The sequence below is a fragment of the Elaeis guineensis genome, chromosome 3 (assembly GCF_000442705.2).
Source record: "Elaeis guineensis isolate ETL-2024a chromosome 3, EG11, whole genome shotgun sequence".
Lineage (NCBI taxonomy): Eukaryota > Viridiplantae > Streptophyta > Magnoliopsida > Arecales > Arecaceae > Elaeis > Elaeis guineensis.
In genome coordinates, this window is record NC_025995.2 from 23,216,061 (window position 1) to 23,288,149 (window position 72,089).

At 39.8% G+C, this 72,089-nt stretch overlaps 1 pseudogene; it reads right to left on the minus strand.

The window, feature by feature from the left end:
- Positions 1-22,463: 22,463 nt before the first annotated feature.
- Positions 22,464-32,146, minus strand: LOC105042261 (disease resistance protein RGA2-like; annotated as a pseudogene).
- Between the last annotated feature and the right edge of the window lie 39,943 nt (positions 32,147-72,089).

The following is a 72,089-nucleotide window of genomic DNA, read 5'->3' on the forward strand; positions in this document are numbered from 1 at the left end:
AGCTATCGAAATTAGGTCCCATGAGCTTGTCATTATCTAATAATGACCGGAGCGACAGGGTAGTGGCCATAGCTGCATAAAGAAAAACGAGACCTCTATTAGTACATAAATTAATACTAAAGACTTGGACTTTAGTCTAAAGTTTTTCCTAATATTTTTACGAACTGGTAGCCTCATCCTCCAATTCGAGGAATTACTTTAATTCCTTAATGGGTACTAGAATCCACACAGACTACACACGAGCCCAACTTTGGTTGGTCAACCCATGTGCATCTATGGGTAGGTTCTTAACCAGTTGTTTCTCTAAACAACTTCTAGTAATTGATTTTGCCCCAGAACCTAATCAGTAGGCTTTGGACTCCACTGAAAAGATCTGGTTAGGTCCAACCATTAACATGACTTAATTTAGTGAATCGGACCAATAAATGATCAGGCCGACTTTGGCCGGCCAACCTAACCACCATCAGAAAGACTCAATCAAATTATCATATTATGAATAATAATTCCATTAGCCAATGAGCACCAGGCCTTTGGGCCTCCAATGATCATTGAACTAATGGACCCATTATCACTCACTTAATGGGAGGCTATGACTTAGTTATCATTATAACTTAATCATTTTAGGGACCTAATAATTTTGAGGATTTTATTAAAGAATAGTAGAGAAGAAATCATCCAGCCAATTTCAATCCTCCCACTGACTTCACCAAGTCAGATTAAAAAAGATTTAATTAAAGCTGGCATTAGGAGCACCTAAATCAGTCACACTGATTTACCTAATGACATGGGTGAGCTCTAATCACCAAGTGATCTAATCAAAATCTAACTTACCAGATTGGCCAGGTAAGTGAGATCAGTGGTGGGATTTGCCATTAACTCGTCAATGATCGAATCAATGCGAGTAGCTCCCGCTTAAGAACCACTGGTCAAAACTGCCGAACTTACCTTAGACACCAACCGGTTCATTAGTTTTAATTTTGATCAACTTAGTAAATAGGGCTCCACCGCGTAGCCATGAATTAAGTCCATCTTGGTCTAGTTAAAGACATGGACCCATTCAACTACAACTATTGAAGTTGAGTCTAGAGTATCCTTGACCTAATCTAATTCAACTTTTGATTAGATTTGACCAATTACTCCATTTAGTCCATTTTTTAAGCTAACCTTAGGTCTAACCCAATTATGGACCTAATTCATCTAACCCATTGACCCACGAGTTTATGCAATTGTCTTAGGTCTTAATTCACAATTCTAGACCTACTAGACAATACTTAATTCTTTTAATTAAGTACTTGGGCTGATGGGTCAGGGTTTGGCATTTCGAAAATAATTTTTAAATTTTGAAAGATTTTATTTTTTGTTCACCAAATGTGTTGACTCATTTCACAAACGGGTCAGCACAATTCATAAACAGCAATCCTATTGCTCATTTCATAACAGAAAATAACTCAAAATAAATCATAAATTTTTTTTAGATCTAATCTAACACATTCATGATAAATTTTATAATTAAGTTCTTTCGCTGCTTCATCGGCATGGGATATAATTGCATCGGCACCCCTACCGCCATAGGAGACCCCATCGAATGGGAAGAGAGGGCCTTTAAACCCTACTTTTCTCCTATGACCGACGGCCATGGCAACCAACCCAATTAGATTACTTGCTACTTGGATCAAGTATATCTAAATATACCAATTTCAAAATTTAAATTTTGAATTTCAAATTTCAAATTTCAAATTTTAAATTTTAAATTTCAAATTTGAGATTTCAACCAAATTTCAAATTTTGAATTTCCAATCTTTAAATTTTAAATTTTGAATTTTGAATTTAAATTTTAAATTTGAATTTCAAATTTCAAATTTCAAATTTGAGATTTCAACCAAATTTCAAATTTTAAATTTTGAATTTCAAATTTGAAACTTCTAACAAATTTAAATTTCAAATTTCAAATTTCAATTTTTTTGAATTTCAATTTTGAATTTTGAATTTTAAATTTAAACTTATAGATTACACCTTAATCTATGCATGCATATGTATATCATATTCTAGAACCATGCTCTGATACCATTTGTAGCGAAAATTTAGTGCAGGGGCAAAATGGTAATTTTAAAATTTTTTCAAAATTACTATTTTACAGTAGAATTATTAATTAATCTCATTAATTAATACTAATTAACCCTACACTAGGATCTAAATATGATACAACAGCATGCATTTAATTTGAAATTCAAATTTGAATCAGTAAACCTTTTACAGTACTGTGTTCAGAACACATCACCTTTTGCGGGTAGTTGATCATCGCAATCTGATCACCGTCGAGGATTCTGATCATCACGTCATAGCCATACAAATATCTGCCTCTCGGATCATCCACACGAAGCTCCCGTCTGATCAGCTCCTCACGAATGCTAGTTCGTGATTTCACCCTTTTGATGGCAGATGTTGATCGAACTCCTTCGATCAATATGTGCTGACTCTTCGGATGCTCTGGATCATTTGCACGATTGCTTGAGAGGCTGATGGATCTCTCCCTGAAATTTGGTGGACTCACGACACTCGTGGCACACCAATCTCACTTCCCAAACCCTAGGTAGAAACCCTAGGGTACACACTAGAAACCCTGCGCTCAATTTTCTTTCTTTTTTTCTTTTTCTCTCGAAGGTTTTGGACCTTCACCTTATGCACAAACTTTCCTCACACCCCAAAGTTTCTCTCCTAAAATTTCTACGCACGTCCCACCTTTCTCCTCTTTTTAAAACAACGTCGAACGTGTCTTATCTGCGTGAGAGGATAAAGATAAGTGGTTGCACATTTGAATTCAAATCAAATTTGAATTCAAATGCAAAACAACTCATCCCTATCCACTTGTGCATGAGAAGAGAAGGGGCATGAGTTGATTTGTGCATGGAGAGTTTACACGAGAAACATTTTCTCATGTAAAATATGGGGCGCACAAGATAAGACCATGGCGCATGGATTAGTTGGTTGCTCATTCAAATTCAAACTTTCTTTTGAATTTGAATGGCCAACCAACTTATTTTTATCCAGATATTTGGCGCACAAGGGTGGGCATGGGATGGCTTCTGCTGGAGAAAATTCACGAGAAGTTGCTTCTCGTGAATTTAAATATGCACAGAAGAAGTGAGGTGGCGCAGGGAGAAAAGTCAAGGTGGTTTGAACCTAATTGAGCCAACCTAATCTAAATAGGTTAAGCACAATTAGAATAAATTAAATCTAACTTAATTAGGCTTAATTAGACTCAATAAAATTCTAATCAAATCAAGAATTAACTAAACCTAACCCCTGATCAAATCAGGGACTAAACCACCTTAGCGATTAGGTCAACATTTAACCTAATCGGGTCAATCCAAACTGAATCCAATTCAATTGGACTTGATCCAAAAATAATTACTCAATCAAATTGAGTTAATTAGTGATCAAATCACTAATTAAACCTCTCATAATATTGATTCCAAATCGATGGGCAATCAGGCATCAGAGACCATCGATATGAAACCCTGATCAAAGAGTTCAAATTTTAAATTCAAAATTTAAAATTCAAAATTTTGACCCTGGTACCCAAAATGTGTGGAACTCATGATCAGAGAATCCTAATTCTCAATCATAGAGTCCCAGACACATAAGACTCATAATCAGCCATCTGATCAGAAAGGAACCACTAATGTGTGTGACCCCGCAGGTTCGAACCTAAGCCGGTAGCACAGGAACCAATTCCTGTACTAATCGAAGTGACCATCTAGCAATGGTATCCGATGACCGGATAGGTCGAATAATCACAATCGCAATATTCAGAACCTACGTGAATATGGTTACTGTATAATTCATCCCTTTTGACCCCTGTGTTTAGGACGACTCAGGGTTAAACTGTCAACCTGATGATATCATCCGAATCGTGCTCAACTCAATTAGTCCTGTGACTCCTCACTAGGACTACCCTGGCCAAAGTTTTGCTAAATTGAAATACGACTGTATACAGCTCCTAAACTGGAGTGGTCAATCCATCTTGACACACGCACCGACAAGTCAAGTACTTGACTACACCCAGCAGCCTTCCGTCATTGAATTAGAAATTCAGGTAGTCCAGTGCCTAAGTGCAGTAAGTTGCTTGCAAGTCACCGTGGCGGTCTCAGGTCGGAGGGACATTTATACCCATATCCCATCGGAGCAAATCTTGACAGCAGAAATAGCTCCGGAGTTGGTCACGTTCAGTGCAGATGTACCATTACATCTCACCTGTATGCCATACCAGTGTCTCCACACTCTTTGGTTATGAGGACAACCAACCCATATGGCACACAACGACCTATGCTCGATAAACGTTGTCGTCTTGGTAACAACGTATCATTTGGTCGCGAACATGTTTAAGGACTAAGCGACAAATCCTCCTTTGTCGAGTCTAAATAGTCCTAAGGACTTCACCACAACATAGGAGTTCATTAGAAGATGAAACATTTGTGATAAAAAAATACCAAAATAACTTTTATTTATTTATAATTCATGTACTAATACAAAAGGAGCACAACCGTCAACAGGCTGACGATTGGCTTTGGGACACTATTCCCAACATCTCTAATGGTGGTTAGGTGAGCCAACCAAAGTTGGACTTAATCATTCGTTGATTAGATACACCAAGTATGATCATGTTAATGGTTGGACCTAATCGGATCCTTACAGTGGAGGCCAAACCTACTGATTAGGTTTCTGGGGTAAAATTAAAATGACTAAAATTGTTTAGAGAAAAATTGGTTATGAACCTACCCTTAGATGTACATGGGTTGGCCAACCAAAGTTGGGCTTGTGTGCAGTCTAAGTGGATTCTAGTACCCACTAAGGAATTAGGATAATTCTTCGAATTGAAGGTAGAGGCTACCAATTCGAATAAAATAGTGGGAGAAACCTTTTGATTAAAGTCCAAATCTTTAGGTTTAATGAATCAATTACTAATTAGGTTATGGTTCTCCTTTGTGCAAATATAGCCACTTCCCTATCACTCCAATCATTAAGTTGGTGGGACCCAACTTCAGTAGCTGGTACCGAAAGTTGAAGATAGTCCTGGAGCATGAACGATCCTATATGTGATAATAGATCCTGCACCTGAGGAGCCAGCTGTCAATGCACGTGGAACAGTCAAAGACACTTACCAGAAGTGGCTCAGTGACCGAACCACGGTGCGCTGTATCATGCTGGCTGCCATGAGCGACGATGCAGTGAGTTTGATCTCTAAATCTTGTGACCTCACCTAACAGTTATTGGCATATTTCTTAGTTAAGTCAGATCCATCATTCACCAATGGATGCAGACCTTTCATTGGGACTCTTACCTAATAGTTATTGAGCCCAACCCCATCTCCATCCTGAGGCATCAGATCTAATATAGTGGTTATATCTTCCTGATGCAACCAAACCACTGTGACCAGTCGAGAACGATCAATGCCAGAAAAGGCACCTGCATCTCTGTAATGATGGAAGACCGCTAGACTTAATATTTAATTGAGGAGATTTAATTTAGGTCTCTTCTACTTAGTCACATATATCAAATATAATGACTAAACTGGTTCAGATCAGTCCATCTTATGTCTGACCTACCTAGTCGATATGGGTGAATACGAATTATTAATCAACCAAACTCAATCCATAATCTACCACATGGCCAGGTAAGTGAGATTGATGGGAGGATTTCCAACACTTGCCTTAGACACCCTTTCAGGCCAGGCAAGCATTATCTAATTAAAAACCACCAGTCAGTCGGTCGGCCTGCCAACTTACCTTAGACACCATTTAGTTTATTAGAATCGAATAGATTGATCTAGTTATTCGAGCTCGAATCATGAAGCCAAATTCGATCTTGAGATAACCAACTCACATCAAATGTGAATCGATTGATCAACTATAACTAATCTCAATTTTGAACCCCTATTGACCTAATCCCATTAATATTTGATTGGCTTTGATCAACTACTCAAAATTGAAAAAGAATTCTAGCCTGATCTAATCATGGATCCTATTGTAGTTTAGTCTCTAGACCTAATTGCTTCAACCCATACCCAAATCCATATTTTATGCAATTGAAATTTAGATCTTCAATTCATAATTTTAGATCTTTAATTTCAGATCTTAATTCATAATTAAGTGCATTATGAACATGGCTTTTAGTTTAGATTAGTTTAGATGTTAAAACACTTTTTAAATCTAAGCCAATTTTAATTATGTCTTACATAATTTTTCTATCTTCAAATTTGGATCTTTTGAATTTTGCATACAACAAACCAAGGGTTTCAAATCTAGGATTTTGCACAAAATTAAATTTTAGATCGAGGGTACAAAACTATATATCCTATATATCTTTTTCTTGATCTAAAATGAAGCATAACATATATCAAATATATGCATAGAAGATCAAGCCCTAAAACATGCATCATATGCAAAACATAATCCATCTAAAACAATGATTAAAATCTTTAAAAATTATTTTCAAAAACTTCATTCGCATCGTACTAGGATAATTTTTTCAATATAAGGGATAAATCTTATATCAGCACAAGCTTGTACCAATCCAATGCAAACTTTTAATAATTCTAATTTCAAATCTCATCATAAAATTAACATCTGATTTCATTTTAAGTTTTGAAAATACTATTCAAGAATAATCAATCTTGTGCTAGGATAATCTTCATAATATAGGGTGCAACACTCTATACTAGGACGACCTTATTTCAGTATAAGATCAATTAAAATCATCTACTTTTCAGATCTAAATCAGAAAAATCTATTTTGTGCATATCAAAAGAATCAGTGGCTCTGATACCATTATTAGAAATCTAGGTAGAAAGTATGCATAGATTTTAAAATTTTTTGAAATAGCAGAGGAAGCGATATTAGGTTAAAACCCTTTTAACCCACATGCATTTGATCATATCTAAAGACTACCCGAAGCTCTAGATCTATGACATACATAAAATATATTTAAAAATATGTAGATCACATCCATATGTACAATGAGATCAGATCTTATCACCTTTGTGCGGGTCGTAATTCACCGCAGCTGATGATCCGTTGAGTTGAAACTGGTTCCTTTAGCCGTGCACGTGCTCGGCCTCCACAGATATCCATACGAGGATTTTTTGAATTAGAGGTCGGTGATCTCCTCAGGGTGCTAGCTCCCTTGCAAGGATCCCTCTTGATGTTGATCTGAGCTTCTTCTCTTAGACAATCTAAGAGACAAAAATAGTGGAAATGGAGGAAGATGAAGCAAGAACTTTTCTCACGACCCACAAAACCCTAAACTTTCTAGGTTCCCATGCTAATAGGCTACAAGTTGCTCATGCCCAGATTTCTTCTCTCCTCTTTTTAGTCAGCCAAAATCAGATGAAAACCATCATTATTCACAGCCAAGAGAAGATGTTTTTTAATGATAGACGATACGGTTTAGATGAGAATAAGAACCAACTCGATAACAACCCTGTTTGAACTTTAATTCAAATTCAAACAAGTTTTATCCTCATCCAAAAAGAAGTTAGGCCTGGTCGACCAAGCTCTTTTGACATTCAAAAATTCATACCAAAATCAGATTGGCATGGGCATGGGGCGAGTGGGTTTGGGTCTAGGCGCTAGGTTCTAGGTTCAACCAAATTTGCTTCAACTTGGTCCAAACCGAATTAGATTTGGTGAGAGCTAAATTGATATATGAAACCTAATCTAATTAGATCACAAATTAGATGAATCAAATCCTAATCAAATCAGATTTGATTAAACCCAAGTTTCGATCAAATTAGAAACCTAATTGAGTCATCTCATAACTCAATAAGACCTAATCCAATTCAAGTCTAACTGAATCTAATTTAATTAGACTTAATCTAGTTCTCGATGCTCAATCAAATTGAGCTAATTAGTAATTAAATTACTAATTAATTTTCTACAATATTTGTATAAATTTAATCATCAATCGAATTGATGATTAAGCCCTTCAATGATTCACAATCATTGATCAATCATCTGATCCAATCAGAACCTCTATTGTGTGTAACCTTATAGGCTCTATTCTATCTGATAGTGAGATATACTATGATCTCTATTACAATATCATCAAAACTATTTTCGATGGATTGAAACAATTTTAACTCTGCCCTTTGAGGTCATCATCATCAAGATAGCTCCCGACGAGTCCCATAATCTACCAGTGACACCTAGCAGTATATAGTGACAATCTAGCAGAATAAAGGTGCAAACCTCTTGGTGTAGTTAATCTATGATTTAGTCCTTCTATCAAAAGTTCTGATTTGATGGAGGTCATGAAGAACTCATCAAACCCCATCATGAGTCATATACTAGATTGGCTTGACTTAAGTTCTCTATGAATCATTTGAAAACTCTTTTCCAATACTCACACATGCTCTGGCCAAAGACTTTTAAACTCAATCTTGCGAATTGCATAAGGCTACTCCTTATTAATCAAGGTCGATAGATCCCATCTAAAACTATCCTACTTAAACAATGAATCTGATCCTACTATAGCCAACATATACAGCAAGAATCCGAATAGTTAGAGACTAAGAGAACATACAGTCAAACTACAATAGCCTCACTGTGAATAGTTGATGTATCACAGGTCAAAGGATCACTCACACCATTGCAGTATCGAGACAATCACTAACGAGTGAGTAGACATCCAAGTAGTTTCTTGTGATGGTCATGCTCAATGTAAGTTATTCTCTAACAACCACCTGTACTCTCACCCTAGTGTCTCTACACCACAGACTCAAGACTCATCTGTCTGGAAGGGAGGTGATCTATACACCGATCTCGACAAGATCAATCACTATCCTCCATGATGATTGAAAGTATTTAAAAGTTAACCACTAATTATATGTCTCAAATTCTTAACATCTTGAGAATATACAAAATCATCTTTGTTAATTTCAAAGATAAATCATAGACATAAAAATATGATTAAAAATAAGAAATTTTTTTATTAATAATAAAATTTTACAAGTATAAATACAAGCCTGAAATTATAATGTGTCAGCCTACAATTGACTTCCTAGGGCACATATCTAACATACTAAATATTATAGCCTTACTATAAATAGTTGATGCATCGCAGGTCAAAAGATCACTCACTCCACTACAGTATCGAGACAATCACTAACGAGTGAGTAGACATTCAAGTAGTTTCTCGTGATAGTCATGCTCAATGTAAGTTATTCTCTAACAACTATCTGTACTCTCACCCTAGTATCTTTACACCACAGACTCAAGACTCATCTGTCTGGAAGAAAAATGATCCATATACCAATCTTGACAAGATCAATCACTATCCTCCATGATGATTTCATGATCGAAAGCATTTAAAAGTTAACCACTAATTATATATGTCTCAAATTCTCAACATCTTAAGAATATACAAAATCATTTTTGTTAATTTCAAAGATAAATCATAGACACAAAAATATGATTGAAAATAAGAAGTCCTTTTATTAATAATAAAATTTTACAGTATAAATACAAGCCCGAAATTACAATGTGTCAGCCTATAATTGGCTTCCTAGGGCACATATCTAACATACTAAATATTATATCTGATCTATAACAATAAATAGAGTAAAGATCTAATGATACATTTATAGAGTTTGTGATTGATACTCTTACCATTTTCTTCTTTGTTAAGCTTGCATAAAGGGCTCATAGGTATACCATGACATCTAGTAGTCTTCATCCTATATATTTTTTGATTATTTCTTTGATGTCTTACTTTGGCTGATAATGATTTTTTTCTTAGTTTGCTTAATTTGAAGTCTGAGAAAGAAGTTTAGCTTTTCATCATGCTCATCTCCAACTTTTGCTGCATCAACTTAAAAAATTCTTGATAAAGAGATTCAATAGTAGCCTCAAATATAATATTATCTATATATATTTGTACAACTAGCAAATCATCATTTTTTTAAAAAAATAATATGGTATCTACACTACCTTTAGTAAAATTATTTTTAAATAAAAATTTATTCAATCTCTCATACCATACTTGGGGTGCTTGTTTAAAGCCATACAAATATTTATACAATTTGAAAATATGATTTCATAAAGCATGATTTTCAAAATTAGGAGGCTGTTCAACATAAACTTTCATTGATATGAATCCATTCAAAAATATACTTTTAATATAATTTAAAATCTATAAAGCATGTAAATATAAATAGTAGATTAATTATTTCAAATCTAGTAATAGAAATATAAATTTCATCAAAATCAATACCTTATTTCTGATTATATCCTTTAGTTACTATTCTAGTTTTGTTTCTTACAACTACACTATTTTCATCTAATTTATTTCTAAATATCTATTTAATTTAAATTATTGGATGGTTAATAGGTCTATCAACTAAGGTTCAAATTTTATTTTTTTTAAATTGATTTAATTCATCTTGTATGGCAATCATCTAATTTGAATTATTTTCAGCCTCTTCAATAGTTTTAGATTCAATTTGAGATATAAAAGCTAAATAATTATTAACATATCTTAAGGATCATTCATTTCTTATCATTTGTATTGGATCACTAATTATTAGGTCTTTTCGATGATCATATACATACCTCCACTCCTTGGGTAGGCTCTCATCTTGAGCATTTTTATGATTTTCCTCTTCTCCTTGAGCTTCCTTATTTTCTTCTTTATCAACTTGAGCTGAGGATTCTTTAAGGGTAAGCTTTTTTATTCTTTTGTCAATAATACCTGCATCATCATCAATAATATCTTCTTTTATAAAATATAAACCATTAGTTTTATTAAATACTATATGTATAGACTCTTCAATAATAAGTATCCTCTTGTTGAAGACTCTATAAGTCTTGCTAGATGATATCTTATAAAGATACTTTCATCTAATTTGATATTAAATTTTTCTAATTTATCTTTATCATTATTTAGAATAAATTACTTACAACCAAAAATATAAAAGTAACTAATATTGAATTTTTTATCTTTCTAAAATTTATGTGGGGTTTTCTTCAAAATTAGTTAGATTAAAGTTTTATTTAAAATATAATATGCTGCATTGATAACTTCAGCCCAAAAATATTTTGAGAGATTGATTTCACATAGTATGGTTCAGACCATTTCTTCTAAAGTTCTGTTCTTCTTTTCAATAACTCCATTTGTTGAGATATTCTAGGAGTAGAAAAATTATACTCAATATCCTTTTCAATATAAAAGTTTTTAAACTACTGAATTTTAAATTTAGTTTTATTATTGCTTCTAATAGATATAATTGTTAGATTCTTTTTATTTAAAATTTTTCGATAAAACTTAGTAAATACTGAAAATACTACATCTTTTTAAGCTAAAAATAAAATCTAAATAAATCTTAAAAAATCATCTATGATATTAGACCATATCTTTTACCTCCCGGGCTTGTAGTCCTAATTGATCCAAGTAGATCTATGTAAAGCAGTTCAAGAGGTCTAGAGATTGAAACAAGATTTTTAGATTTAAAGAAACTCCTAGTTTATTTTTTAAATTAGCATACATCATAAATTTGGTTCTTTTCAAAATTAAGCTTTGGTAATCTTTTCACAAGATCTCTTTTAACTAATTTAAAAATCAAATCCATACTAATATACCCTAATATACGATGCCATAGCCAACTAGTCTTTTGATTTTGGTATTCATTGCAACTAGACATTGACTATTCTTTATAAAATGATCATCTAGATCAATCATGTGGCATTTCTATATTTATATCCAATGAGAATGATGCCATTATCATTGGGCTAGACACAATGCCTATTAAAGATTCAAAAACTATTTTAAATCTTTTATCACAAAATTGGATTATACTCAACAAATTATGCTTTAAATCATCTAGTAAAGTATATTTTCTATGTAAATGGTAGGTGTGATATAAATATTACCAATTTCTATGATGTGCCTTTATCGTTATGGTCAAAGGTTACCACCCCTTCCTTCTTAGCCTCAAGGGTGACAAATTACTTTCTATCGTTCATCATGTACCTTGAGCAGCCACTATTAAGGTACTACTTTTCTTTTTTTCTTTTGACTGTAAGACATATCTATAAGCAGAAATCAAGCAGAAGCTTTAGGTACCTAAGTCATCTTAGATCCTTTAGGATTAGTTGCAATATTTTCTTTAGGAACCCAAACCTTTTTATCTTTCAAGTGTACTAATATATCCTTCGACAGTAAGGAATCAAATGCCAGAGAATTCATTTTTAGTAGATACTATTATTAAAAAATTTGATACCAGAGTCCCAATTATTCTTCTTATTAGATTATTGTCTAAACCTAAATTTTGTACTATATCTGATTGATGTTATAAAAAGTCTTTGAAAATCTAATTCACCTCCCCTTGGGTTGTCTATCAAGACAACACAATCCAAAAGAAGCTCACTAGATTTTCCAATCTGTCCATTGGAGCCTGGAGCTAGCTTCCCTTCATTGTTGCCCTCAACCATCCGATTCAAGAAGGGTGACCCGTGGCCCTCGATCTCACTCAAGGAGAAATGAATGAGGTAATGAGTGCGAACCTGCTCCTCCTTCTCTTTCACCTTCTTCTTCTTCTCAAAACTCCTCTGCAAGCGTATTTGCTATCGCCAACCTAGAAAGGGAACTAGGTAGTGAAATGTGCTAGACCAGAAGCTCCAAGAGATGGACCACTACCTTGAAGCCCTCCACCAGTACCAGTTGGCTCCGAGAGGAGAGCCCTTGTTCGCCACTTGCCCTCCCTTCATAGAGTAGATCATGAGAGAACTGATCCTTCACCACTTCAAAGCACCATCAATGGGGGACTATGATAGCACCACTGACCCTTGCGACCACTTAGGGAGCTTCAAGACCCTCACGATACTGCAAGGAGCCATGGATGCCTTGCTATGCAAGTTCTTTCCTGTCACTCTTTAGGATGCTACTCAAATCTGGTACACTAGGCTCTAGCTGAACTTCATCCATTCCTTTGAGGAGTTCGGTCATCCATTTGCTATATAGTTCTAGAGTAATAGAAAGCCAAGAAATGGTACTACTGCCCTCTTCTCCATCTAGTAGGAGGATGGAGAGTCTCTCTGAAGCTATATGAGTTACTTCAAGGCAGCCATATTTGAAGTTCATAATCTAGACCACTCGGTCACAATGTCAACCCTTAAGAAGGGGCTGAAGATGAGTAGCTTCTACTTCTTCTCGTTGAAGAAGTTTCTCTACAACTTCGCTAACTCCTCACTTATGCCGATAAGTATATCGATGCCAAGGAAGGGATGGTGGAGAAGGAGAAGAAGAAGGTGGAGTGAAAAGGGGCTAGGGAGGATAACCTTGCTCCCTAGTCGAAGAAGCAAAAGGGCGATGGGAAGCCTCTGCATCGATTTCAAAGCCCTCGATACTTCAAGAACTTTAGGCCTTTGAACAATTCTTAGAGACAAGTCCTGTTGGAAATAGAGAATCGAGATATATTCTATTGGCCTAGGAAGACAAGCCAACGATCTTGGTATGACTCAAAGAAGTACTACCACTTCCATCGAGACTATAGGCATGATACCAGGATTATTTTCTCCTAAAAAAGGAAATCAAAGCCCTTATCTAGCAAGGTTATCTGTGGACCTATGTCGACTGCCCAAAGGATGCCAAAGCTTCAGGCCTTGAGCTCTAGCCTATGCCCAAGCCTCTGGTCTACAATAGGCCCACCATTGGAGTCATTCACACCATCATGGGAGGATCTATAGTTGGAGGCATAAGCTCATCCTTGAGGAAGGCCTATGCCCATGTGGCCCAGGTGGGGGCCCCTACACCAAAAAGACAGAGGTCAGAGGAGGTCATCTCTTCCTTCGACGCCAATGCTAAAAATGTCTAGACCCCCCCAACGATGCTGTAGCTAGTTTTATGACCATTGCAAGTTATGTTATAAAAAAAAATTTGTTGGATAATGAAAGCTCTGTAGATATCTTATTTTATGATGCTTTTATAAGATGAATATGCTCATGAATGGACTCTAAAAGACCAATCCTCCTTAGTTGGTTTCTTAGGAGATGCTGTCTCCATCAAAGGCATCATAACCCTATTTGTGACTGCAGACAACCCTCGAGGCAATCCACGCTTATACTTGACTTCCTAGTGGTGAAGATAGCCTCAGCCTACAATGCGATACTAGGGAGACCTAGCTTGAATGCTTTCCAAGCAATCATCTCCACTTACCACCTATTGGTAAGGTTCTCTACTGCCCAAGGAGTGTGTTATTTTGAGGCGATCAAGCTCTGGTTGGCACTGCTACATTGTAAGTCTCAGGGCAAGAAGCTGAAGGAGATACTGCCTATTGAAGGTTTCGATGCCCATGATAAGTGAAAGCAGCAGTGTGGGAGCTGGTTGAGTAGCTTATCTCGATCCCCCTGCATGAATCTGATCTAAGCAGAATGGTCCAGATTGGAGCATAGCAGGACGAAGCCTCCTGAACCAGGCTCCTGGACTTCTTGTGAGCTAATGCTGATGTCTTTGCATGGTCAGCCACAAAGATGCCCTGCATCAACCTGGAGCTTTTAGTGCACCATTTGTATATTGATTTGTTACATCAACCAATGTGGTAGAAGAAGTGGAGCTTTACCTTTGAGCTCCAACAATCCATCAAATAGGAGGTGGATAAGCTCCTAGTGGCAGAATTCATTTATGAGGTGGACTATCTCAAGTAGCTGGTGCATGTCATTCTTGTCTAGAAGGCAAACGACAAATGATAGATATGTATAGACTTTACTGATTTAAATAAAGCTCGCCTGAAAGATAGCTTTTTTTTTTTTGTCCAGGATAGATCAGCTCACCAATGATACCAAATGCTCAGCTTCATAGATGCCTTCTTTGGATATAATCAAATCTAGATAGCGCTTGAAGATGAGGAGAAGACCTCCTTTATCATTGATCAAGGGCTATACTATTACAAGGTTATGTCCTTTGATTTGAAGAATGCAACAGCCATCTACCAGCACCTTGTTAGCAAGATCTTCATGGATCAGTTTGGTTGCAATATGGAGGTCTATGTTGACGACATGCTGGTGAAAAGTTTTTAAGTAGAGCTGCATGTGGCGAATCTCAAGAAAATCTTCAAGATCCTAAGAAAGTATCGCATGAGGCTCAATTCGAGCAAATACATCTTTGGGGTAGTCTCAAAAAAAAATCCCTCGATTTCATAGATACCCACTATGGGATTGAGGCAAATCTAAAGAAAATCTAAGTCATCTTGAAAATATCACTACCAAGGACTCGAAAGGAAGTGCCATGCCTCATAGGATGAGTGGCTGCACTAAATAGATTTGTGGCAAGGTTAGTGGAGAAGTGCTTGCCATTCTTCAAGGCTTAGAAATAGATTAAGACTTCTAATGGAAAGTAGAGTGCCAAGCCGCCTTTGATCAGCTTCAGAAGTACCTTATCTCAACATCACTCCTAACCATGTCATCTACCAGGGAGACATTGTACTTGTACCTTCCATCTCCCCTATAGCCATAAGCCTAGTTTTCTTTCGAGAGGAAGACGGCATGCAGAAGTCCATCTATTATGCTTGTAGGGTATTGTGGGACATAGAGACCAGATGCCCTAAGATGGAAAAGATTGCCTATGCTTTAGTGATCTCTGTGAAGGCTTTGACTCTACTTCTAGGCACACTTTATCACTATACTGATTGATCAATCCCTGAGGCAAGTCTTACACAAGCTTGACACCTCACAAAGGTTGACCAAGTGAGTTATAGATCTTGGAGAATTTGATATTCACTATCAATTCCGTGAAGGAAAAATCGCCTTTTTCCTTGTAGGATCTTTCAGATTTTATCAAATCCTGGATGAAATAATTTTAAAAAAAATTATCCTACATTTATTTCAGATCTAAATCTTTAGATTTAATTTTATTATCTGATATAATTCTAAAATAAATCTAAAAGTATGAAAAAATATGAAATACCTCAAGGATAATCTGATTACCCTGTAGATGATCGCAGCAAGCCTGAGATTCTGATTTAGCCACACAATCACCTAGTCTCTACCAGATCCACTCAGGCAGGACCTGAATCGACTTCTCCTCATGAATCTCTGCTCCAAAAATTAGAACTAAATCTGATTAGGAAGATCTTCAAAAGTCTTCTTAAAGTTGGAGCAGCAGCTTGTCGAAGAACTCCTGTAGCTTTCCTGTTCAAGGCGTCACCACAACTTGATCTTGCACCAGATGGATGCCCAACTCCTTGGGCATGAAGAGGGGAGGGAGGACTTTAGATGAGATGTAGAGAAAGGAGGGGGGGCAGTAGCTTTGATGGGTTTGGCACAATCACTAGAAACCCTAGGCGCAGACAAGGTTTATATAGACCCTGCTGCGCTGCGCAGTGCCACATTATTCGACCAATCAAAAAATTTTAATAAATCTGAAAAAATTTTGATTGATGGAGTGATATCATCTGATCACATCAGATAAGAACCCAAGCCTCTCTCTAAGAGTTGGCACCAACATTGGATAAGCACAATCATGTTGGCGCCAAAGAGTCCATGTTGATCAAATCAACTTCCATCCTTATCCACTTGGGGCCCCTCTTTATCCAATTGGGCTCACATCATAATTTGATTATGGCACTTAATTTGATCCTAAATTAGTATGTGGACACTCCATAAAAATCTTTCAATGAGTTCTTGCTAAGTGGCCTTCAATTTAAGACCCATATGTCAACTTTTGATTGATGTCCTAAAATGAAATTGGCAGGTGACAGGAATTAGCAGGTGCTTGTCTTAAATTCATCTCATGAATTAAGATAAATATTTTCTGAGCTAGACAAGCTTCATTTAGATTGAGAAAAATCTTCTCAAGATTCTCTAGGTGAGTCAAATGATATTTGGCTCAATCGAGATAGAAAAGATTACACAAAGAAAAAATTAGGCTCAATCATGTGCTAGCACGATTTTCTGAAACCTAATTGGATCTAATCCAAATCAATTGGACTAGCCCAATTGATGACATATAGATCCTAACCCTTGTTAGTATGATCTAATTAGGTTCAATTTTGTATGGTAATGAGACATGTCGTGATCTCATCATCGACATCATCGAAACTCCTTTCGATGGACTAGAACTCTTCTGATTCATACAATTAGAATGATCGATCATCAAGATCATTCTAATTGCTCTCAAAATCTATCAATGACACCTAACAGTATATGGTGGCAACCCATCAGAATTGAAGACGAACCTCTTGGTGCAGCTACCTGTGTGATTGAGTTCCTCTATCATGAGTCCTGACTGAATTAGGGTTAAGGTGAACTCGTCAAACCTAACATTAGTCATATGAATCGATCGATCGATCCGAGTCCAATGTGAAATCCTAATAAATTTTTTTTTTCATTATTTCACTCTGCCATGGCCATAGGCTTAAGGACTCGATCTTTCGATCATTATAGGATTACTCTCAATTACCGAGGTTGATAGATCTCATCTTGGTGTGATCTGATTCCTACAATGAATATGCTATAGTCAACATACACCTCAGGATTCTGAATGGTTAAGAGACCGAGTTATGGTGTAGTCAAACTATAATACACTTAAGGTGAACTATCGATGCACTTCAGGTCAAAGAACTAGACACACAGCTGTAGCATCGAGCTAGTCATTGACGAGAAGGTAGACTTTCTTATGACTGCTCGATACTCTCATTCTCAATAAATACCTGTACTCTCGCTCCGATGTCTCCACACCGTAGACTCAAGATTCATTTATCCTAAGAAAGCGATCGTACACCAACCTTCTGGATCGATCACCATCCTCGTGATGATCCTATAGTCAGGAGCTGTTTATGAGTTAGTTATGTAAATTCATGCCTTAAATTTTTAACTCTTGAAAATATGAATTGACATTCCTACTAACTCAAAGGATGTATCACAGACACAATGTACACAATGTGATAGAAGAATAATCCATTTATTGATTTATAGTCAAAATTATAAATTTATCCTTAAATTTGTACAGAAATGTGTCAGCCAATCTGGTATCTAGGGCACACATCTAACACCCCGACCATCCATTAAGGTTCAAGCATTGGTAGATTTTCTTATGGAGTGTACACTCTTGAAGGAGATCGAGGCTGCACCAGAATCTTCTGACTTTACACCAATGAGCCATTGGACACTACATGTTGATGAATTGTCTAACATTGGAGGTGCCTGAGCTAAGCTGATCCTCACCAATTTTGATGGCATTATGATAGAGCATGCCCTCTGTTTTAATTTCAAGACTTCAAATAATGAAGCAGAGTATGAAGTACTTTTGACTGGACTGAGGCTCACTTGAGATCTCAGAGCTCAACACCTACAAATCTTTAGTGACTCCTAACTGGTGGTTGGCCAAGTTCGAGGGGAATACAAGGCAAAGGCATCTTCCATATATCTATAGAAGATACAAGAAATAACCCTTTCTTTCAATAAGTTTGAGATTTTGCAGATACCTAGATCAGAGAATGTCCGAACGGATTTGTCGTCGAAGTTGGCAATCTCAGAAAATCCTAATATTCAGAGGCCAGCCTACATAGACCATGAACCAAGATGGATGGACCCACAAGCTAGGTACCTATAGGAAGGGTTGCTACTAGAGCTGTCAATGGACCGGATCTAGACCCGAGACCTATGGGTATTTACCTGATGGATCTTGGTCTGGTATTAGTATTAGACCCATTTACTCAGATCCAGATCCGAATCCGATAAACCATCATGTAAACGGATAGGGTCTGGATATTTAATACCCGATCGATAAACTCGAGATCCAAATAATATATATATATACTATAATTGTATGTTGTTATTATAATTATATATTATTATATTTTTGGATGCTTTAATTGGAGTTTTACTTGTTGAATTTGAACAATTTTTATACTTTTATTTGTATGATCATATGATTGTATAACTTTTAAGTATTTTCTTAGGTTATTGTATAATTTTTAGGTTTTTTTTTGAGACTTTAAATATGAGTTTTGGATCCTGAAATCAAGTTCGGATACCCGAGACCCATTAGGATTCAGATTTGGTACTTTAAGGCTAGACCCATTGGGTATTCGGATCCGGATCCGGTACCAATAACTAAGATCGGGTTCGGATCTGGATATCCAGGTTTCGACCCGAACCTGACCCATTGACAGATCTAGTTGCTACTGGAAGACTGGGTTGAAGCTCGAAGAGTTAAATTCTAGTCCACATGGTATGTGTGCTCGAGAGAAAGCTCTACAAACAATCCTTCTTTATGCTTCTTCTCCACTGTCTCTGACATTTCAAGGTGGAATATGCTCTATGTGAAGTCCATGAAGGGCATATGCAGCAACCACTTGTGGGCAAGGCTTTGCCATACAAAGTCGTATGGCAAGAATACTATTGGCCAAGCATTCATAAAAATACAATTGAGTTTGTGAAGTGCTGCGATCAATGCTAATGACACTCCAATATTCAGCATCTCCAGTGGCTTTGCTCACTCTGATCAGCTCTCCTTGGCCATTCACTCAGTAGGAGATGGACATCCTTGATCTTTTTTCATAGGCTGCTAGATAAAGAAAATTTCTCATTGTAGTGATCAACTACTTCATCAAGTGGGTCAGGACTAAGCCATTTGCCCAAATCGCTGAGAAGAATGCCCACAAATTTGTTTGGAGGTGCATCATTTGTCGCTTCGATTTGCCTCGGATCATCATAACCGACAATGATTAACAATTCGACAATGCCTCCTTTTAGGAATTCTATCAGGAGTTACATATTGAACACTAGTTTACCTCAGTTGGACATCTCCAGACACAGAGAGAAATTGAGGTGACCAATTAGACCATCCCTCAGAGCTTGAAGATCTGACTAGACAATCAAAAGACTTTGGGTAGATAAACTACACAGTATTCTTTGACCTACCATACAAAACACTAGCTCCCGACAGACAAGATGCTGTTCAATCTTGCCTTCAGGACCGAAGTAGTCATCTTCTTGGATATAGGCCTACCCTCACATTGGGTGGAGATCTTTGATGCACAAAGGAATTCAGAAGACCAATGGACGAGCCCAAATCTCTTGGTAGAAGTCAGGAGAAGTTGTGAGTCTGAATGATGGCATATCAATGGCATGTTGCATGCTGCTACAACTCCAGGGTGAAGGAGAAGTACTTTCAACCTAAAGATCTAGTACTTAGAAGGGCTGAAGTCAGTCAGCTAATGGAATGAAAAAAGCTTTTACTCAATTGAGAAGGACCTTACCGCATCGTCGAGGTAGTGTGCTTCGAGACCTATCATCTAGAGTGGTTAGTCGGGATGCTCTTCTCTCACACCTAGAGTTCTATCAATCTTTGACCTTACTATTGGTGAGATGTATCATGTAAAGCTGATACATTTCATATTTGGTCAATATATGTTGATATTAAAAAAAGATACATCTTATTAGCATTGTACCCTGATACATCCTAAGGTAGATTGTCATCGTGGTGCTGATAATCCAATGATAGCTCGACATGCGTCTTTGGTAGAAGATGATGGAGCAATTATCTGGCCTCTGCCACCTAGTCTTTTACAATCACATTAAGGGAGTTCTGGAGCCTTCTGCCTGCAAGATGACAAGTGGCCAGCTCCTCGCTCCTCCACTCCTCCTTTACTAAGGAAGATCTGCAATCTTAACAACCTAAGGATGTGTGTGCCATTATTCTCTAGTAGCCAAAGCACATTTCTAAAGTCGTTATTCTCTTATACGCTCTCGAAGGTGATAGGTATCCGCCTTCGTCCATAAAACTTTTTCCTCGGGACCTTGCAGGTAAGTAAAGATTTACCTTACATGCCCTCTCCCGAAGATGAACCCCATATGCACTAAAATTCAGCTCCTAGATAGAGCTCCGAGTTCTCCATTCTTCGCTTTCCATCTCCTCCATTACTGGCCTTCTATGCTTCATGCTCGACACCACCTCTCCTCTCCATCCATCGTTCAGAACTTTTCTATTTGCTTTCATAGAAGATGGACTTAGACATCAAAGAGTCCACTACCGAGAAGCCCTCGGCAAGAGGACTTTCTTGTCCTTGGTGGTTTTATAGGATTAGCCTAAAAGGATCAATCAAAGATATAGCATCAGTGCTTAGCTCCGAAGATCTCAATTAGGTATCTTGCGACCACCATTCTTTTCTGATTTCAGCTCAGCGGCCTAAACCAGCTTGACTCTTTCATAGCAGCATACCCTACCAATAGCTCACACAAATTATTTGATTAAACTAATATTTTATTAATTTTTAATGCCTATTTATGATCATGATCTTACTTAAAAGTGAAAAAACAACCACTATATTGCATTTATATTGTAATATTTTTGTATTTCTTATTATATACAGGTTGGGATATGATCTTTTTATTTATAATAATATATTTATTTTATATGTATCTATGTTACTAGAATTTTGTATAGAGATAGCATATCATGACATTAAGATCAAAAAATTATTTTAGAAAACAATTAGGCTATTCATTTTATCATATTCTTTTTATGTTATCTATTTTATTACATCTATTCCATATTGTACGTCAATAAAAATAGTTAGAAAAAGAGGAAAAAAAGAAAAAAATAACATCTTGTGCATCGCATAGTTTTGTGATGGTGATACTATAGAATTGGACTAAAGTGCCCTTAGAGGGAGGCCTGATGGTGGCATTGGAGAGTGAAGATGGCAAGGCCATCGGGTCGGTTGGTGAGAGATCAAGAGAGGAGGGAAACACTTTTGTGAGGGCAGCAGCAGGAGAACCATCTCTTTTTGATATTTTTTTATTTTACTAAGAATATTAATAAGTTCTATATTTTTTTTTGCATTTTATATAAACAATTCTATTAAAAAAATTGGGGATGACTTGTGACTATTTTTGTATTTCCTAGAATAATAGTTTATTGTAAAACATAGTCTCATATGATTTAAAAGATAATATTTAAAATTAAAAATTTATGACTAACTAATATATTTTACTAATAATATATTGTTATATTTATTTTTTATATATTTTAAAGTTTATTAAAAATTTTTTATTTTAACCAAGTTGAACTAGTTGATCTTGAGGTCAGATTAATAATTTCTACATATTTTCTATATGATATAAAACTAAATTTTTAAAAATACATGATTATTATTATTATTTTTTTGCTATAACAAGAGAGTACTATAAAATTAGACCCATTTGATTTAATCGATAACTTTAAAATCAAAATTTATCAATTAGCTATATTTTTTACTAATGATATATTATTATATTTATGTTTAAAATATTTTAATTTTATTAAATATTTTTAGTAATAACCTTGTCTGATTGTTGATCTGGTTGAGATCCAGATCCTTGATTAGGCGGTCCTTGATCTGGTTTATGGACCTATGAGTGAATTCATATTTTTGTTTCAAATTAAAGAACTTTGTCAAAAGTTTTTTTTCCTCTTTTATTTTTTTTGGATAAAAGGAACGATAAGCTGTTACTATTACAGCACAAAATATTTTTTCTTACAATGCAAAAGAGTGCTACCAAGCCTTCGCTTTTACTTATAGTATACAAATATATTTTTCTCAAGTTCATGGTAACACAGCAAAAAGCAAACTGCCACTTTATCAGAATGCAATTAGTATGCTTGCAAGCTTGCTGCTCCCTTGCACATACACCTCCACAAACTATTGAACTTTCTATTTTCTTTGCACAGTCCATCTCCATCTATATAAACCGAAACTATTGTTTGTGGCTCTACAATCAAGGAGTTAATCCCATGAACCGCATTGGAACATACAATTCCATTGCATCCCTTGTCTCTGACCGATGCCAGTAGTAGGTGCACCTGCAATCCACATGAACATGGACTAACTATAAAACCATCACAGAATTACCTCAAAAGCAATGCACCAACAAAATAAAACCTCACATGTTGGTATTAAAAGCAAAATATTTGCACTACCTAGAGCAACAAAGCCTAATGTCATTCATTTGGGAAATGAGTAAAAATTGTTTAGTACTTGCAAATTCTTGCAGAAAGGGGTGGTATTCTATTGACAAGTTTCATGTAAGATTTTGTAACATTTTTGGTTCTTATCATAAAATACTATTAGCAAGTTATATGAAAACCATAGCACTGGATGTTTAACCAGACTATACATCATATCCAAAGGCAATTACCATAACACTACATTAGTTTTTTAATTTTTTTATTAATGATTACAAGATTTATATTCAGAAATGAGCAAACACCTGTTACAACTCAAAGAATACGAACAAAATAATAGAAAACTAATAGAAGATAAAATGGGCATGGTACCATAATATTTAATGTAATTGGCTAGCTTAGGCTGAACAAGCGGACCAACAAGACCTGCATGGGTGAGAAACCCCCTCCCTCAATATCCCAATTGAATGCAGCAAAGTATCTACAAGATTCTCAGGCAATTTGATGCTATTCATGGGGTTAGACACCCACAGCAGTAAAAAGCGGCATTATTTTTTTAAATTCCTTTTGTAGTTGAATTTAGTTCTAGAGGAAATCTGGTATTCCAATTTAAGTAAAGATGAATGAGTATGAGAGGCAGAAAATCACAAAATTTTTTACTTGACCTGGAAGTACTTTTTATTATTTAAACAGCTTTTAGTAGCGAACCATCATGTGGCCTACAAATCTAATCCTGCAGCGTGGAAGAAAAAAACCAAGCGAGTGATCACAAACCACTAAAATTGCAAGTTGATTCAATGATCAATATATATACATGGTTTCTGATCTTCTAGATTGCCAAACTAATGGTGTCATATCCTAGTAGTCTCATCTAACTGGTCAATTCTCCTGCTAGCCAGTGCTCCTGATGGGAATTCCTTGATCTAGTATAGCCAAAGGAAGAGGTGAAGGCAAGTGACAGGAGAGCAGAAGCTTAAGTAATGTGTTCCATAATGTATGGCTTGTGGTTAAATAACAACATAAGAATTGTCCACGTAGAAAAGTCATGAGAAAGATACACAGAATGGTAATGCACAAGACATCTGTAAGCAATTTATGCTCATATCACTTTCAGCCATAAAAAGTACATAATAACCATTATATCGCTGTTCATGCTGATTCAAAAACAAAAGTTTATGGATGGTAAAACTAAGAACCATGAAAAGTCTTTGAAATTTTTTTTTCCCAAATAATCTATATAAATATGATTTTGGTATTCGGTGATCAAGCAAATTGATGAAGAAAAAAGCAAGCATTTTTCATGATAAGAACACTTAAGTAACATGGGTCAGTAAAACAATAGATGTTGGGAGAGTATCAAACATGAAGCACCTGTCCTCTATCAACATTCTTGCGCTGGTCATGCATCACTTATTTTGGCATTATATTTCCAAGACAAGCGCAACAAAGCATATACAGTTTCTGGATCTATAGGAGGTTTTCAAGCATGCTAACCAAGTCTTCAGAACATTGTGAGGTTGGTCAATCAGCTTCTCACATTCCTGTGGACTAACCTCAGCCTAAAAAGGTTAGCTGTTATATCGTCCAATCATCTGCCAAAAATAAAGACCAATTTAGCAATTCCAAAGAATGAACTCATGCAGATAGAGTTCTTAAAGGTGGCGAGGTGGAAATAAAGAGGGCATTTGACTTATAACTTATCCAAAACAAACAAACAGTTTTGCATCAGCAAGCAGATTATAAAGTAATACGGTGAAGAAAAGAACAGAAAGTCCCAAATAATTTTTTTTAACCAAAAAAAAAAGAACATGCAGATATGCCGCACAAATCAAAGTAATGCTCTTTAAAATGGATGTTTGGATCGGACAATGAGATTCTAAGTAAATGTAGTAGATTTTTCTTCCAGAAGAACTATTTCTTGGGTCATCTCATTCTAGGAAAGATCATGATAGCTATCCATTTCAACATTTTATTCTTAAAATCTAGAACAAGCATGCCGAGTAGGATTCAAAAATTAAAAAAGGCTAAAAAAAAAAAAGTTAGGCAACTTTTGAACTTTGAAATAGTAATGAGATTCTAAGTGTGTCAAAGTCTAGAAAAGCATGTTTTTATTAATTTTTATTAGAGCATATAGAAGAAATGGTAAACATAAACACTACAGAACTGGGATTAAGAAAAAAAAAAAGAAGAAATGTGCAATTTCACCGGATGGCGCTAGCTGTTGCCGCATCAACCATGGCTTGTGCAGTTCGTTAATCTTAACTTTTTGATTAATCTAGTAATAGATCTTTGGCTATGTTCTTCTCTTCCTTCTATCCTTTCTCCGTCTGGGACGATGCAGATGTGTGGGATGTGAGCGATTTTGGGCCAGTCCTCGCCTCTCTCCTCTCGCATCGCCTTGCCAGCGTGGGTCATCAAAATATGATATCCAGCTTTCCCAGTGCTGCGAGGCATTGCAGCCTATTGGGCAACATCGCCAGTTTTATGCAAAAATCAAGTCTTAAAACTTGTGAGCGAGGTGAGGCTTCCCAGCCACTCTGGTAGAGCAGTCAATTCCCGATTATTTATTATTTCTATTTCTTGGATGTTCATGAAGAAGGTGGGAGGCTGCTGTTGCTTATCCCTCTCTTCTCCCGATATGGACTTCAGGCTCCTACAATACAAGTGCAAGCTTTTGAGGGAGGGCATGCGTAGCTGCAAAATGCCCTCGGGCAAACAGGTCAGCTCCCTTTCATCAAGAATCGTCAAACTTCTCATTTTGTACAATCCTCCAGTGCTCAGTGCTGATAATAGAGGTTGATTACCCATGATAGAAACCTCCTCGACTGATGGTGGGACACGTGGTGCTACCTTCAATTTGGGGCATTCAGATAGACTAAAAGTTTCAAGGCAAGGGAATGGCATCACTTGTTCATCTGTTGCCGTTGCTTCTGGAGGCCATTCCTCCAATTCAGGCAACCCTCGCATATCGAGACATCGCAGTGAGGGAAATATGCCGCCATTCCCATAAAACTCCGCTCCGATTCTCTTTATAGCATTCATGTCAAATATACTGATTGAGCGAAGAAACGGCAGGTGACCAAGCGCCGGAAGACTCTCGCATCTCTCGAGCTGGCTTAGTGTGATTTCAACTAGATTGCGGATCGGTGACGATGCCAGCTCCATTCCAGTCATCCATGTTGGGAACCTGATGCCTGGATAGTGCATTATAGAAAGCCATTTTAGATTAGAGTGAGGCTGGAGCCTCTCAAGTACTTCCTCCACCTCTGCTACAGGGGATGCTGCCAATGCTTCATATAAGACCCTACTCCACATCAATTCCAACGAACGCAGGTTTATCTTTGATGCCAAGTTCGCTTTCGTGGCTGCCATTGGATCTTGCACGTTGGCAAGGCTGTTGATTTGTAGACGACCACCGGCCAAATTTAGCTGCTCCAACTCGGAAATACTACGTCCATGCTCTTTGCCCGCGATAAACATGGTCATTGTTTGGAGGTTGCTCAACCGGCCCAACCAGCGGGGCATGCAAATCAATCTGTCGCATCCGGTGATGTCTAGGTGTCTGAGGCTGCTCATATTACTTATTCTTTCGGGCAAACTGTTGGGTGGATGTCTGGCCAAGACACCACCTCCCAAGATCCTTTCAGTACCACGCGATGCAGCAGGAAGAAAGAAGAAACAAAACAGAAGAAAAAACAATCAAAATACGTGGATCAGCCACAAAAGGGCTCGTCTCCACGGGGTATGCAAACTTCACTATGAAAAGAAAATTTTACAAGAGGAGACCTCACCCTCAACCCTTGTACACCCAATTCTCTCTCACATGAAGTTCCCCTCACAAAAGCTCTCTCTCTCTTGGAGACCCCCCTGAACCCCTGAAGAGCCTGGCGACCGCTGTCCAGGAGCCTCCTGCTCCTTCTCTCACAGCGCCCTCGCCCCTCTCTCTCTCCTCTGGTTCGTACGGCGGTGAGAAACCGAAAACCATGCTTCTCTGTTCGTCTCAGGCCTTTTTAAAGGCTTAAACCTGGTTTAAATTTGATTAGAGAAGGATTAGGAATCCTTAATCAAGCCAAATCACGTCCCAAGCCGTCCGATCAACACCGGGAGCTCTCTGGACCCTTAGATCGCGCTCCGGTCCACGGAATAGGGCCGTGGACCGCGAGAATCGAGTGGGAAACGTCCACGCGGTCCACAGGCCGCGCCGTGGACCACCCGGTCCACGGTGGACCGGGGATGGGCCAGCAGGCTGCTGGGTCGCGCGTCCCGCACGGGCCTGGGCCTGGGTCGCGCGTCCCGCGCGGGCCTGGGCCTGGGACGCGCGTCCCGCGCGGGCCTGGGTCCCGCGTCCCGCCCGGGCCTGGGTCCCGCATCCCACGCGGGCCAGCGGGCCTGGGACGCGCGTCCCGCGCGCCGCCGCCTGCGGCCGCGCCGCTGCCGCCCGCCGCCGGTCGCCGGCGGTCCTCCGCCGCCTCGGTTTTCGTGCTATCTTCGAAAGCTCGTATCTTCTCCATCCGAGCTCCGATTCAGGTGATCTTGGTCTCGTTGGACTCCGTTTTTCGCCGCGAACCTCACTGTGGGCTCAATGTGGGCTGAATCTCGAGGCGTCAAATCCTAACAATCTCCACCTCGACTCGATATTCGGCCTCCTCCAAACTCCGAGAGCTTCTGGATCTCCTCACCCCCATGCCCTGGGGCAATCGCCTGCTGATCATGGATGGGCAAACATGGGAGTCGAGCCAGGCTGCTCGATCCCATCTCCATCGTATGCTGTGCTCCTCCTGACCTGAGACCTGCTCGGGGCATCATCCTGCGGCAATAGGAATCTTACCTTGCGACGTCGCCTCTCGTCCTCCCGAGTCTCTTGTCTCGTGCCCGATCCGCCTCCTGGAGCTCCACCTCGCTCTGGGCTCCACCTGGCTCCCAATGCTCCACCTCGCACTGGGCTCCCTGCCAGGTAATAATGTCCTCTGCTCCCCTTCTTCCCCTCCAGCACAATCCTATCGCCGCGTAGCACCCTCAGGATTCCTCCACCAGCTACCGTCCTGTAGCCTCTCGAATCCAGTCTGCTAAGTGAGATAAGATTCCGCCTGAAATCGGGTATGTATCGGACCTCCCTCAATCTCCTCACTGCACCGTCATGTGTCCTCCAGCTGACCGTCCCAATGCCTCTGATCGCACAGCTCGATCCATTCGGCAGATATACAGTGCTCTCACTGTTCTCCAGGGAGTCAAACTACTCCTCTCTGCAACACACATGATAGGGGCATGCAGAATCTAATATCCACTGCTGGGAAGAAGTAGATACCTCGTCAGATATCTCCAGGACATCTCCATCTGAATCGCTGCCGGCCGTCGCTACAGCAGCCACCGTCCGATTTTTCAGTTGAGGGCAATCTCTGGCTAGATGCCCCAACTCCTCACACCGGTAACATCTGGTTTTGCTCAAGTCCCTCCTGGACTTAGACCGCCCTCGATGCGATCTCCTGTCGCTCCATCTACCGCCTCCTGCACCTCCAGAAGCCACCAAAGCTGAGCTATCGACACCTGAGCTCGAAGCTGGGTTCTCCCTCCTGAGAACCTCGTTCTGGAGTATCGCCGCGGTGACGTCATCCATCTTGATAGTGCTCTTCCCCACTAGAAGAGCAGTCACCAAGGACTCGTACGAAGGGGGAAGCGACGCCAGCAAAACCAGCGCCCTGGTCTTCTCCTCAACGTTCTCGCCAACGCTGAGAAGGTCGGTGAGGATCTTCTGGAAGTGGCTCAGATGCTCCTGCACGCTCTGTCCCTCAGTCATCCGCAGTTGGTAAAACTGCCTCCAGAGGAAAAGTGTGTTGGTGAGAGACTTCGCCATGTACAACTCCTCGAGCTTCGACCACAGCACCGTCGGGGAAGTCTCGCTCAGCACATGGATCACCACCTCATCCGCCAGGTACATGCGGATGGTACTCACCGCCTGCATCTGTAGCCGTTTCCAATCCTGCACCTCCATGGTGGTCGGTTTCTCATCGTACAAGAGAGCTTCGATCAACCCCTGTTGGATGAGCACGTCCTTCACCCTTGCCTGCCACAAGGAGAAATTGCTCTTACCATCAAACTTGTTGATCTCCATCCTGATTGTTCCTGTTTTCTCCATCTTCAGTCTTGCTCACCACCACTGCAATCTGCGTCCTTGTACCGCCTTGCTCTGATACCACTTGTTGGGTGGATGTCTGGCCAAGACACCACCTCCCAAGATCCTTTCAGTACCACGCGATGCAGCAGGAAGAAAGAAGAAACAAAACAGAAGAAAAAACAATCAAAATACGTGGATCAGCCACAAAAGGGCTCGTCTCCACGGGGCATGCAAACTTCACTATGAAAAGAAAATTTTACAAGAGGAGACCTCACCCTCAACCCTTGTACACCCAATTCTCTCTCACATGAAGTTCCCCTCACAAAAGCTCTCTCTCTCTTGGAGACCCCCCTGAACCCCTGAAGAGCCTGGCGACCGCTGTCCAGGAGCCTCCTGCTCCTTCTCTCACAGCGCCCTCGCCCCTCTCTCTCTCCTCTGGTTCGTACGGCGGTGAGAAACCGAAAACCATGCTTCTCTGTTCGTCTCAGGCCTTTTTAAAGGCTTAAACCTGGTTTAAATTTGATTAGAGAAGGATTAGGAATCCTTAATCAAGCCAAATCACGTCCCAAGCCGTCCGATCAACACCGGGAGCTCTCTGGATCCTTAGATCGCGCTCCGGTCCACGGAATAGGGCCGTGGACCGCGAGAATCGAGTGGGAAACGTCCACGCGGTCCACAGGCCGCGCCGTGGACCACCCGGTCCACGGTGGACCGGGGATGGGCCAGCAGGCTGCTGGGTCGCGCGTCCCGCGCGGGCCTGGGCCTGGGACGCGCGTCCCGCGCGGGCCTGGGTCCCGCGTCCCGCCCGGGCCTGGGTCCGCGTCCCACGCGGGCCAGCGGGCCTGGGACGCGCGTCCCGCGCGCCGCCGCCTGCGGCCGCGCCGCTGCCGCCCGCCGCCGGTCGCCGGCGGTCCTCCGCCGCCTCGGTTTTCGTGCTATCTTCGAAAGCTCGTATCTTCTCCATCCGAGCTCCGATTCAGGTGATCTTGGTCTCGTTGGACTCCGTTTTTCGCCGCGAACCTCACTGTGGGCTCAATGTGGGCTGAATCTCGAGGCGTCAAATCCTAACACAAACTTCTTAGGTGAAAACAATATGCGAGGTTCAAAGTCCGCAAGTTGTGAAGGTCTGTAATCGAGCCAGGTAAAGCTTCAATTTCAGTATTCGACAAATCAAGGAGCCTAAGATGTTTTAATTTACTTATTGTGCAGGGCAACTCTCGGATGCGAATTCCAGATAGATCTAATGCGCGCAAATGAGTGAGAGATGACATCGCATAGAAGACAAATTCTTTAAAAGAAATCCCTATCCATCGCCCGGTTGAAATAAGTGACCTCAGCTTCTTGCCAGCAAAAGCGGCCTTTAAAGTTGTTGACGACATGGTATGGTCATAAACAACTGAGGAATAGCGACATCCACGCGGAATCCTTGTCTCCATGCGCACCTTCATGATCGAGGACTCATCTCTTGCCACAGAACACGCAAGATCATGGACTAAGTCATGCATCTTACACGACCATATGTTGTCAAACCAATCCTTCTGGACATCCTGAAAAAAGGATCTCCACAACAAACTGTTGAAGTATCGGTTGCCAACTTCCTCTCCATGCATGTCCCCGTCCAATGTTTGGATGAAACCTTCGGCAATCCACAGCTGAATCAGTTTCTTCCTTTCAATTTTATAATCTTTTGGAAATATCGAACAGTAAGCAAAACACTGCTTTAAATTAGAAGGCAAATGATCATAACTCAGCCGCAGTGCTGGTAATATACCATTGTCGTCGGCCGGCAATCTCCAAAGTTCGCTATCTCTGACGTATAACCACTCCGCCTCCCCTCTTCTACAGCTCATTAGACTTCCCAGAGCCTTAGCAGCCAGAGGCAAGCCTCCACATTTTTCAACAATCTGCTTCCCAATTTCAACCAACCTTGGAGTCTCTTCTTCTCTTCCTGGCCCAAATGCTCTCTGCTTGAACAGAGTCCAGCAGTCAGCGGCCGTTAGGCCTTGCAATTTGTGCGGAGCCACCGTTCCCATGATCCTGGCAACTACATCGCTTCGTGTTGTAGTTACGATCTTGCTACCTTGCTTGCCACATCTCAGTAAAGTCTTCAATCTGTCCCACTTTGCTTCATCCTCGTTCCAGACATCGTCCAGAACAAGTAAGAATCTCCTCCCACTCAGTTTCGTCTGCAGCTGAAGCTGTGCAGCTTCCAAGTTTGGGACTTCACACTGAATAATCTTATTTATAATTTCCTTGATGCTAAAATCATCAGAAACACATACCCATGATTTAAGATCGAAGTGCTCCTCCATCCCCTGAGCATTATAAGCTAGCTGGGCAAGTGTGGTCTTCCCAACTCCGCCCAATCCAACTATTGGAAGCACAGAGACATCACTACCATCATCCGCACTGACCAAGAAATTTATGATATTATCTTTGTCTTCATCTCGGCCATAAACCTCGGATTCAATCACAAATGAGAAGGTCTCTCGATCGACAGTTCTTCTTGAGGTAGATCCCTCTGACAGATGGAATTTTGACTTCTCGTCCGCGATCTGCTCCAATCTCTTATTGATCTTTTTTATCTTGCGAGCCATCTTACGGCGAAAAGCAATTTGGTTATTGGGTGAAAAGAAGTCACTTACCTTTCCAATCGGTTGGTTACGTCTCCGGTTCCTTCGTCGCAGAGCTTCGTACTGGAACTCATCCACCACGTCGTCGGCGTCGAAAGCTGCATCCTTGAGCTTCCTCAGCCAACCGGTCACAGCCTTGTCGCTGAAGGATCTCCTCTCGGCATCATCAAGTACGTCGTTGATCGTAGAAAGCACGCTCTGCAGCCTCTCGATGTCAGAGTTGACACCCCGCACCAATCCCAGCTTTTCCCGTAATCCAGTATCCAGCTTCTTGATCACGAGTTCCAGAACTGGAGAGGCAACTACCATGGCTACTGCTTCTGCCATCACTGAACAGATGAATTTGTGCAAGAGATTGTAATCGGTGATGGCTTGGTGAGTGGTGGAGGCTTGAGGCTGGGAGTTTTCAAGCAGCCTGGCTCTACCAAATACCGATGAAGAGTCTTCGGATGAGAGAGCCGATGACTTGACTCGGATGAGAGCCTAAAGACTTGACCCGGCATGGATTTTTTTTTTTTTTTTTTGCATCAATAAATAGGCCTAATTATTACTTGGACTAGGTCCGGTCGACCACGCCAAATGCCACGGCGAACAACACGAAGGCACTATCCCTTGTATCTCACCAATTTCCAGTTGCGTGTTATTTACCATGTGTGTGTGTGTGTGTGTGTATATATATATATATATATAGCTTAAAATTTTGTATGATATAAAAAATATAAATATTTTGAAAATATTATTTTTATAAATTAAAAATAAAATATAATATAAAAAATATCATAAATGATATCAAATATTCTAAATAAAAACATAAAATTAGATTGTTTAAAATTAAAAATCTAACATAATATAAAAGACATCCTAGATGATATCAAATATTCGAAATAAAAATATAAAATCAAAATATTTAAATAATATGATAGTAAGAAGTAACATAATCATTTTATCTTTTGCTGATAGAAAAATTATTCTTTGAATTTATAATTTTAGCATCAATTGTTTTGAATTCTCATCACTAAGCACAGCAGACCACCTATTTGCATCTCATGCATGTCTCTTTTCTTCATACATGTATCAATAATAAAAATTTTATCCCCATCTACTTTAATCTGTAAAAAAAAATTTACTTATTAATTATTAGAATAAAATATATAAATATAATCATTTATATATAAAAGAATTAAAGTTCATCATTTACAATGAATTTTTTTTAATTTTTCTTATCTTCTGATCTGTTGAAAAAAAGTAACCCATTATATTTTACTCACAAATATAGATAAACTTTGATACCTATAGCTGAAAGCTTGATTTTATTATATTTGTCCATAGATCAATTTAAAATTTTGATATATTCTTTTAAAACTTTCATAGTTTAAAAGCATTGAGTCCACACAAAGAAGAAATCTTCCACTCAAGCATAATCTTAAAAATTTATGAGAAGTCCTTTAAAATTGGAACCATATGTTCCATCAATGCTTTCTATCACATCCCAATTTACTCATACTAAAAGATAAAATTTTTTTCCCTTCAGAGGTCTCCTTCGCTGTCCTCCTCCGCACCTACGGCGGGCTCACCACTCTCTCAACAAAAACCCCTCCAATTTTCGTGCTCTTCTTTGCCACAAGAAAAAATGGGTCTTTGTTGGATCTTGAAAAGATTTAACAAGATCCACACTAAAATAAAATAGATTTAGCCTAAGAACCAATCAAGATCGCGCTTCCCAAACTTCTTCAGCCAAGTCTTCTTGTTCCTCGTTTATCCTCTGCAAAATGGAAGAAAGGCGAATACCTTAACATAGCAAAGACATGAAAGCAAAAAAAAGGGGGGAAAGAAAGAAATCGACAGTTACAGCTAAAATCTGCCAAAATAACATCAAAAAATCAAAAAAAAAAAAGAGACAAAGCTTTGAGGTATCTTTCTTTTCTAAAAGAACATCGGGAACCTTAAAAACTTCAAAAGATTTAAAAAATAGAGAAATATCGATCCCGGATAAACATTTATGCTAGCTTCTAACAATTTGTATCTTTTTTTTATCCATAGGAAAAAAGAATTTCTTTCCATCTTCGCCATCCCAAATCGATCTTTTTCTCTCTACCTACCCCTAGGAATAATCAGATCTAATCAATATCTAAATAAAAAAATTTCAAAAAAACTTGATTTTCGGTGAATCTCCACCAGCTTCGCTCCCTCGAAATGCCTCTCTTAGATCGCAAAGCCAAGATGGAGAAGAATAAGAAAAATATATAGTGCATCGTATTCTCTCTCTCAACAACCAACAATTTCCACCACCCTCTCTCCTTTTCTCTCTGTACACCTCGATGAAGGCGAAACTACAAAGGAAAAAAAGGGAAAGGGACATGTTTCTCATGCTGGACCCCACCGTACCCCCTTTGGCACAGGCTCTCCATCCTGGTTATCGCCGGCCAAGTGATCTGTCGTGCCCTTGCTGGCCGCATCAACTGCTGCAACACCCTCCAACAGCTCGAGCGTGTCGACCCCCGCTTCCCCCACCATGGAGGCATCCTCACTTCTCTGCCCCTTTCTCACCACTTCTTCCATCCTCCCTCGCTTAAACCCTAACCCCATTTTGTAAAAACTAGATCTAGGATTTCAGGGTTAGATCTTGAAACTTTTTCAAGATCATACAGTGGCAGACTAAAATAAATCAAAATTTATTTTCTAAAATCAGAGAATCCCTAGATCTAAGATCCTATTACATGATTATTACATAGTATTAAATCAAAAATTAAAATATATAAATATAGCATGAACTACATGTTGATCATATCAACATGTTTTTATACCACATCTAATGTATGTATTAAACAATAGATCAGATCTATTACCTTGCAAGTTAGACGCTCTAACCTTGCTGATCTGGGCTTAAGGATGATATTGCAAGCCGCACACGCATCCGGCCTCTAGGAGTCATCCACACGAGCCCACGAATCTCGATCAGAAGTCCTGCTTCAGGAAATTAGCACAGTATGCTAGTACTGCGCTGATCCTTCTTTGATGGTTGATCAGGTGCCTCCTTCTTGATTTGGACTCTTCCAAAGATGAAAAGTAGAAGGAGGAGTTTCAGATCTGAGACACTCTCAGAAAACTCAAGATGGAGGGAGAAAGATATGAAAACTAAAAAACCCTAGAAGAAGACCCTCTTCTTCTTCACGTTTTTCTCTCTAGACACCCTAACTTGCATCTTTTATATCTCCACGACCCAAAGGTCTTTCTCTTTGATTTTTGGATGGCACAAAGGTCTCTAAAATCTCTATCTTCTCTTAAAATTTCATGAAGAAACTCATCTTATATAGAGATATATGATAGAGTCCTTGTCTAGGTCAAATACCTAATCAAGGCTTATCCAAACATGGCAAGTTAAGGGGCGCCCAACTCTTGAGCACCTCCTCCTTATTTTCGTGCATAGATTATCAAAAAAGGGTGCACAATGTATACCCTAAAAGCCATAAAAATTCCAAAAAAAATTTGGATAAATTCGATGCAAAATTGAAAGAGTTTTGGATTTCTAAAACTCTATCTCATAGAATTCGAAATCCAAATTTATTCCTTTTAGATTTGATCCAAACCACCTTTCATGTAAGAAAGAAGAGAGGAGACCTTTTGTGAATGTGGGAGAGATCTGGGAGAGGGCTTTTATCATACAAAATAAGTGGAGATTGGCGTTGAATAAGAGAGAGGGCGTGGGGAAGGCTTATGTGGCGCAAGGTGGAATCCTAGTCTTACTAGGATTCTATCTTATGACTTGTTTTAATTTGGTTTCCCAAATCAAATCAAACTAAAATTAGATCAACCTAATTAAAATAGATCTTAACCCAATTAAGAATCTAATTTAATCAGATTAAATTAGATTTAAATTTGATTTAATTTTCTAATCAAATTAGAAATTAGATTGACCCAAGTCCTAGTTGAACTAGGACTAGTTTTTCCTTGCACTTGGCTTATCCAATAAACCAATTGGACTTGATCCAATCAAGCTCAAATCAAATCTAATTAAATCATATTTAATTAGATTTAATCTTAGCCCATTGGCTTAATCAAATTAAGCCAATTAGCAATCGAATTGCTAATCGATCCTCCTGCAATACTTGTACTGGGTTAAATGTCAATCATATTGATCATTTAACCTTAGAACAATTCTTAATCATTGATCAACCATCCGATCGGATCATGAACTCTAATGTGTGTGACCTCATAGGTCTGAACCTAAGCCGGTAGCACAGAAATAAATTTTTGTACCAATCGAAGTGACCATCTAGCAATGATACTCGACGACCGGATAGGTCGAATGTGTAGAACAACATCCTTAGAACCCATGTGGATATAGTTTTCATATAATTCATCCTCTTGACCAAAATGATCATAGGACACCCCAGAGTTCAACTGTCAACTCTGATCAGGTTATCCACATTGTATTTCAAAATATCAAATCCATCTGATGGATTATCCTAGCCAAGATTTTGCTAAATTGAAATACAGCGACTCATTCTTCTCCAACTCTTGGAGTGGTCAATCCCATCTCGATCACACTCTGACTTCGCAAGTACTTAACTGTGCCCAGAAGCCTTCCGTTCCTGAATTAAAAATTCAGTTAGTCCAGTACCAAAGCACAGTGAGTTGCTTGCAAGTCACTGAGACGATCTCAGGTCTAAGGGACACTTATACCTATTCCCATCAGAGACATTCTCGACAGTAGAATACTCTGGAGTTGGTCATGTTCAATGATGATGTACCAGTATATCTCACCTGTATGCCATACCAGTGTCTCCACACTCTTTGGTTAAGAGGACAACCAATCCATATGGCCTACAGTGACCTATGCTCGATAGAAGCTGTCGTCCTTATTAACAGCCTATCATTTGGTCGTGAACAGTTTTAAGGACTAATCGATAAATCCTCTCTTTATCGAACCTAAATAGTCCTAAGGGCTTCATCATAACAACGGAGTTCATTAGAAGATAAAAGCTTATGATGAAAATGTCAAATATATTTTATTTATTAACAAATCAATTACAATACTTGGTTGCTCAACCGTCAACAGCTTGACGATTGGCTTTTTGGGACACATTTTCCAACACTTTTTCCTTCCGACCTTTGTTCGTGAGTTCACTCGCCTCAACCTCCATTGCTCCAATAGCAACATCCTCGCTCTTGCTCTCTCATGCGAGCTTAGCCCGTCGTCATCGCTGTCATTGTCACTAGCCACGTCAGCTCTACCTTCGCCATCGAGCTAGGCACCATGCAAGTCTGTGAGTAGATCGAGACCCTTCACATCCTCAGTGCCCACCCCATCAATTACATCATCACCTCCTGAATCTCTCGGCATCCACGGTGGAGACGGCTTCCTTCCCCTCTCACGAGAGTGACAAAGAAAGAAGCACACTTTGGAGATCCACATCACCACATGGCACAAAATCTCTTATCCATGTGTCAAATGGAGATCCACCAATGCAGTTGCTCTATTTTAATATATATATATATATATATATATATATTATATATATATATATATATATATATATATATATATATATATATATATGCTCAAGATTTGCCTAGTCGCTTGATTTGATATATATATATATATATATATATGATATGCTCCAAGATTTGCCCTAGTCCGCTTGATTTGATCCATTTCTTCAATTAATGGAAGGGGAGGGGACAAGGCCCGGTGACAGTTGAGGATCTTTTTTAGAAAATCAAAAAGGAGTAATGGACATTTCACCAACCCCAATAAAAATTATATCATATTCCAAATAATCTAGTAAAGACTTGTGGACTGAACCTACACTAACTAGCCTTAAAGAAAAGAAACAAAAATCATATGGGGCGGCAATATAAAAGATTATATGGGGCGGGCTTCACAATGTACCATATGTCCTTTAATATTAATCTTAAAGTATGAGCTTAAAAGTCAAAAAAATTTTTTAGTAACAGAGTTATTAGTCCTGTGATTAAAGTATTCTCTTTCTTTCTCATTTTTAGCACATTACGATACCTACCATATGGCCATATGATACATAGTAAATATATAACCAAGTGATACATACTGTAAACTTTTTGGATACATATCCAATAACAATCTAATACACACTTACAGCTAAATTGATACATAGTTTATCGAATTTTATTTTATCAGTATAGATTATATAACTAATTGATACACACCTAGCAAAAATATTCATCCAATATCTCAATATATACCTCTAGATAAAGTGATACACAGTTTTCAAAATATAACATTCATCAATACACAGCACATCAATAGATGATACACACTAGATGGCTTATTGATATATATTGAAAGCTTTTTAATATATACCCAATAACGATCTAATACATATCTATAGATAAATTGACACATAGTTTATCGAACTTAGTATTCACTACTCCACAGTATATGGTTAGTTGATATACACCTAGCAAAATATTCATCCAACATTCCAATAAACACCTCTAGATGAAACGATACATAGTTTTCATAAACTTTTAGATGCAAAGATCTTAGAAAAGAAAAAAAATTTAGAAGAGAAGAAAGGGTCTTGAGGTGTGTATTGGGTCATTGCTTGGTGTGTATTAAGAAAGCTTGCAGTATGTATCAATAAGCTATTTTAGTGTATATTATTTGCTCATATACTGTGTACTGATAAATACTATATTCTGAAAACTATATATCACTTTATGTAGCAGTGTGTATTAAGATGTTGGAAGAATATTTTGTTAGATGTGCATCAACTAGTTATATACTGTATACTGGTGAATACTAAGTTTGGTAAACTATATATAAATTTAGCTGTAAGTATGTATTAACATAGCTGGGTGTGTATCAAAAAAGCTTATAATATATATCATCTGATTATATATTTAGTATGTATCATGTAGTCATATAGTATGTATCACTATGTGTTGAAAATGAGGAAGAAAGAAAATACTTTAATCATAAGACTAATGTTGCCCAGCTATGCAACCCAAGAAGAGGGGTAAATTGAGTTTTTAAAAATTTAAAATTAATCTAGAACCACAAGGATTAAGTAATAAAAGGCAAGTTAGTTGAAGTGAATGATTTAAGCAAAGTGAAGATATTAGATGCAAGAGTGCAAGAAGAAAAAAAAAAAGATAGAGAACAAGTAAGCACACCACAAACAATCAAGATTTATAGTGGTTCGGTGCCAATCTTGCACCTACATCCACTCCCCAAGCTCCTACTTAGGAATTTAAATCCACTAAAATGTATTCAACAAGAATACAACATCGGTACCTCTGACTCTAGCTATCCCAAGCTAGATCACTTATTTTTCGGATACAAGCCAATCCAATACAATCTGATTTAAGGTTCGGATTAACCTTTTCACGTTTTGAAACCCTTCCAAAACTAAAGATCAACTAAAAAATAGAGTATAACAGTTAATCACACGGAAATACAAATATAGCTCTTTTAATGAGCAAATAAAGCTTTAAATATATTTTACACAACAATGAAGAAGCTTTTCTGATTCTCCTCAAGGTTGTTGAAGACTTGAATGAGCTCTTGAGGGGTCGGTGAACTTGAAATGAAAGCTTCTTTAACTTCAAGAAGGCTCTTTGCTTAGGGCTGAAATGAATACTTGAAAAATCTTCTTTATTCCCTCCTTTAAGTGCCTTTTATAGCTTCAAATGATGGTGGAGAGTGATCTGGGTAGTTTTAGAATCGTTGGAGATCATTAAATGAGCATAAAATGCGTCAAAACGAGCTAAAAAACTAGTCGTTACGGAGTTTTTTCATCACAGGGGTCGACTCATAGGGTCAACTCATACACATAAGTTAACTCATGGGGTCGACTACTGTGACACAGAATAAAAAATAATTATTCTATAATTTTAGCATGCACAGCAACAGAAATCGACTCATAGGGTCGACTCATGCATAGGGATCAACTCATGGGATCGATTCAATTGGATGTGCCAGCCAAAAAACAGCGTGCCGTTCAGCCCCATTTGACATAAGTCGACTCATGGGGTCGACTCAATTTTATAAATATTATTTTTTTTCAAAATATACATTCAAAAATTATGAAATTTCCTCCAATAGATCACGAATCTTCTGTTCTTGCTCTTGAGGCTTTCGAATTAGGACTTGGTAAAATTATGATTTTATCTCTAAAAAATAATAAATCTTTTTTCAAGATAAAATCATTAGTAATCCCCTCAAATGCTTTATAATCATCAAAATCAATTCAAGGAGCAACAATCTTTCCCTTTTTGATGATGACAAAACACTTGAGCAAAAGTAGAGTATAACATATATAAAGTATTGAACATGAATTTTAAATTTATGAAGATGCATCACTTAAACATCATAGCTAGTTATTTGAATGAAATGCATCATGAGTAGTTTGAAGATCAATTTGAAATTTGCTTATTAGATCATTTACTTTGAAAATTGCTGACAATTTTGGTTCTTTGACACATTTACTTTGATAATTTTGCTTGCTTATTTACTTTGATAATTTTGCTTATTACTCTTGATTCTATTTTTCTATTACTTATTGCTCGATCTCGATTTTTGATTCTCTACTCTCCCTTTTTGATAGCATCAATTAAGATCTTAAGGGATTTTGAAGAGAAAAAAAAAAGATAACATAAAGGACATATTTTCTCTACTCCCCCTTTTTGATACCATATTTTATTTCTTTACTCCTCCTCTTTCATTGTTTATTTCTCTACTTTCCCTCATTATAGCAATTATAAAAGACATATCAAATTGCTCATTTAGAAGATATTGCTATTCATGATATTTCATCACACATATATGAGTCATTTTTATATCTTATAATTAAAATATTTTAATTGATCCCATTCATAAACATTAATCCAAAGATATTTATTGAAAATCAAAGCATAAAAAATGTATATATCAAAATGTGACTGAATACATTAAGTCCAAATACATAAATCATACAAAAATCATAGATAACAACTATCCAAGAGTCAATTAGCCAACAAAATACAAAGGCCATAAGATAGATCTGAGACAAAAAGATTAACTATTCTAGATCTAATAGATATCATGGCTAGAGGAATCAGAATCTGAAGAGTCAGAGATATGATGAGGAGATATAAGATCAAATCTACGGGCACGACCTCGACCACGATTGCCTTGGCCATTGGTAGAAGTACCAGCACGAGTAGAGAGACGAGAGGATCCTGGATTCTGGGAAGCTACGGACTGTGCTAGAAGAGAAAGTCTGATGGTGTCCAAAAGATCCAAGGCTCTCGACACAGACTGCATCAGGATACTAAACTGAGTAGAGGCAGTCTCACTGGAGCCCCTGATCTCTCTCCTCAAAATGTCAAATCCACTCTTTAAAACTCCTCGAAGTCTAGCCACCTCTGCAGATAGGTCTGAGACCTCCGTGATGTTCTTTTATGGCTGAGGATGGGCTAAGGCTAAAATTTATCTCTGCAAATCTAGAACTCTGCCTGTCAGTCTCAAAATATATCTCTCAAGCTGCTCAATACGTATGGACTGAGCAGTGAGCATCTGAAAAATAGTAGAGATATGAGGGATCAAAGTCTGATCTGAGTCATCCTAAGATGTCGATCTCTGAGCAAAGACTGAGGTGGCAAACTGTTGAGATAAAATGGAGGCAACATGCTGGGACATCATCTCAATCTGATCATCTGCCAGTCTGATCTCTGAATGATCTACTCTGCTCTCAGACTGCGATACAGAAATATGCCTCCTTACAGACTTTGAAGAACCAGTCTCGTGATCAGATACGAACTGAATATCTGGAGATGCTCTGTGATCACGAGGAGGTGAAGACAGTCTCTCCTCCTCTACTCTCTCCTCAACATCCTTTGACCAACCGTCATCAGTCTTTGAAAAATCCATGCGGTGCAGTGTGTGACGGTTGATGGTGTCAGAATGAGACAACCTAGTAACTGCCTCCCCCTCAAAACTGACTTCGAACCTCCTAAAGACCAGGGTGAGTGCCATACCAAAAGACAAATGAGCCTTAGACCTGTTCAGGGTCTCTCTCATGGCCTCAAACATCAAAGCAGGAAGGTTCATGGGGGTCTCAGTGATCACATGGTACATGATGCAAATATCCCTACCAGATAGGAGGTTATGTCTGCCACTCCTAGGGACAAAAAGTTTAGTCACCATGTGATGTAAAAGCTTCATTTCCACTGAAAGTATCTTGACTTCTAATTTATTTAAACTACCAGTAAAAGTTCTGCCTAAGATAGCATTAATTCCTTCTTCTTTAATTAAGAGCTCCATATTAGTATAGCCTTCACAAGGTAAGTACAGAATTTGTCCCAAATGCACTGGATCAAGAATAATATCAATACCTTTCACTGTAGACTTTACTGTTCTATTGAAGTAACTTAAATTCAAATAAAATTATCTGACCAGATCAACATAAGTATTTTCTTTCAATAGACAGTAAAATTTCCATCCTCGATTTTTAATCTTTGATTCAATAGAGAATCTTTCTTTTTTAAAAAACTTGAAATTTATATTCTTTTTGGGTTCCACTTTTCGATTAGAGAGAGGTACCTTGCTTGGACTGATTGGGGACTGTGTAGAAGCTGAAGCAAGATCTGGAGCTGGAATTGGAGCAGGAGAGGGCTCGGCTGCTATTTTTTTCTACGCACACTCTCTTCCAACCCATGAACAGATTTTTTTTCTGTGGGAGCTTCATTTTGGGAGCCATTTGGACAAGAAGGACTTGCAAGGAGTTTAGGAGACTAAATAAGGTAGAGAGGAAAGGATTCTAGTGGAAAAGCCAAGATTTTGGAGAGGTGAAGCACCGATTTGGAGAAGAGAGGTAGAATCTAGGGCAAGCTCGAACTGCCCAAATAAGAAAGAAAGAGGAGAGAAAGTTAGTTTCTAAATGGGCGATTTGAAGGGTGAAAATCGATGGGAAGAGAGATTTGAGAGAAATCTTCAATTTGAGGAAGAAGAGAGGGAGAGCTTTTGGTTCGGTGGGAGGAAGAAGAAGAAGAAGGGCTGAGTCGGCTCAAAAAAATTTTTTAATAAAAAGAGAGTGCCCGAAGGATTTTGACAGAATTATAAATTTACCCTAGGGTCGACCCTGGGGGTCGACTCATAGCACAGAAAAATTCATAAGAATGATGAAAAAATTTAAAAAAATCTGAAACTTTGAGAAAAAGTGTCTACCTAGAGATTGATCATGTGAAGTACAGTTTTGAGCTTTTAAGAGAAAAAAAGAGATGAGAATTGAGCTCAACAAATTTGGTTCAATGAATGTTTGGTATTAAGAACTTGAAATTAGAGAGATACTTAAGCTGATGGATCAAAGATTTTTAGTTCTTTTCTAATTTCACAAAATCTATCTTCACTTAAGGTCTTGGTAAAAATGTCAGCCAATTATTTCTCAGTACATACATAGTCAAGAATTATATTATTATTTTGAACATGTTCTCTTATGAAATGATGTCTAATTTTAATATGTTTTGATCTAGAGTGCTGAATTAGATTTTTAGTTAGATTGATAGCACTAGTGTTATCATATCTTATGGGAGTTTTATTGAGTTTGATACCAAAGTCCTCAAGTTGTTGCTTAATCCATAAGATTTGAGCACAACAACATTCGGCTGCAATATATTCGACTTTGGCTGTAGACAGTGCCACCGAATTTTGCTTCTTGCTAAATCAAGAGATTAAGTTAACTCTAAAAAATTGACAAGTTCTACTAGTACTTTTTCTATCTAATCTACACCCAGCAAAATCGACATCTGAATATCCTATTAAGTCAATTGATGAGTCCTTAGAATATCATAATCCTAGAGTTTGTGTACCATTTAAATATCTAAGGATTCTTTTAACTGCATTCAAGTGTGATTCTTTTGGATTTGATTGAAAGCGAGCACAAAGACATACACTAAACATAATATCTGATCTACTAGCAGTTAAATACAATAGAGAACCAATGATGCCTCTATAAATTTCAAGTCTACATTTTTACCTCTTTCATCCTTGTCAAGCTTACATGATGGGCTCATGGGTGTACCAATTGCTTTGAAATTTTTCATTCCAAATTTTTGAGTTGTTCTCTTGTATATTTGCTTTGAGTGATGGAGATTCTTTTCTTTGTTTGTTTGATTTGGAGTCTGAAGAAGAATGTAAGTTCTCCCATCATGCTCATCTTGAACTCCCCCTGCATGAGCTTAGCAAAATCTTGACAAAGAGTTTCATTAGTAGATCCAAAAATAATGTCATCAACGTATATTTGTATAACTAAGATATCATCTTGATTTTTTTTAATGAAAAGGATTGTATCTATATTTTTTTTAAAAAATCATTATTAAGCAGAAATTTACTTAGCCTTTCATACCAAGCCCTAAGTGCTTGTTTCAAACCATATAATGCTATATTTAATTTAAAAATATGATTAGAAAAAGCATAATTTTCAAAATCGGGAGGTTGTTCTATATAAACTTTTTCAGCAATATATCTATTTAGAAAAATACTTTTGACATCCATTTGGAATAACTTAAAATTCATAAAGCAAGTATATGCAAGTAAAAGTCTAATTGCTTCTAATCTAGCAACAGGTGCAAAGGTCTCATCAAAATCAATTTTCTCTTCTTGATTATAACCCTTTGCAACTAATCTTGCTTTATTCCTAATTATATTTTCATGTTCATCTAGTTTATTTCTATATACCCATTTTGTGCCAATTACTAGATAATTTTTAGGTCTTGATACTAAAGTCCATACATTATTTTTTTCGAATTGATTAAGTTCTTCTTGCATTGCATTTATCCAATTATAATCTTTTTCAACTTCATCTATGGTTTTAGGTTTGTTGGGTATAAAATACCCTCAGCCGAAGTTCTCAGCAGGATTGATCCTCCCAAGACTCATCCGGCTTTCGACTGCAGATGGTACCTCTCCGGACTTCTCCAACAGTCGGATTTTCACGGTGCTGACTGAACTCCCCCGACGGACGAACTCCCAGTGCACCACCCCAAACCCTTTCGACATGAGTTCCCCAGTCGTCTATCAAGCGCCCCAAGCGCTCACTAAGCTCTGCGCCAGCCGACCTCCTACGACCGTCGGTCGCTCCCCAAATCCCTTCCAGACTTCTTCCAGCCAGGTTCAATTCCAACCCAAACTGCCTCGGACCTTACCAGCAGCCGAACTCCACCAACAGCAGATTTCTACAGCTACCAGACTCTACGGGAGTCGGATCTCGTCTCCAACTCCGGCTACAGGCAGACTCCGTCCGGACTCCAACGGGAGCCGGACTTCGTCCCCAACCTCAACGGTTGGAAGGCTTCGCCCGGACTCCTACGGGAGCCGGACCTCGACTGCTGGTAAGCTTCGTCCGAACTCCTAAGGGAGCCAGACTTCGCCCCTGACTTTAATTGCAGGTAGGCTTCGACGAACTCCTACGGGAGCCGGATCTCGTCTCCAACTCTGGCTACAGGCAGACCCCATTCGGACTCCTACGGGAGCCGGACTTCATCCCCAACCTCAATAGCTGGAAGGTTACGCCCGGACTCCTACGGGAGCTGGACCTCAACTGCTGGTAAACATCGTCCGGACTCCTAAGGGAGCCGGACTTCGCCCCTGACTTTAATTGCAGGTAGGCTTCGACCGAACTCCTATGGGAGCCGGATCTCGTCTCCAACTCCAGCTACAGGCAGACTCCGTCCGGACTCCTACGGAGCCGGACTTCGTCCCCAACCTCAACAGCTGGAAGGCTTCATCCAGACTCCTACGGGAGCCGGACCTCGACTGCTGGTAAGCTTGTCCAGACTCCTAAGGGAGCCGGACTTCGCCCCTGACTTTAATTGCAGGTAGGCTTCGACCGATTCCTACGGGAGCCGGATCTCGTCTCCAACTCCAGCTACAGGCAGACTCTGTCCGGACTCCTACGAAAGCCGGACTTCGTCCCAACCTCAACGGCTGGAAGCCTTCACCCGGACTCCTACGGGAGCCGGACCTTGACTGTTGGTAAGCTTCGTTCGGACTCCTAAGGGAGCCGGACTTCGCCCCTGACTTTAATTGCAGGTAGGCTTCGACCGAACTCCTACGGGAGCCAGATCTCGTCTCCAACTCCAGCTATAGGCAGACTCCGTTCGGACTCCTACGGGAGCCAGACTTCGTCCCCAACCTCAACGGCTGGAAGGCTTCGCCCGGACTCCTACGGGAGCCGGACCTCGACTGCTGGTAAGCTTCGTCCGGACTCCTAAGGGAGCCGGACTTCGCCTCTGACTTTAATTGCAGGTAGGCTTCGACCGAACTCCTACGGGAGCCGGATCTCGTCTCCAACTCCAGCTACAGGCAGACTCCGTCCGGACTCCTACGGGAGCCGGACTTCGTCCCCAACCTCAACGGCTGGAAGGCTTCGCCCGGACTCCTACGGGAGCCGGACCTCGACTGCTGGTAAGCTTCGTCCGGACTCCTAAGGGAGCCGGACTTCGCCCCTGACTTTAATTGCAGGTAGGCTTCGATCGAACTCCTACGGGAGCTAGATCTCGTCTCCAACTCCAGCTACAGGCAGACTCCATCCGGGCTCCTACGGGAGCCAGACTTCGTCTCCAACCTCAACGGCTGAAAGGCTTCGCCCGGACTCCTACGGGAGCCGGACCTCGACTGCTGGTAAACTTTGTCCGGACTCCTAAGGGAGCCGGACTTCGCCCCTGACTTTAATTGCAGGTAGGCTTCAATCGAATCTTACGGGAGCCGGATCTCGTCTCCAACTCCAGCTACAGGCAGACTCCGTCCGGACTCCTACGGGAGCCAGACTTCATCCCCAACCTCAACGGCTGGAAGGCTTCACCCAGACTCCTATGGGAGCCAGACCTCGACTGCTGGTAAGCTTCGTCCGGACTCTAAGCGAGCCGGACTTCGCCCCTGACTTTAATTGCAGGTAGGCTTCGACTGAACTTCTATAGGAGCCGGATCTCGTCTCCAACTCCAGCTACAGGTAGACTCCGTCCGGACTCCTACGGGAGCCAGACTTCGTCCCCAACCTCAACGGCTGGAAGACTTCGCTCGGACTCCTACGGGAGCCAGACCTTGACTGCTGGTAAGCTTCATCCGGACTCCTAAGGGAGCCGAACTTCGCCCCTGACTTTAATTGCAGGAAGGCTTCGACTGAACTCCTTCGGAAGCCGGATCTCATCTCCAACTCCAGCTACAGGAAGACTCCGCTCGGACTCCTACGGGAGCCTGACCTCATCTCCAACTCCGGCCACAGGAAGACTTCATCCGAATTCCCATGGGAACGGGCTTCGTCCCCAATTCTGATTGAAAGAAGATTTCATCCGGACTCCTACGAGAATCGGACTCCGAGCTCCCCTCAGACGGGTGGCCAGCCACCTCTCTCCGCCAGACACTCCAGTCGAGCTTTGGCCGACAAGCCTGGGCCCACTGGTGGTCCGCAGCAACAGCCACGATACTGCTCCGCCTCCTGCGACGGATTCTGCGTGGCTCCATCACTCTCTGCAGATTGCTATAATGATCATGATTTTGCTCCACTCCCTGCGATGGATGCCGCGCGATTCCCCCCACCTCCTGGTAAGTCGCGACAACGGGCGCCGTTCCACTACCCGTAACAGACTCCACGTGTCGCGTTTCGGTGGTGGCCACGATCCCACCCACTACTCTTTGCAACAAACTCTGCCTGACTCCGGGCAGTCCACTACCAGGCGGTTACAGATATCACTATCAGCCTACTGCCCCCTTTTCGCCTATAAAAGGGGACCCAGATACGTTATTCTATAAGCTCTATTTCCTATCCTAAAACTCTGCTAAAATTTTCGTTCGAGCACTCCATTTTTGTTGAGGCAGAGAACTGACTTGAGCGTCGGAGGGTCTTGCCGGAGCAACCCCACCTCTGGTTTAGACTTCTTTTGCAGGTCCCGACGGCGACTGCGACTCCCTCGACTCCAGCTTCTCCGACGCAAGCGGATTTTTGCACCAACAGGATTGGCGCTAGAGGAAGGGCTTGAACCTTCGCAGTACCTTTGTTCTTAAAGGAGCGCTCAATGGGACTACCTCTGGTCATCTTCTCTGACATCCACTCCTCCTTCCCCTCACTGGATCCTCGCTTGATGCCTCCCCGCAGGCATCCACACGGCGATCTACGGCCTCTGCGGCCAGATCATAGGCTCCGGCCTCACCTCCAGTCTCCCAGCCTCTGCCTCCTCCTCTGACGATGGTGGTTGGCATGGAGCAATTCGACCTACTGGTGCAGCAGGTCAGAGGCCTAACTGAAGCTGTGTAGGCCATGCAACAACAGCAGCAGCCGCAGGCATCGGTGCGGTCGGAAAGAGCATCGTCGGAACTCCAAAACCCGACGGTGGGACGTGCCACTTGGGCCAGCCGCCCAGTCTTTCCCGGAAAGACTAATCCAAGGGTGGAAAGCCCCCAGTCCGACCATGACTCCACCCCTGAAAGATCTTTACCTCCATTCTGCCAGAGGACCCTCGAGACCCATAATCGAGAGGATTTCCTGGACCGGAGGCTCCAGGAGATGAACCGGTGGATCGAAGAACTCCACCACGCACCCCCCGCTTATGGTGAGGATATTTGCACTGACCCTCCCTTTTCTCAGATGATCATGCAGGAACCCATCCCGTCAAACTTCAAACTCCCCCAGTTCGAAAGCTACGATGGGACTTCGGATCTGGTTGATCATCTGGAGGCCTTCCGAACGATGATGCTGCTTCATGGCGCACCCGACGTCATTTTATGCCGAGCCTTTCCATCCACCTTGAAGGGAGCGACGAGAAATTGGTACTCGACGCTGAAGTCGGGTACCATCTTTTCCTTCGATCAAATGAGCCACCAATTTGTGGCCCATTTTGTCAGCAGCCAGTGCCTTCGGAATGGTTCAGAGTCCCTCATCAATATCAAGCAGAGGGAGGGAGAGTCCATTCGAGCCTACATCAACCGCTTCAATGTCGCCGTGCTGGAGGTCCGAAACTTGGACCAGTCAGTAGCAATGGCCGCTCTGAAGGGCGGCCTTCAGAAGAACGACCTTTTGTTCTCCCTGGAGAAGAAATATCCCAGGATTTTGCTGATCTGTTAGCTCGGGCCGAGGGGTACGCCCGAGCGGAAGAAGCCTTCAAAATGAAGGACGAGGAGACTGCGAGAGAATGACAGGCGGGAGACTCGGGTAAGCCCGCAGTCAAAAAAGGGCCGAGAGAAGCTCGACCACGTTCTCGATCCCCTCCTGGGCACAAGCGTGTCCTAACTCCGCCTCGGGTGCGTAGGCAGAGAAGTCTGGATCGCTGGGTTCGGCAGAGTTCTTCACCGAGAAGATTCTACAACTACACCCCTCTCAATGCCTCGAAGACCCAGGTACTGATGGAGGTCAGGGAGCAGCTCCCCATCCTGAGAGGATGCGCACACACCCCGGGAAGCACAACCCCAACAAGTTCTGTCTCTACCATCGCGACCACGGCCACGACACGGAGGAATGCATCCAGCTCCGAGACGAGATCGAGGAGCTCATCCGATGAGGTCGACTCGATAGGTTCATTCGACGTCGGCCTGAGGGTAGAGAAGATCGGCCAAGGGCCCTACCGCAACCCGAACCGTCAAGGAGGGAGGAGCAGCCTGGAGATCGGCCTCCAATCGGAACCATCGACTCCATCACCGGAGGGCCTCAGGGAGGGGCGGACCTTCCATGACCACGGAACTCGAGAGACTTGTAAATGTACTGCTCATGACTTCGCTCTGAATCTAAATTCCTTTCGAACTTTGTATGTCTTTTCCTTTTGGCATGGATCTGTCACGATTGGGGATGACCCCTTCGAATAATTGACACAAGGTCATGTTAGGAACAGGAGGAAAACCTCATCCTAATATGAGCCAAATGAAAGTCCGATTATCGTAAGATCGGATCGGGGGAGAGGCCGAACAATGCCCACATGCACCCCCACAGCCTTGTTAGGGACAGGAGGAGAACCTCGCCCTAACATGAGCAAAGTAGAAGGTCCGATTCCTCTTAGACCGAATGGGGGGAGAGGCCGAACAGCACCCACATGCACCCCCACAGTCTTGTTAGGGATAGGAGGAGAACCTCGCCCTAACATGAGCAAAGTCGAAGGCCCGATTCCTCTTAGATCGGATGGGGGGAGAGGTCGAACAGTACCCACATGCACCCCCACAGCCTTGTTAGGGACAGGAGGAGAACCTCGCCCTAACATGAGCAAAGTCGAGGGTCCGATTCTTTTAGACCGGATGGGAGGAGAGGTCGAACAGCACCCACATGCGCCCCCACAGTCTTGTTAGGGACAGGAGGAGAACCTCGCCCTAACATGAGCAAAGTCGAAGGCCCGGTTCTTTTAGACCGGGTGGGGGGAGAGGCCCTTGCAACGACCCTTATGTGCCCCCACAGCTCCGTTGGGGACAGGATGAGAACCTCATCCTAATCTAAGCTGAGATCGACTACGTCAAGAACAGAAAGAGAACCTCATCCCGACGATAACAAAAACTCGGCCGCCCAACAAGATTGGGTAAAAGAAAAAGTTCTCTCAATGGCACTTCAACATTTCTACATGACCCCTCAAAAAGCAAGGGGAGGATCCTCACTTGAAGAGAGGAGAAAACTAAAAAAGAAAGCGGCGAATAACACCGGCAACAGACAAAAAATAAACCGCATCAAAGATCTAAGGAGCCTCGCCTCAACCAAGATGGGAAGTTCCCACCAAACATCCCGGCCTCTAAGAAGGCTCTCGACACAGGTCAAGAAAGCAGCGACGCCTTCGAGGTAATGTGGAGTTCGGACCATCAAGCTCGAGCCTATGGCCATGGACGATAAGAAAAGCAAGTCAGCGTAGCGGCGGCTGGACACCTCCAAGCGATGTCAAAGTTGGACAAGTCAAAAGACGAAAGAAGTTTGACAGGCGACGATTCAACATAGTACGTGGACAAGGTAACATGAAATCCTCTTTTCATTCTATTTACGAAATATACACCACGAAGCCCAGAAGGCCAAAGGAAGAAAAATAAAATGACGAGAGCAAAACAAAACAACAAAAGAGAAAATGTATGCATAGAAAGACGGAAGGCCAAAAAGAGCCCTAGGGAAGCTCTGCTTCTTCCGATCTCGAATTATCTGCTTCGCCCCTTATCCAGGACTGCCTCAGATTTTCAACTTCTTCTTCTAGCTCTCCCTTTTTCAGCAGCACATCCTAGAGCGCCCGACGGAGTCGCTGACTTTCGTTCTTCGCCTCTCGATGCCTCTTCCTCAGGACCTCGGATTCCGTCTCAGCGTCCTTGACGGCCTGCTGCTCACACACCAGCTGGATCTTCAACTGTTGCAGCTCAGCCTTCCCCTCTCCAAGGGCGACAGAAAGCCCTTCTGCAGTTCTTCTTAGGGATTGGAGTTCATTGGAGTCCCGAGAAGAAGTGAGCTGAGCCCTGTCAGCCAACTGCCTTTGAAGACGGGCGACTTCGTCGGTCGCCACCCTGAGTCTCCCTTTGTATTCATCCACCTGCCTGCGCCAGCTGGCCCGATGCACGTCATAGCTCACCTTGGCATCTTGAAGCTGCTGCTGAAGGTCGGAGACCTTCTTCGACCACTCCCGGTCGCCGTCAGCCCAGACCAAGAGTCGGGACGAACTTCCCTCCAGCTGGCCGATCCTCTCCTTCGCGGCCGACAGTTCCACCCTGAGAGCACTGATCTTGGCAGCTTGAGCCCAAATTCGATCGCTGGCGCTCTTCTTGCATTCCTCAAGCTCCTTCGTGAAGTCTGTCTTCCTCCGGCTGTACTCCATGATCTCTTTCACATGGAGATTCCGAAAGTGGGTGGCCTCCGCGGTGGCTTCTTAGTGACCCTCTCTCAACCTGCAAAGCTCGCCTTCCATCTTCTTCGCCCCTTTTGTCAAGTGAAGAACTTCCTTCTTCAGTCGTCAGATCGTGGACTTCAGCGGGATCCCCAGAGGCAGGGGAAGTGCTTCGGCAGGACACTGCATTGGGAGACAAAAGCGTCAAGGCGCATCTCATCACAGAAAGAAAAATAGAAAGGAGAAAGGAAGAAAGGAGAAGCCATCCATGATAAGAAATTCAACTTTATTGATTGAATGTTTCTTAAAGATAAAAAGAAAAGAAAAAATTATAGTAAAAGAAAAATACAAGGTTGGAGGTCTCAGACCTCTGTAGTAGGGGTGGGGGAGCTCGGTGTCCCTGGAAGGGGGGCTGCGGCAGCAGTGGCAGCAGGAGAAGGACCGGCCTCATCTTCAGACTCCTCACCCAGGAAGCTGAGGTCGAGCTCCGAAAATTTTTTGGCCACCTTCTCCTGGCAGAGCTCGAACCCCTTGATGAACGCTTCCTGGCCGAATCAGACATTCAGGTCCCTCATCTCTGCGGAGGCCTTGAACTCCTCTACCGCAAGAACCCTGGCCTCCGAGATCAGGACTGGAATCTGCTCAGCCAAATTGGTGACCTCGGCCTTCGCCTTTCTCACCGTCTCCTCCGAGGTCTGCTTCTCTTCCTCCCGGGCCTGCTTCTCTCTTTCCAGGGCCTCTTGGAGGGCGATTACCTCGGCTGCCTTCTCTTCGAGACGGGCGATTTCGGTCCGGCGATGCTCCTCCTCTTGGATGGCGTTCCTCCTCACCCGATTCATCGCCTCGATGTTGGCAAGGAGCTGGTGCCCAATCTGCAAGGGTGGCTTGGGGATCAGAACAGGGGTCGAAAAGATAATTAAATAAAGATTTGTTTACCTCGAGAAAGGACCCTAAGGAGTCTCAAACCCACTGCTCAGGGTCAGCGCGGTCGATCCTCTTGATGACTTCGGACAGAATGCAGCCGTCGATCAGCCGCTTGATCAGGTCCTTATCATTGAAGGGGTTCTCCAGCCCTTCTTCGGAACAGAGGGACTCTTCCACGTGGCTCGGTGGCGACTCCCCCTACGGGCCACCGACTTCCTTCTCATCCCCCTATCGACTCCAGGCACCTCCGTGGAACGGATCCCTGAAATGGGAGCCCCAGTCGGCGGGCTCCTTGAAGAGGCCCGGGGGGTGGTGGTTCGGCGTCCGAAGGTACATCGATCGCTGGAGCCACCTGGGCGGGCGCGGTCAAGTTCGTCTCCTCCACTCTGGCCTTCTTTGCTGATCCAGAGGCCGCGACACCTTTTCTTTTGTGGGCCTTGAGGCCCCTGGCGAGCATCCGTGCTGCTTCGGCGTCCATTCCTTAAAAAAAAAAAAGAAGAGAGAAAGAAAGAAGAAGAAAAGAAGAGAGAAAGAAGGAGGACGGAGGAAAAGAAGAGGAGAAAAGATGGAATACTCGCAGGATCTTGGGGGCTCAGGCCGATGTTGAACAAAAATTGCTCCCTCAGAAGGTTGGGAAGGGAGGAGCGGAATAGTCGAGAAGCTTCCGGGCGGCCTGAAGGTCGTCCTCTCCCAGGCTGGGAGCCCGGCGGACAGAGTCCCTCATAGAGCCCCAAGGGGGCAGGCCCAGCCTCAGGGTCGGGCAGTGGACGAAGAGGTATTTTCCCTTCCAGTTGTGGATTGAAGAGGGAGCACCTTTCAACAACCCCTTTTTGCCAAACTGGGGAGAGAAATACCACCAGTCCTTCGCCGAAGGGTGACGCTTGAAATTATAGAAATGCCTAAACAAAGAAAGGGATGGCTGAACTTCAACTACATGGCAAAGGGAAAGAAACCCAATCAAAAATCTAAAGGAATTCGGAGCCACTGAAGCCAAGGAGATGTCTAAGAAGCGGAAAAGGGCAACAACAAAGGGTGGAAGCGGAAGCCGGAGTCCGGCACGGAACGTCTCCTGATACAGGCAAAAGCGATCGGGCGGGGGAGTGCTAGCCCGATCGGAGGGGCCAGGAAGCTCCAGGTCATACTCCGGAGGAACGCCGTACTGAACCCTTATCAGCAGGAGTTCATCCGGAGTCAGGGAGCAGGAAATGGTGCTCGACGCAAAAACAGGACGAAGCCCAGTCCCAGATGTGGGTTCGTCTACAGAATGGAGGTCCTGGGGGGCTGAGGCGGAAGAACTCCCTAAACCGCTAGAGGCAGAGATGCTGGAGGATATTTTGAACGACTTCAGACGAAAGCCCTAAAGATCCCGAAGAAATCGGATGGGACAAAGGGCGAGAGGTTGCGGGAAACCAAATCGGAGGAGTACGACAGGAGAAAATGGAGGAGAAAAGGCCCCCTAGGTGGCAAGAAGAAAAATGAAGGTTCTGGGACTAACCTAGATCACTCTGGAGGATGCAGAAGGGCGAGGACAGGGATGACTCAAAAGATGCCTAGGGCCAAAGAAGACGCCAAGAGAGGTCAGGGCTCTCGAAGGTAAGGCAGATACCGGTAGAACTTTCAGGCGGAAAGGCGGGTTTAAATAGACCCTGGGATTCGGTGCCATAATGATCGCGAATCCCCCCAGGCCGACCCGCGCTGACACGTGTCCCACTCGCCTCGGTAGGCGACTAAAAGTGGCTGATAGCTGACAGAGCCATTATTATGCCGTATCTGGGCCAGCATGCCGTCGGGGATTTCGAAGGGTCCCTTCGAACCGTCCTGATTCAAAAAGACTCCAGCATGCGCGCATTTAATGCCAAAATATCTGGGGGCGATCGTGCACGGGATTCGAGGGGATAACTTCGGCTGCGAAAATTTTTCTGTACTTCTTTCATTCGAAATTCGAACTCGAAGTAGGGAGACTGGTGTTGGGTATAAAATACCCTCTGCCGAAGTTCTCAACAGAATTGATCCTCCCAAGACTCATCCGGCTTTTGACTGCAGATGGTACCTCTCCGAACTTCTCCAACAGTCGGATTTTCACGGTGCTGACTGAACTCCCCCGACGGACGAACTCCCACTACACCAACCCAAACCCTTTCGACATGAGTTCCCCCAGTCGTCTATCAAGCTACCCCAAGCACTCACTAAGCTCTGCCGTCAGCCGATCTCCTACGGCCGTCGGCCGCTCCCCAAATCCCTTCCAGACTTCTTCCAGCCAGGTTCAATTCCAACCCGAACTGCCTCGGACCTTACCAGCAGCCAAACTTCACCAACAGCAGATTTCTACAGCTACCGGACTCCTACGGGAGCCAGATCTCGTCTCCAACTCCGGCTACAGGCAGACTCCATCCGGACTCCTACGGGAGCCGGACTTCGTCCCCAACCTCAACGACTGGAAGGCTTCGTCCGGACTCCTACGGGAGCCGGACCTCGACTGCTGGTAAGCTTCGTCCGGACTCCTAAGGGAGCCAGACTTCGCCCCTGACTTTAATTGCAGGTAGGCTTCGATCGAACTCCTACGGGAGCCGGATCTCATCTCCAACTCCGGCTACAGGCAGACTCCATTCGGACTCCTACGGGAGCTGGACTTCATCCCCAACCTCAATGGCTGGAAGGCTTCGCCCGGACTCCTATGGGAGCCGGACCTTGACTGCTGGTAAACTTCGTCTGGACTCCTAAGGGAGCTGGACTTCACCCCTGACTTTAATTGCAGGTAGGCTTCGATCGAACTCCTACGGGAGCCAGATCTCGTCTCCAACTCCAGCTATAGGCAGACTCCATCCGGACTCCTACGGGAGCCGGACTTCATCCCCAACCTCAACGGCTGGAAGGCTTAGCTTGGACTCCTACGGGAGTCAGACCTCGACTGCTGGTAAGCTTCGTCCGGACTCCTAAGAAAGTCAGACTTCGCCCCTGACTTTAATTACAGGTAGGCTTCGACCGAACTCCTACGGGAGCCGGATCTCGTCTTCAACTCCAGCTACAGGCAGACTCCGTTCGGACTCCTACGGGAGCCGGACTTTGTCCTCAACCTCAACGGCTGGAAGGCTTTGCCCGGACTCATACGGGAGCTGGACCTCGACTGCTGGTAAGCTTCGTCCGGACTCCTAAGGGAGCCGGACTTCACCCCTGACTTTAATTGCAGGTAGGCTTCGACCGAACTCCTACGGAGCCGGATCTCGTCTCCAACTCCAGCTATAGGCAGACTCCGTCCGGACTCCTACGGGAGCCGGACTTCGTCCCCAACCTCAACGGCTGGAAGGCTTTGCCCGGACTCCTATGGGAGCCGGACCTCGACTGCTGGTAAGCTTCGTCCGGACTCCTAAGGGAGTCGGACTTCGCCCCTGACTTTAATTGCAGGTAGGCTTCGACCGAACTCCTACGGGAGTCAGATCTCGTCTCCAACTCCAGCTACAGAAAGACTCCGTCCGGACTCCTACGGGAGCCGACTTCGTCCCCAACCTCAACGGCTGGAAGGCTTCGCCCAGACTCCTATGGGAGCCGGACCTCGACGGTTGGTAAGCTTCGTCCAGACTCCTAAGGGAGTCGGACTTCGCCCCTGACTTTAATTGCAGGTAGGCTTCGACCGAACTCTTACGGGAGTCGGATCTCGTCTCCAACTCCAGCTATAGGCAGACTCCATCCGGACTCCTACGGGAGCCGGACTTCGTCCCCAACCTCAACGGCTGGAAGGCTTCGCCCGGACTCCTACGGGAGCCGGACCTTGACTGCTGGTAAACTTCGTCCGGACTCCTAAGGGAGCCGGACTTCGCCCCTGACTTTAATTGCAGGTAGGCTTCGACCGAACTCCTATGGGAGCCGGATCTCGTCTCCAACTCCAGCTACAGGCAACTCCGTCCGGACTCCTACGAGAGCCGGACTTCGTCCCAACCTCAACGGCTGGAGGGCTTCACCCGGACTCCTATGGGAGCCAGACCTCGACTGCTGGTAAGCTTCGTCCGGACTCCTAAGGAGCCAGACTTCGCCCCTGACTTTAATTGCAGGTAGGCTTCGACCGAACTCCTACGGGAGTCGGAACTCGTCTCCAACTCCAACTACAGGCAGACTCCGTCCGACTCCTACGGGAGCCGGACTTCGTCCCCAACCTCAACGGCTGGAAGGCTTTGCCCGGACTCCTACGGGAGCCAGACCTCGACTGCTGGTAAGCTTCGTCCGGACTCCTAAGGGAGCCGGACTTCGCCCCTGACTTTAATTGCAGGAAGGCTTCGACTGAACTCCTTCGGGAGCCAGATCTCGTCTCCAACTCCAGCTACAGGAAGACTCCGCTCGAACTCCTACGGGAGCCTGACCTCGTCTCCAACTCCGGCCACAGGAAGACTTATCCGGATTTCCACGGGAACCGGGCTTCGTCCCCAATTCTGATTGAAAGAAGATTTCATCCAGACTCCTACGGGAACCGAACTCCGAGCTCCCCTTAGACGGGTGGCCAGCTACCTCTCTCCGTCAGACCCTCCAGTCGAGCTTTGGTCGACAGGCCTGGGCCCACTGGTGGGCAGCAGCAACGGCCACGATACTGCTCCACCTCCTACGACAAATTCTGCACGGCTCCATCACTCCCTGGCAGATCGCTATAATGATCACGATTCTGCTCCACTCCCTGCGACGGATGCCGCACGATTCCCCCCACCTCCTGGCAAGTCACGACAACGGACGTCGTTCCACTACCTGTAACAGACTCCACGTGTCGCATTTCAGCGGTGGCCACGATCCCACTCCATTACTCTTTGCAACAAACTCCGTCTGACTCCGGCAGTCCACTGCCATGCGGTTACAGATATCACTATCAGCCTACTACCCCCTTTTCGCCTATAAAAGGGGACCCTAGATACGTTATTCTATAAGCTCTATTTTTTATCCCAAAACTCTGCTAAAATTTTTGTTCGAGCACTCCATTCTTGTTGAGGCAGAGAACTGACTTGAGCATCGGAGGGTCTTGCCGGAGCAACCCCACCTTCAGTTTAGACTTCTTTTGCAGGTCCCGACGGCGACCGTGACTCCCTCGACTCCAGCTTCTCCGACGCAAGCAAATTTTTGCACCAACAAGGTTCAAAATGAGAAATAAATGCAAAATGATTATATGCATCTCTAAGAGAGGAACGAATTCTTACTCCATGTGTAGGATCACCAATGATCAATTCTTTGAGGTAATTGTGATCATACCTCCATTCTTTAAGTAGATCATTTGAGCCTTGAGGTTGTTCTTGTTGTTCTTCATCTTCATCCTCTTATTTGTTTTCATATTCTTCTTTATTTTGAATTGTTGAGTCTTTTAGGGTGATCTTCTTCATCCCTTCTATAAGAGGATCTGCATCATCAATACCTTCATTCTTCCTTGAAGGAAGATCGTTAGTTTCATCAAAAATATTATGTATTGACTCCTCTACTACTAAAGTTCTTTTGTTGAAAACTCTAAAAGCTTTGCTAGAAGAGGAGTAACCAAGAAAAATAGCTTCATCAGATTTTGTATCAAATTTTTTTAGTCTTTCTTTACCATTGTTCAAAATAAAACATCGGCAACTAAAAACATGAAAATATACAATGTTTGATTTTCTTCCTTTCCAAAGCTCATAGGGAGTTTTCTTTAAAATTGATCTAATTAAAGTATGATTTAATATGTAACATGCTGTGTTAATTGCTTCTGCCCAAAAATATTTTGGGAGGTTGCTTTCACATAGCATGATACGGGCCATTTCTTCAAGGGTTCTAATTTTTTTTTCTACTACCCTATTTTGTTAGGATGTCCTAGGTGCTGAAAAATTATGGTCAATACCTTTTTCATCATAAAATTTTTTAAAATCTTGATTTTCAAATTCAGTTCCATGATCACTTCAAATATTTTGAATTAAATTTTTTTTTATTAGTAACTTTTCGATAAAATTTTGAAAATACATAAAAGTTTTATCCTTATGTACCAAAAAGAAGACCCATGTAAAATGAGAGAAATCATCAATAATCACAAAGCCATATCATTTTTCACCTAGACTAGTAGTTCTAATGGGTCCAAATAAATCCATAAGCAATAGTTCTAATGGCCTAAAAGTTAAAATAATATTTTTAGATTTGAATGAGACTCTTGTTTGTTTACCTAGTTGGCATGCATCAAAATTCTATCCTTTTCAAAATTAATTTGGGTAAGCCGGTAACCAATTCTTTTTTAATAAGTTTTGAAAATGAATGCATGCTAATATGTGCAAGCCTATGATGCCAAAGCCAATTAGACTCATTAATCTTGGCATTCAATGATACTAGACATTGCATGTTTATTTTGGAAAGATCATTCAAGTCTACCATATAGACATTTCCATATCTATGCCCAACAAATTTAATGCCTTCATCAATAGGACTAGTTACTATGTATAATGAAGATTCAAAAATGACTTTGTATCCTTTATCACAAAATTGACTGATGCTTAATAGATTATGTTTCAAACCATCTACTAATAAAATATTTTTAATATACTTGAAGGGAGTGATACCAATGTTACTTATATCGATGATCTTTTCTTTGCCATTATCTCCAAAGGTGACCATCCCTCCATCTTTAGCATCAAGTATGATGAATTGAGATTCATCACCAGTCATGTGTCTTGAGCACCCACTATCAAGATACCATTTTGATTTATTCTTTGGGATGCAAGACATATCTACATACAAAAATCAAATTTTGACTTTAGGTACCCAAGTTTTCTTGGATCCTCTTTGGTTAGTTACAATGGTTCCTTTTAGAACCCATATTTTCTTCATATTAGAATTTTCAGATTTGTTAGAAAAATATGTATAGGATTTGTATCCTACTTTACCATATTTAAAGCAAGTAATATTTGAAAACTTGTTGCATGATGAGTTTATAAAGATATTTTTCAAAAATTTTTATTTTTTTAAAGGATTATATCCAAGACCGACTTTATCATAAATGACCTTTTGATTCTCAAGTATCATTTAAAGTTTATTTGAACTTAAAGTAAATTTTCAATCATTGATTTTAACTTGACAATCTCATTTTTTAAGTTTAGATTTTTTTGAGACAAGATTGATTTTTTATTTGAAATAATCTCATTTTCTTTTAGTAAAGATTGATTCTTTAATTTTAATTCTTTATTCTTTATCTCTAGCTTCTTTAGTTCATCAATTAGATCATAAAATGCTTCATGAAGTTTTTCAAAGATAAAGTCATTAGAAGTTTCAGTGTTTACCTCATTTTCATGTGCCATATGGCACAAGTTGGTTTGTTCATTTGAATCTTCTTCTTCGGAGCTTGACTCATCACTTCCACTCCATGTAGCCATCATAGCTTTTTTTCTGTACTTCTTGGATCTTTCTTAAGTTGTGGACATTCAGACTTAAAGTGTCTCGATTTCTTACATTCATAACAAATAAGGGGTTGCTCCTTATCCTTCTCTTTGCTATGTTCTCCTTTTGTAGGTGGCCTCTTCCTCATTTTTTATCTTCTTTTCTTCAAAAACTTTCTAAACTTTCTACTAATGAGGGTCATTTCTTCATCCTGCTCTTCATTTTTCATATCATCGGATTCCTCATCAAGTTGAGTAGTGGATTTGAGGATGATTATCCTCTTCTTTTTGACATCTTCTTCTTGATGTTGTTTCATGCTTAGCTCGTATGTCATTAGCGATCCTAGAAGCTCTTTCAAGAGTAAGATATTTAGATCTTTGACTTCTTGGATTGCAGTCACTTTGGCCTCCAAGTCTTTGGTAAGGATCTAAAAATCTTTCTCATGAGATCACTGTTAGAATAAGACTTACCAAGATTTTTTAGATCATCAATAATATCAGTAAAATGAGTAAATATTTCAGTTATTGATTCATCATACTCCATTTTAAAGAGTTTATATTTATACACAAGTATGTTAATTTTTGATTCCTTTACTTGATTAGTTCCTTCATGAGTTACTTCTAATCTATCCCATATTTTTTAGCTGATATGCATGTTGAAATACGATTGAATTTATTAGCATCTAGAGCACAATATAAATCATTCATGGCTTTTGCATTAAGTTGAATCATTTTCTTGTCAACCTCATCCCATTCTTTTTCAGATTTGGTTGATTCCACACCATTAATTATTTTAGTGGGTGTGTATGGTCCATTTACTATGATACTCCATATATCATAGTCAAGTGCTTGAATAAAGATTTTCATCTGAACTTTTCAATTGGTATAATTTGATCCATTGAAAAGTAGAGGTCGATTTGTGGACTACCCCTCGGCTAGTGAAGCACCAACTTGAGTAGTCATAGATCTCTAGCTCTTTGATGGTTAAATCAAAGTAGGGCTAGAGCACCAGGCTCTGATACCACTTGTTGCCCAGCTATGCAACCCAAGAGGGAGGATAAATTAGGTTTTTAAAAATTTAAAATTAATCTAGAACCACAAGGATTAAATAATAAAAGGCAAGTTAGTTGAAGTGAGTGATTTAAGCAAAGTGAAGATATTAGATGCAAGAGTGCAAGAAGAAAAAAAAAAAGATAGAGAATAAATAAGCACACCACAAACAATCAAAATTTATAGTGGTTCGGTGTCAATATTGCACCTACATCCACTCCCCAAGCTTCTACTTAGGAATTCAAATCCTTCGATGCTAACCTTGCACCTACATCTACTCCCCAAGCTCCTACTTGAGAATTCAAATCCACTAAACGTATTCAACAAGAATACAATGTCGGTACTTCCGACTCTAGCTATCCCAAACTAGAACATTTATTTTTCGGGTACAAGTCAACCCAATACAATCGATTCAAGGTTCGGATCAACCTTTTCATATTTTGGAATCCTTTCAAAACTAAAGATCAACTCAAAAATAGAGTATAACAGTTAATCATATGAAAATATAAATGTAGCTCCTTTAATGAGTAAATAAATCTTTAAATATACTTTATACAATAATGAAGAAGCTTTTCTGATTCTCCTCAAGGTTGTTGAAGACTTGAATGAGCCCTTGAGGGATTGGTGAACTTGAAATGAAAGCTTCTTTAACTTCAAGAAGGCTCTTTGCTTAGGGCTGAAATGAATGCTTGAAAAATCTTCTTTATTCCCTCTTTTAAGTGCCTTTTATAGCTTCAAATGATGGTGGAGAGTGATTTGGATAGTTTTAGAGCCATTGGAGATCATTAAATAAGCATTAAATATGCCAAAATGAGCTGAAAAACTAACTGTTATGGAGTTTTTCCATCGCAGGGGTTGACTCATAGGGTCGACTCATACATGTGAGTCGACTCATGGGGTCGACTACTGTGGCACAGAACATAAAATGATTGTTCTGTAATTTTGACATGCACAGCAATAGAGGTTGACTCATAGGGTCGACTCATACACAGGGATCGATTCATGGGGTCGACTCAATTGGATGTGCCAGCCAAAAAATAGCATGCCATTCAGCCCCATTTGACATGAGTCGACTCATGAGATCGATTCAATTTTATAAATATTATTTTTTTTCGAAATATTTATTCAAAAATTATAAATTTTTCCAATAGATCACAAATCTTCTGTTCTTGCTCTTGAGACTTTCGAATTAGGACTTGATAAAATTATGATTTTACCCCTGAAAATTAATAAATCTTTTTTCAAACCAAAATTATTAGTAACTCCTTCAAATACTTTATAATCATCAAAATCAATTCAAGGAGCAACAAGTAATAACTCCATTAGTCGAAAAAATCTTTGACTTTTAGACTCATACTTTAAGATTAGTATTAAGGGATACATAGCACGTTGTGAAGCCCGCCCTATATGATCTTTTATAGTGCCTGCTCTATATGATTTTTGTTCAAAGAAAAGGTCTGTGGGCAAGTAGTCATTTCATTACATACTCCTTTGCATTAATAATAAAGTAGATGAGGCCTAATGGGAGCTAAGGATATACTTTTTTTTTCAGAGAAAGAGAAAGTCTTTATCCACCACATATGGTATAATAAAATTGATATAAAATATACCATCCAATCACATTGAAGTAGGTGACTATCATTTTTTAATGCATATTTAATGCCTATAGTTTTATTTTTTTGTTTAAAATTTTGAATGGTGAAAATATATTTTTTTCTGAAAAAATTATAACATCCTGTGGTTATATTATAACGTCTATAGTCAAATTATGATTTTCTATACATAGGATATCATAATTTTTTTTTCAAAAATTATAAAGAAGAGAAGGGTATTTTTATCATTAAAAATTTATAAAATTTTTAAATAATAAAAATACCCCTCCCTTATGACATCCTATGACCAAATTGTGATATCCTATATCCAAGAAGTTATAATTTGATCGCAGGATATCATAATATGACTACAGAATGTCATAATTTATTCAAAAGAGAAGGAATATTTTTATCATTCAAAATTTCAAAAGAAAAAGCAGAACTGTAGGCATTAAATACACATTAGAAAGTAATGGCTATATGGCTCAATCAGATGGGGCAATGCATTTTTTCTACATCGGGTGCAATGTACAAAGAATTACTCTTCAGAGAAAATGGAAAAAGAAGACATGGGCTGAACTTTGTGGTCAACCGAAAGTTTAGCTATGTGATCGAGAAAATAGCAAATAGCTTGATGGTGGTATCTAATAGACTGAATTTTTTAGCATGATCTAATAAACACATTTAGTATGAGACCCACCTTCATGCAAGATTGTGTAAAATGCAAAGAAAATAATTTGAATACTATGAAAAAAATTTGTCAACTGAAGTACATATAGTATATAATTTCATTCTAGAAACTTACATCTTCTTATTTTTGGCCTTATTGTAAAATAATTTTCATATAAGCCCTTAACATATTATGTTAACATGATTTTAGGAATCACATATTGACTCATAATAATTTTCTTTATTAGCATGATCGTATGATTATAGGGATCACATATTGGCTCATAATAATTTTTTTTATTAGCGTGATCCTATATTAGTCTATATTATTTTTCTTATATGGAATTGGTATACTACTATAAATAACTCTTGAGATGTATCGAATGAAATTGAAATAGAAATAATAAAGCCCATTTTCTCTTTGCCTTTCTCTTAGTTTTTTTTCTCTTACTCTATAAATATTTTAACATGATATTAGATACATTGATCATCTAATATGAAGACATTACCTCTTTCATCTTTGTTGTGGGCATCATTGCCATATCTAAAAATCTTGAGGATCCTTGTTACTAATCTACCAATCTCTATTTTTCTATAGATCCTCTGTTTTTCAATGAATCTGCAAATCATCTATTTTTTGATAGATTAATACTTGAAGATCTTCGCCACCTAATTTAAGATTTTTTCCTTCTTTTCGGGTATTTTTCTACCTCTAGCTCCTTTGTCACCTAGTTAAGGCCTTTTTCCTTTGTTTTGGATGTTTATTTTGCCTCTAGCTTATTTTTTTTGGTACATGTAGGCAATCACACCACTCTGGTGTGAGAGCAATCCAAAAAGTCAAAATGCAAAAGATCCCATAGGAGCAATGGGCAAGTCTGTCTCACCCTATCTCCAAATCCAATCTTTGGAGTGCTCTGCCATATACTATCCAATTTGAGACCTTTTCTTTTTTTTTTGGATATTTTTCTATCTCTGACTTCTTCATTACCCAGTTTGAGATCTTTTCATTTTCTTTTGATATTTTTCTACCTTTGACTCCTTCGTCATCCAATTTGAGAATTTTTCCTTCTCTTTGGGCATTTTTCTATCTCTAACTCCTTTGTTGTCCAGTTTAAGGACTTTTCCTTCTCTTCTATGGTATTTTTGTTGATGAGAATTATTGGTCTTTGGTTGTCATGTCTTTAAGCATTGACCTTCTTTTCTATAGCATTTTTGTCTGTGAGGATCATCAATCTCCGTCTGCCTTTTCTTTGAGCATCAGTCTCTATTCTATAGCATTTTTATCTACGAGGATCATCGACCTTCATCTACCTTCTCTTTGAGTGCCAACCTTTTCTTCTCTAGTATTTTTATCTACAAGAAAAATAATAATTTTCAAACTCAAGTTAGCATATACAGTGCCATCTTAAGTTTGGTTAACATCATTTTATGAATCACATATCAATCGATAATAATTTTCTTTGTTAGCATGACTGTATGATTTTAGAGATCATATATTAACTCATAATAATTTTCTTTATTAGCATGATCCTCTATCAACCTATATTATTTTTTTTATATGGAGTCTGTATGCTAGTATAGATAACCCCTAAGATATATCTGATGAAATTGAAATAGAGATAACAAAGCCCTTTTCTCTCCACCTTTCTATCTTGTTTTTCCTCTTCTTCTACAAATATTTTAACAGATTACCATCTTAAAGTCCTAATTTGCATACTTGTTGCACAAACCCTAGTTTAGCAATGATCTCTTGTAGCATAACTTTTGGAGAAATTTTAATTAACTCCATATATGTAATTACAATAAATCATTGAATTAGTAATGTAATAGCATATTATATCTATTTTTTCTTAACTCAATTAAATAAATTATAACAAATATCAGATAAAATACGTATGCTATCGTTGAACAATGTTTGCAATAGTTATAGGTTTAGTCTTAAATTTAACATCTCTACAATAAAATGAATTGACTAACTAATTTAACTCTTAGTGAAATTTTAACTAAATCCATGTTGACAATTTCAATCAATCATTACTTCATCAATTTAATAGCTAATTATACCTAAAATTATTTTTTAATAATTAAATTAAATTAATAACAATATATAACAAAAATATATTTGACATCATGGAACAATCTTTGCGCTAGTAAAATCTTCGATCATAAGTTTAACCTATGTAGTAGAAAAATGAATTAGTTGATTAATTTATAAATATTAATATAAATTTACACCTATATCTTAAAAGCAATTCATAAATCAGCAGCACAGTCAACATTTTTTTTTTTTTGAAAAGAAAGAAAATATCGACTTACGTTGTCATATGAGGTTGCGAAAAACATACATGGAGAAAAAGGGCAAAATTTTTTTTCTTTTCTTAAAATCAAAAACTAGATGAAACTATGGACATAGATTTTTGAAAGAGAAAAAAATAATGATGAGCAAGCAATTTATGTATAAAAAAATTATACATACAAGTGCATAGGAAGTAACGCTTACTTTATATGTGGATGATTGCAAAAAGAATTATTGGGATGTCCGCAAGGAAAGCAATATCTTTCCCTTTATGTGGCGGGCCTCATAATTTCTTTATGCACCATATCCCCTTTTTAAACCCTAATCCCCTCCCCCAACCCCCCCACCCCTAGCTCACCTGATTCTTTTCTGCTCCCTATTCCCATGCCCTTCCTCCACCCCTCCCAACCCCTCGAGTCTGTCGCCTTTGTGCCGATCCCGTTGTCCCTCCCTCCCTCCCACCCCTCCCCAATCCATCATCTCTCTCCCCATCCACTTCCTCTTGACCTTCTCCCCCTCCCTTGCCCCAAGTTCTCCGCTTCTCTTCCGATCCCATCCTGTAACACCCCGAACCGAGAATGTTGTAGCTTATGATATTTGAAACTTGAATTCGTATGAAGTATTTATTTCTATATATTTGGCATAGTATTTTATTCAGGATATATTTGAGCATTTGAACATTTATTGATGAGCATTAATGAAGCATAAATCTAGTTGTTAATTAAGAAAAAAAATAATTGAGAAATTGGATCAATAATAATAGCATTGAAGTTAAATTTTGATGGTTATTGAGCATAGAATAAGCTGATATTTATAAGGATATCTTAGATGGTATACATGACAGATTTTATAGTATAAATTCATGAAATTTAAAGTTAGAGGAGTAGTAAATATTAGAGAGAAAAATTTGTTAAGAATTATTTAGTGATTGTGAAAAATTAAACTTGAATGGTGTAGAAGAAAGGTACAGAATTATATCATAGTATTGAAACCTTAGTAGTATGAAGAAATATATCATAAGCATTGAGACCTTAGTAATATGAAGAAATAGTGAGAAATATCAGAGTACATAGTGTAATTATGACAGAATTTATCTAGTAAATTGGAGGAGAAATCAACCTAGGGTGGATGAGAAAATTCATAGCATGTACAGAACTGAAGATGCAAAATTAATTAAAGTTAATTTGGATTAGAATGAATAATTAATCAGAGATGAAATTGAGAAAATTAATTAGATTGGAATTATACGAATCAGGTTGTATATGTTTGTATATTATGGAGTTTATGGGGAAGAAACAGATTTCTGCATGGATGTATTGATGTGCAGAATTTGGGTGTGCCACCTGTCCTTTTCTGATTTTGCCACTTGTCCTATTTGGTTTAGCTGAATTTAATTGAGTAAGACAAAACATTATATATAAAATAGCTGAACTTTCTTTTGTCAACACCTTAGCATGCTATGGTTTTGCTGGTTTTCCGTGTGCTTGACACCTAGCCAGCTGCCCTTTATTTTATTGCATTCTATGTTTGTAGCCACCGGTTCCTTTTTACTGCTACCTTAGTTCTTGGGTTAAAAACAAAAGGAATAGAGAGAAAGGGGGATAGAGAGGATGGTATTTTCTGTCAAGAATCAAAAGGAATTTAGCTAGAAGGAGATGGTCTATTGATAACCTAATTTGGAAGAAAAGATGGCTGATGGTAGGAAGGAAAAGAAGACTGTATTAGTGGCTGCGGTATTCCAGTTAATTGAGGTAAGAACTTCAAATCCTAAGCTGAATTTAAATTGAATTTTGAATTACAATTATAAGATTTGATGTTTTAAGAATTGGAATATAAATTGTGAACTTGAATTGGAGAATCAATGTTGCTATTGATTTTATTAGAAACTATTTGAACTATTTCAGCAATTAGATGATATTTGTATTAGTTGAACTTGAGATAGATGATGAAAATGAAATACAGTGAAATTATTAGAAATTTCAAAGTTTATGTTGAGCTTAGCTAACCCTAAACAAGGAAAAACAAGATAGAGTAAAAATTAAGGTTAGAGAAGCTAAAGAACGAGCATAAAAAGTAAAGCATGTATCCTCATATGGCTGTATTATGAAGTGTTGTGTTAATCAGTGTGTATCAACTTTATACGAAGGAAGAAGGCTCTCGAAGGGGGGGGGGGGGGGGGGTGCTTGGGGTGAGTTAAGCATCAAGATGGTATAGTAGCTATCATGAGGTGAGTGGATCTTTCTATCTAATCTTGATATTTTTTCTTATGATATTTGCTATGAAAGAGACTAATATTAAAAAGTAAGTTTAATTTCTATTATTCTTCAGCTTATGTATGTATATGCAAGCATAGAAATAGGAAGTGAACCTTATTAGAATGTTATTTAAGAATATGTATGTGTATATGTATTTAGTTTGGACAGAGATTTATTTTGGATTGGAAATATTTTTGAGTCAGCTCTTCAGCATTTGAAATTCAGCTTTTCAGTATTTAAAATTTCATTTAGCATTAGCATCCATGTTAACATCAGCATGAGCATTTTATACAGTATAAAAATAGCTGACACTACAAACAACAGTAAACAATAAAAAATTTAGCATGCTCGATGGGGCTTATCAGCAACATGCATTGCTACGTATCGACTGTCCATGGAAGTGGTGCTCTGTGGTATGGTCGGCAGTAGTCCAGCAACAGCATAGTTCATTCTTGTCTAGCATATTAAAGTTTTGAAAGTGTATCAGCAGATTCAACTCTATATATTATATTCAGTATTATAGCTAAACATTCCTGTTTTTCCATTGTTAGATGGTTTATCTATTCATTGGGACTTAGGTCTCATTCCTCACTTCTTTTGTTTGCAGTTTTGGAGCATTCTTAACCAGCTATAGAAGTAAAGTATCGGCATCTTTATTAGCACAAGTATTAGAAAAGACTAGCCATGTTAGTTAATAAGAAGGGTATGTTTCATGATATTTGTGTTGAAAAATATGTTCTAAAGCCAATCATTTGATGATTGTGCTAATTATAAATGAATATGTATTGATAAATAATAAAAATTATTTGATTTTTTCATCACAAGATTACATCTTCTAACAAACTCTTATATTGTGATGAAGTTTTTAGGACTACTTTGATCGATAAAGAAAAATTTATCGCGTAATCCTTAAACTAGTTTGTAACCAAACGATACCCTATTACTAGGATAATAGCGATATCAAGTGTATGTCGTTGTGTACTATATGCATTGGTTATTCTCATAATCAAATAGTGTGGAGACACTTATATGACATGCAAGTAAAATATAGGAGTATATCTCATTGAACGTGATTAACTGCAGAGTACTCTACTGTCAAGAGTAGCTCATGAAGTGTATGGGTATAAGTGTCCCTCTGACCTGAGATCATCACGGTGACTTGCAAGCAACTCACTATACTTTAGTGCCAGACTAACTGAGTTTCTAATTCAATAATGAAAGATTTTTGGATGTAGTCAAATATTTATCAAGTCGGTGCGTGAGTCAAGATGGGATTGACCCCTTCGAATTAGTAGGAGTTAATTTAGCAAAATCTAGGTCGGATAATCATATGATAGATTTGAAAGATTGAAATATAATATAGATGACTTATCTAAGATTGATAGTTAAATCTTAAATTATCCTCAAGCATTAGGGTCAAAAAGATGAATTATACGATAACCATATGTCAATCGGTTCTTGAATGTTGCTTCACCATCATTCGACCTATTCGGACGTCGGGTCACCATTGCTAGATGGTTATATTGATTGGTTCAAAAATTTATTTTTATGCTACCGACTTATGTTCGAACCTATAGAGTCACATTCAAAAAAAATTTCTGACTGATCATGTGGTTGATCAACGATTGAGAATCATTCAAGAGCTTAATTATCAATTCGATTGATGATTAACTTGTGCAAAAATTATAATAAATATATTCATCAAGTGTTAGTAAATTAATGAAAGATTAATGAGTAATTAGATTATTGATTAGCTCAATTTGATTGAGCAAAGAGAATTAAATAAAATCTAATTGAATTAGATTCAATTAGGTTTGATTCGATTAGGTTATGAGATGACCTAATCGCTAAGGGAGAATTATCTTTAATTTGATCAAAATTTTAGTTCAATCAATTCTTAATTTGATTGAGATTTGATTAAAAATTTATGAACCTAATTAGATTAGATTTTATCTATTTTATTTGGGCTAAACCAGATGTGATTTGGTTTGAATTCAAATAAGAAACAAAGAGTCCATAAGAGAATGAACTCTTCCTCCCTCATGCACCAAACTTTGCATGCCATTCTTCCTTATGTACAAAATTATTTTGTATGAGATTTTTTCATGCCAAAGAGCCCTTTTCCTTCTCTATCTCACATCAAATTTGGTTAAAATCTAATTTTATTTGGTATATTCAAATCTGATTTGAATTGGATACCATATAGATAATGTTTGACATTATCTACAAAGTCTTGCCGCCAACTTATTTTTTTCTCCTTATGTGTGATATTTTGAGAAGATTTTTTATAAAAAATTAGTTGGAGAATTGATTTACTATAAAAAAAATATGGGAAGGGGTGTCCCATATTTTTTTGGATATGTTTTAACATGGAATTAGGAGAGGGTGCAACATCTCTTGGAAGAGTTCAAGATCTCTTGGAAGAGTCCAAGATCTTCACCCAATTTTTTACATACCAATAAAAAGGGGTTTGTTCTTCTCTTTTGAGCATATAAGAGGTTAGAGAAAAGGGTTTTTATGATGAAAAGTCCTTGGGCATGAGTTCATAGCGTGAAAAGAGAAGGAGAGTCCTTTCTCTTTGGGTATGCGCAAAAAACCTGAATTTCAGGTTTTTGGTCCTAAGGGTTTGGGAAGAGAAAAAAATAAGAAAAAATATAGTTTCTTCTCCATTCTTTTTTCATCCTTTCATCTCCTCTAGATGTCCATTTTCAATCTCTAAAAATATTTTAAAATTTAAAGAAAGAATTCACATCAGCCAAGAAGAAGATCTTCACGTGAGCTAGCACTCCTGAGAAGATGATCAGATCGAGGCTTCGAGTGGACTTTTCATAGAGATCGGACGTATATACGGCCATAACCAATTAGCAAAGAACATCCCTACCATATCTCTCAGTAGTGACGATCATCGATCTGTCTCAGATATCGAGTTCGACACTCAGATAGGTGTAGATATGATCTACCACTTACATCCATGCATTCAGATTTTATCTTCAGTATTTTTCAGATTTTATATGCAACATAACATATCATAGATCCTAGAGTAAGTTGATTTGATGATTAGATCATATGCATGTTAGATTAATATAATTAATCTAATTTTTTTTCACTATAATTTATTTAAAATTTTTTGAAATACATACATAAATTATCTATATTTTACAACAGTGGTATCAGAGCCTAGGTTCATTATGACATATTATATGTGCATATTAAATCTAAAATTTAATTTTATTTAGATCTGATATGTGATGTCTTAGATCTAAATTTAATTAATGGTAGATCGCACAAACTGATACAAGATTATCCTGTTATAGGGTTTACACCTTACAGTGAAAAGATTGTCCTAGTTTATGCTGATCTTTAATAAAATCTATTTTTTTATATTATATATGATATTTATGATCTGATTTAGATATGATCTAAAATTATGATCAGATCTGATATAATTTAAATTAGATCTAAATTCAAGTATATATGATATGTGATTAGATTAGATGATCCGTTTAGCAAGTACTTGGATTGGGTTGATCGCCAGACTATCCGATCATAGGAGTAAGAAAGATTTAAAGATCTTCTCTTTTTATTTGATGGAATGCTCTTATGGCGTGTAAGGGTGCATATGATTATATCCCATGAAGAAGAATATAAAAGAAAGAATATATTTTTCTATAAAATCTTAGATCTTAAAATTTTAGATTTGTTGTATGTGATACAAAGTTGTATGAAAAATAAAATATCTAATCTATATGATTAAAATTATTTTAATCATGAGAAAATAAAATTTTGAATCATAAAATATTTTAGATATGATCTAAAAGGTATTTATGATTGATTTTATTTTAAAATTATGCAAGATTTTTTAGATCTAAAACTTTTTGAATCATGCTCACACAATTACTGAGCTGACCTAATTTTGAACTGAGTCCAGTCCCCTTGTATAGTTGGCTCAATGTTGATTGAGTCGATCTAATTTCAGAATAAAAAATTTTTACATAAAATTTATTATAAATTATCTACAAAATAAAAAAGTTGAAATTATTTCAAACCTAAATTTAAACCTATGTTGATGCTGAAACTTAATTAAAAATTAAATGTAGAATCAATTAGATCTAGAATTATGAATTAAAGATCTAATATCATTCGCATAAAATATGAGGGTATGGGTTAGCTCAAATCAGATCCCTTTAATTGGGTTAGACCTAAGATTAGAATCAAAAAATTAATTGATCATATAAAAAATTAATTAAGTCTTACCAAATATTGAATTAGATTAATCAAATTTTTTTAATACAATAGTTGTAGATGGTCAAGTCCATGTCTTTGATTAGACCAAATGGATATTGATTGTGGCATAGTGGTTGAACTCGAATTATTAGGCTGGTCAAATCAAAACTAATTAATCAATTGATGTCTAAGATAAGTTTGACATTTCGATCGATGGTTTTTAATTAGAAGCAGCTTATCTGGTCATTTTGATGGTGTT